Source organism: Amphiura filiformis, chromosome 10 (assembly GCF_039555335.1).
Source record: "Amphiura filiformis chromosome 10, Afil_fr2py, whole genome shotgun sequence".
Classification (NCBI taxonomy): Eukaryota; Metazoa; Echinodermata; class Ophiuroidea; order Amphilepidida; family Amphiuridae; genus Amphiura; species Amphiura filiformis.
This window is the reverse complement of record NC_092637.1, coordinates 25,894,055-25,966,143: the sequence shown is the minus strand read 5'-3', so window position 1 is coordinate 25,966,143 and position 72,089 is coordinate 25,894,055. Positions and strand designations below refer to the sequence as shown.

General features: G+C 35.9%; 1 protein-coding gene across 2 annotated transcripts; it reads right to left on the bottom strand.

Annotated features, from left to right (window-relative positions):
• Positions 1-16,159: 16,159 nt before the first annotated feature.
• On the bottom strand, positions 16,160-66,708 carry LOC140162691 (protein piccolo-like). 2 transcript variants are annotated; one of them, XM_072185963.1, is made up of 22 exons: positions 65,570-66,708; positions 48,331-48,499; positions 42,586-42,734; positions 40,766-40,961; positions 39,560-39,680; positions 38,402-38,508; positions 37,091-37,239; positions 34,491-34,556; positions 33,769-33,899; positions 33,044-33,209; positions 31,317-31,626; positions 26,595-26,702; positions 26,080-26,255; positions 24,917-25,085; positions 24,521-24,674; positions 23,982-24,055; positions 23,735-23,810; positions 22,727-22,875; positions 22,103-22,129; positions 21,121-21,264; positions 19,801-19,943; positions 16,160-18,492 (listed from the first exon to the last, which is right to left on the bottom strand). In XM_072185963.1, exons 1-22 carry the CDS (start codon positions 66,485-66,487, stop codon positions 18,328-18,330), a joined length of 3,867 nt encoding a protein of 1,288 aa, XP_072042064.1. In that variant the 5' UTR covers positions 66,488-66,708; the 3' UTR covers positions 16,160-18,327. The 2 variants fall into 2 exon arrangements, with proteins under 2 accessions (XP_072042064.1, XP_072042065.1); XM_072185964.1 differs by having other exon boundaries at positions 34,491-34,535.
• Between the last annotated feature and the right edge of the window lie 5,381 nt (positions 66,709-72,089).

Sequence of the window (72,089 nt, the reverse complement as noted above, 5' to 3'; positions counted from 1 at the left end):
TCATATTTTTTTTTATTTCACATGATCCGTGCATATATCGCCTAGCTATAAATGAAAAAATATTTATTTAGACCAATCAAACCAATATATGGGTGTAGTACGCCCTTAAAGAGCTTATTATTATATAAATTCTTTGGAGACGTATGAATAAAATACGACACATGATAAGAGTAATAATAAAGTGCACACACGTCTTCCAAAATTAATGCAAACACCCAGATTTGGAAGATGTAGGAAATGGTTCTTTATTGTTACCAAAAATAAATAAAGATGTATCATGGAATGGTGCAATTAATAATACCTTGTCTGTGTCATGTGCTCATGTTTTCCAACAAAAAACAACAACAAATAACCAATCGGTCTTAAGTGAACAAATACATGTATAGGCCTACTTGACTGACAAATTATGTTGATTAAAATTTGAACAAGTTTGGATGAGAATGAGTTCGTCCTACTCTTAGAAAATGCGGCGTTAGTGGGGTAGGCTCTATAAGTATAGGCCCGGGGTATAGGCCTACCCGGATATTTTGTTGTTTTGTAACTGGATTTATGTTTTCCAAACTAGTTCTCAAGCTTGCTTTTGGGAGAGTACATGTATTGTTATATCTGAAATAGAATGAGATGTGAGACTGACTTCTAGGACATATATACGAGGGGTGGTCAATAAGTTCGTAGAACAAGGTACTTGAAAGGGTAGGCCTACTGCTCTCTTAAAACCAAAGATTGAAAAATCAATCTTAAAGATTGAGTTGAGGGAAAAGTCTAAAATTAGATTAAAAATGCAATGGAATTTAGTTTGAATTTTCAATCTTTAAGACTGATTTCTCAATCTTAATTTGGACTTTTCACTCACCCTAATCTTTCCATTTAAGAGAGTAGCGAAATTCTTTCTATGTCAATCTTAAACGTGGTCATTGCATACCTAAATGCACCTGTCGCAATTTTTTTTTGAAACCTTCTATATCAACAAAACGGATGTTTGTGAGCCACTCTTCAGTGAAGGCTCACCAGCATTGATCACCAGCAAACCTATTATGAAGGTATAGCTTGAATGGCAGCTTGGCAAACTAAGAATAAATGACACAATCCAAGAACAGTCCCATTTCTACCACCAACCTTCTTCACTTGATGGCTTGCCTCAAATTTGCTATCAAAATTGTATGATATATGCCCATTATTGCACTTTCATTTGGCAAATGAATTGTCATCAAGACGCTCCCTGAATTTCCGAAAACAGCGATGAAGACCTTCCACTATGGTAATTGAGTGATGATCTTCTTAGGGGTGGAAGATCCAGGTGTGTCCACCGAATAGACTCATAATTCCAGTGATTTAATGTCTTATCACCTTTAATCTCATATTCGCTACTTGCACGGTTCCGCCATTATGCACTAGGTGCGGGGAGAGCCTAGTACTGGCAGCATACATGAATGGGAATTGAACTAGTCATAACGTTCTGTGTAAGGTTACATAATTCTTCCTTTCATGTATGCTGCCAGTTCGAGGCTCTCCCCGCACATAGTGTATAATGGCGGAACCGTGCAAGTAGCGAATAGACGAAACTTGTCTCGGTCCTCATTCTAAGTGTATAGATAGAAGGCGTTGACCTGATTATGTCAACTGATTATGTCAATTTTGTGTACACTGGGACTCCATCTAGAAGACACCCTGTAATACCCAAATATTAATAAATTTATGTTGAGAACACTTTCATCAGAGTTGTCATTTTTTGTGGCTATCTCCTCGTTCTTGTTTGGTTCTTTATTCATTAATCAATGCTACTGTACCAGCACGTATATCATTAGTGGTGACGTCAGCAAGTCTTTTGGACCTTGGATGATCTTCAAGGACACTCATTCCATCCTTGAACTCTTAAGGACCATTTCGTTGCTGTTGAATATCAAGGACTTCATCACCATTTACAGCAAGGCATTAGCCAGAGGGTTGTCTTTAGGGTGTCCAAAATGGTCAAAAATACCTTATTCTACACTGAAATCAGGGTGTCCACTTCCTATTCACTCCATAATAAAAATCAGAATTTTATGGTGTCAAAATTGAAAACAGGGTGTCCAAATGGCATCTGCACACTCGTCTGGCTAATGCTTTCAATTCAAGTTGATTTACAGCAACTGTACATTGTTAAATTTTATGTGAGTTTTCACCACCGTCGGAACAAATTTCCAGGATGACCCTGTGTTCATTTCTGGTAGTACCTGTGAATTCAAGGAGACAGGCTTCCTCAGCAGAGTGTCCTGCCCAAATACAGTGATGCAAAAATCAAATACTTTTGCAGTAAATGTTTTGAAGGAACAAGCTTTCAAATGAGACCAAATTCATTACCGTGCGACAAAAGTAGCATACCTTGTTCTACGAACTTTTTGACCGCCCCTCGTACATAGTAGGCCTACAATGCACCCACAGGTATTAGGACGACCATCAAAATTTCATATTGCCGCTGTTGTTGCAAACGATTGTTGTCTGGATATAACTCACTGTATTTTGATGGTTAAATGGTCAAAATCGGACAAAAACTTTTCGAATTAGGCCAAATAAAAAAATAAACATGTTTCACGTCCCCTCCCGCTTCCTTTTTTGAGGTTTCTTCAATTTTATTTTTATTTTTTGAAATTCGGTTATTAACTTTTCAAAAAATATGTCTAGGAAGTAGAAATGCTTTCTATAGCCTTGCTAATATACAAGAAACACTTTTATAAGGGTTTGTGATAGTTAGTGGGTGCCTATCTCTCAGAACAAGAAATAAAAAGAGGCCTCCTCCTTTTTCCAGGCATTATTGTATACGCTAAAACAGCTCTAATTATGGGTATTCACACCGATTTTGCGATGAAAAATAAAAAATAAAAAGCCCCCTCTTCCTCCTTTTTTTCAAAAACCTGGACGTGAAACATGTTTTTTACTTTACTTGGCCTTATGAATTTTCAAAGTGTCCCATTCTGACCGGTCATGAACTGAATAAAATAACACAGTCCAAAAATACCATTTAGGAGCAAAATTAACAATATTATATATTTGCCTTTTCATACACATGCTTTTTTTATAATATGCATGTTTTCATAATATGCATGTTTTTCATACTTTAATAAACCACCAAGTCTATTTTGAATATATTCCAGCTCCCTTCTTGGTTGAGCACTTTACTGTGGATGATTTACCTTACTTGGATTTATTTACGTCAAATAAATTAAACGGGTTTCTTTTATTGGTCAATAACATAATTATTATCAATTATTTTTTCAAATCGAGGCACTGAAATCTTGCTTTTAGAATTTGCCAAAAATCATGGCCGACATGGCACAAGATCAACAGTCCAGGTGATTTATTTGCACAATCAAAAGTTTAAATGTTACTGGGTTTAATATGCATCTAATAATAAAATGAACTGAACAAATTTGGGAATTTTTTTTTCTGCAGTCATGGGTGCAGAATTCTGTAATTTTTAGGACAAAAGCACCAAAATCCATACAAGCTAAAACTTGATCAGTAATTTATATAAATATTATTTTGTGTATATGTTCCAGTCTCCATAATATTTTTCACAAGAACCAGTATATAAAATATCCTGTAATTTATCGTATTTCAAATACCAAGAGTATATAATTCAGCAGCCTTGTCAGCAAAAATCACCAATTTCCCCCAAAACAACAAATTAATGTAACTGAATTCAGTGAATTGTATGTGCATTGTGCATAGTATTAAGCCTGTGTCAGTACAATGCAAACTTTTAGTGTTAATTAACTAAAATAATTTAGAACCTATTCCAATTCCATTATCATTAGTGACATTATATAAAAAAAATAATGCCCAAAAGTCTTAAACTAGCAGTGTCTTCAGAGGCTTGTTTATTGACTAATTAAAAAAGAAACCAGTTGAGTAGTCTTATTTGCATCACTTGAAAGTAAAAATCTCTCATCATTCATCATGTTGGTTGCCATTAAAAAGACGAAATGAATTAGCACAATTGTACACTCTTAAAAAATAACTCAACCTTGGATAAAATCATACTCTTTTGGGTGCTAAAAAGGGAACGTCCCTTCTAACTGTGTAAAGTGTAATCAACATGATTGAGTAACACGTTTACTCCGGTATTGTGCAAAATTTTACTAAACAGCAGAGCAAAATCCTTTCCCTTTTTACTTGGGGTAAATTTTACTCAATTCATGTGATTTTTGGTTTACAATGTGATTTTTGATCAAAAACCTGATTTTGGTCAATTTAAAAATCAATTGATTTAAATCATGATTTACATCAAATGATTAAAAAAAATCGCTGATTTAAATCAACTTTTTCAGTTTTTACAATTTTTGATAAATTTAAGTTCATTTCTTTCTTGAATTCACAGTTTTACTTTATTTGTAATGCTTCTACACCTTTTGGATACAATTAGATACCTCTATGATGTCATTTTATCTATTGCTAAAAAAATCATTTTCAAGGTGCAGAATTCAACAGGTTTTTTTCCCCATGATTTTACCAAATTTTCCTTTGAAATTTTAAACGTGATTTGATTTTTTTTTGTAAATACCTGATAGGATTGTGTATATGTCGAGCATTCCACTGGTCTCTTTTGACTTTATTATGGGGTATAGCAGTTCTTGGAATCAAAAAATTTATTTAAATCAACAAAATACGATTTAAATCAAATTAATTAATTATTTTTATTTAAAAAGAAAAAAAAACCTCCAACCCTGATATTGTATTCATAGCCCCTCTTTCAAATATTATCAATTTCAGACAATCCATAGACGAATTCGTCTTTGTAATATGACATTTTCCAGATACAAAACACGGTCCGGATATTTTTTTAGGAGGGGAGCATCATTGAATAATAGTAAATTAATTTTAATTATGTACTTCTTGATTTTTGCTTTTGGATTTTTAAATGTATATCTAGAGTCCCTCTTTCAAATTTTATATTTATGTGTAATCTTGGTACCGGTATTTCATCGCTATATGAATTTGCTGATACAACTTGTTAAAAATTTGCATTAAAATGATCAAAAACTATTATTGTCGAAATTTCTGTTTTCATGTTATTTATCTAAAAGAATTTTAGGCGACGATAAAAACCCACCCTGTTCTACGGGCAGATGGACCTTTCAACTTCAAGTACGGTCGGGTGTTTTTTGTGCTTTTTTCTAGAGGGAAGCTAAAATTGCCCTTAAATATCACCAAAATCTGAAGAATTTTCACATATTTTCTAAAAATTTCAGCCAAAATATGGTAATATATTTTATGATTAAGCAAAATAAACTTTTTTTTTTAATTCTCAAAAACACAAATGCTGGGTCGGTTGGGCCTGTAGAGAAGGGTTTTTTCGTAGCCATTAATACTATTATTAAATTTATTTTACTGTTTTATTTTGTCACATTAGGCCTACCTAACTAAATAATAAAAACTAATGCTAAACTTAAAATTTGTATCCATCACTGAAAATCAATCAATCCCGGAAATCAAGCCTGTTATTAAAACCCCAAGCCAAGATGGGTAGATTTGTTTTTAATACACAGAATTAAGGAAGTTTCTCTCATGCAGCTCAACTAAAATATTCTAAAAGCACCCGCCCCAGTAAATAAAACAGATGATAGGTAGCATCCAGGGCTACTGCATGGAGATGAGGTTTATGACCAAGAAATACAATATTGATTTTCCCTTTGTGTGTGTGCCATGTACCATGAACAATTACATAATAGTATTGACTTTTGTTGAACTTGTTAAAAGGTCAGTGGTAAAATAGGTCTTGCAACTCATCATCACTCCTATACCAGAGATCTTCTCTGCTCCTACTAATTACATGTAGTCGTTTGCTTACAGTGAACTTGCTTTCATTTACAAATTAAAAGGGGTGCCATTTCAGACTGAGACGATATTCGTCTCAGATTTCAGACTTTGCTCAAAACTGGGAATATTGGCAATTTTTATAATAAAAACTTGGAACATTTTTTGATGCAAAATAAGCTAAATTTCAGTCCAAAATTGCTTACAAATCCAGGAAATTGATATATAATTTGGTGGCTGTTTCGTTAATTTGTTTTATTTTGGGTCACTTTATAGAAGATCAGATACACATTCATACGCTCTGAAATCAGGACTATTTTTAACAGTTTTTCAGCTATGCCCTATGGAATTACAGATGTTCCGCCCCCCCTCATTTTATAACGCTTTCCAAGTTTTCTGGTCATCTTAAACATAATTCCTCTATGGCCGCTATATACTGGAATTCTATTTATTTTGCATTTTGCAACACTTTGGTCATACTATTCCTGTATGCCCTTTTGTCTTTCATTTAGGAATTCCAGATTTTTTTTAACGTCACTCCTGGATTTCCAGAAATTTTTTGGAATGGCTAATGGAAATCCAGATTTTTTTCCGATCAAAATCTTATTCCTCAACCCCCTTGAACACAATAATGTTACCTGGATATCCAGTTTTTTTGCTCCTCACTCCTGGAATTCCAGATTTTTTTTTTGGGATGGCTAATGGAAATCCAGTTTTTTTTTTTTTTTTAATCTTATTCCTCAACCCCCTTGAACACACTTGCTACTTGGATTTCCAGACTTTTCTTGCTCTTAGTATGAGGATTTCCAGATTTTTAGAGCATCAAGTTTCCATATCCTCTATGGGGGGTGGGCATACTTTATCTGGAATAGCCCATTGCCTCATCCCAATGGCATAGTTGAATAACCTCAATTAAACACTCCTAGTGCAAAATTTGACCTCAAGTTGCAGAGTATGAGTTTTTGTCCCCAAATTTTCAAAGGTCATCCAATGACTGTATAAATGTATTGGGGTGAAAGAACTTTGCCTGATAGATTAGCATGTTGTGGATCCTATAGCGATTACATTAGATCTGTGAATTGAATACAAGATGCATGTACCTGTCACTTTCATTGTGTCTTACATGCATCATACAATACTTTGACGGGAAAGTTGAAAGAAACAATAATGATAGTAAAATATTGCATAAAATTGTCGGCTTCTCTGGTATATACTAAAGTTTTACGTACACAATAGATTTATCAAAAAATTGAATCCGTTGACATTCACTATATCTGTACATGTGTCCAATAATGCACAGTAGGTTTGTATAATATAGACTGTCCTACAACCTCGGTTCCATCTCTGAGTATAGTCGGGGGGGGGGGGCCCTCAACTTAAATTTTGGTAGGGGTGTAGGGCGTATATAACATATTTGTGGGGCTCTGTGAACTAAAATTGGGCCGAATTATTGGCTTTGGAGCTAAAAAAAAAATCACATTCCAAATTTGTGCAAAAGAACTACAATTTTCAGAGTGTGAGGCTCAATGAACTGGAGCATGATGCAAATGTGGGTCTTCAGGAACTGCAGGAGAGCCTGAAAAAGGGACCCGTGCACCGCCGCACATACCCGTACATGTGAGTGACCCCCCGGGAGTGTCCACCTTCCCCACTCCACTAATAATACCCACACACCATGCACCATTGTATTTGTATAGGCTATAAGACTAGGCCCCTATAGCAAATTTGAGTTACCATCACCCCTAACTACCAGCAACAAAGTTGCTCCTGGAGCACTGTGTGTTGACGATAACTCAATTAATACACACTTCTTAAATTGATCAGTATTCGCTACTTGCACGGTTCCGCCATTATGCACTATGTGCGGGAGAGCCTCGAACTGGCAGCATACATGAATGGGAATTGAACTAGTCATAACGTTCTGTGTAAGGTTACATAATTCTTCCTTTCATGTATGCTGCCAGTTCGAGGCTCTCCCCGCACATAGTGCATAATGGCGGAACCGTGCAAGTAGCGAATTCGGTATGTCTGCCACTTTTAATACAGTACACAAGTCAAAATTCTCATATCTTTGTAAGTGGGCGGGCATTGTTATCAAACGTGTCGCATTAGTATAGTATTACTTTCGAATGGCTAACCACCTATAATATAGGCCATATAAATGCACCGAAAACGTTTTCTAAAGAGTTAGAAATAAAGACGTTGTTTGTTTTGCATAATCATATCAGGTCGGTCTTTATTTTCCGTAGGGCCCTATATGATATAGATATGCATAACTAGGCCTATATAGGCATCACTAAAACAAAAATCATTCCAGTAACACATCAACTTTGGTGTACAAATTTATTTCTCCTATATAAATGCATTTTTCAGCAGATAGCTCAGATAGATCAGTCGTTTTTACTGACATCTCACTCAGTAGTGTAATCAGGGGAAGGAGAAGTCTTTCCCCCTGTGAGAAGTCTTTTCCATGTAAGAAATCTTCCCTCTCTTTCCCCTTGGGATGTTGGCCGCCCTGATATGTAAAATGTGTATGTCTTTTTTTTTTACTTTTTAGCACATTTTTTACATCAATGTTTTTTCTTATTGTAAAGCTGGTCTTTGATGTAATGCGTTATTATAAGATTAAATAATAATAATTATTATTATAAACTTCTACATGTAGTTCTCTACTGAAATCTTCACGACAGCTCAATTACTACCATCAGTAGATAACTCAAATACTATCTTCAGTAGATAACACACTTGCTATCTTCAATAGGTAACTCAAATGATATCTTCAGTAGATAACTCAAATGATATCTTCAGTAGATAACTCAAATGATATCTTCAGTAGATAACACACTTGCTACCTTCAATAGAAAACCCACTTGCTATATTCAGTAGATTGCCCACTTGCTATCTTCAGTAGACAGCCCACTTGCTATCTTCAGTAGATAGTCCACTTGATATCTTCAGTAGATAACTCAACTGTTATCTTCAGTAGATAACACACTTGCTATCTTTAGTATAGATAACCCACTTACTATCTTCAGTAGATACGGTACCTCAAATGCTATCTTCCGTAGATAGCCCACTTGCTAGCTTCAGTAGATAACCCACTTTCTATCTTCAGTAGATAACCCACTTGCTATCTTCAGTAGTTAACTCAAATGCTTTCTTCAATAGATAACCCACTGCACTTGCTATATTCAGTAGATAGCTCATTTGCTATATTCAGTAGATAAATCAAATACTATCTTAAGTAGATAACACACTTGCCATCTTCAGTAGATCAAATGCTATCTTCAGTAGATAGCTCAAATGCTATCTCCAGTAGATAGCACAAATGCTATCTTCAGTAGATAGCTCACTTGCTATCTTCAGTAGATAACTCAAATGATATCTTCAGTAGATAACTCACTTGCTATCTTCAGTAGATAACTCACTTGCTATCTTCAGTAGATAGCTCACTTGCTATCTTCAGTAGATAACCCACTTCTTTCATTCATTCATTCATTCATTCATTCATTCATTCTTTCTTTCTTTCATTCTACCTTCCTTTCTTTCTTTCCTTCTTTCTTTCTTTCTTTCTTTCATTCTTTCTTTCTTTCTTTCTTTCTTTCTTTCATTATACCTTCCTTTCTTTCTTTCTTTCATTCTATCTTTCTTGCTTTCTTTCTTTCATTCATTCATGCATTCTTTCTTTCTTTCTTCAATTTATCATAATTATTACCGGGATTCATATTTCATTTCACAAAAATGGGAGGGTGGGGGGCCTGGGGGGGTGTCACAAAATTATTTAAAGGCTTGTTATTAAAGTCATTTATATGGAGCTTATATCACATTACTTCCTTTTTGAGTGGGTGTGGGGGTAATAGGTTTGATGTATGGGGTATTGTTATTTGGATGTGCATAATTATGTGTATTTAAATGTGAATATTTCCACATTTATACGTTGTAAAATTTGAATTTGAATATTCTCGCAGCACTGAATGTATAAGGGACCGCTAAATATTTACGCCGGGGAAGTGGGCGTTTTGACAGAAAAAAAATCGCGTCACCCTCGCGTCCGCTCAAAATTTTCGGATCCCCCTTTCTCCATTTAAAATTATCATTTCCCTCTCATGGTGGATGTAAAATGTCAGATTCCCTTCAAACCCCCTCCCCCAAAAAATCCGGCACCACCCTTAAAACTACCATTCCCCACATGGCGTAAATTTTGAACGGTCCCTAAGCTAAGTTAAGCATAGCTTTAGCATTTTGCTTGAGCCTGGTCACATCAGGACCCAAGTGTGTCTGCACTGAGCGAAAACAACAAACAAACAAGGGAAAACATGAGTTGTTTTTGTTTTGATTATATCAGGTTTATTGCACTTTCAATTCAACGATGACAGGTCACGTGATGCATGGTATCGCACATTATGTGCAGGTAAACAAGGGTTAAATACAAAATCACGTACAAAATATAGTGAATACACTATAGGTTAAACACATTTAGACAGTCACGGTACAGATTCCATATAAGTTGTGAAAATGATGTAAACGTTTCCATATAAGTTATGGAATGTATACAGCTATATGAAAAAAATGTAAATTATACAATAAATGTTCATTTCAATATTTTTGAAATAATTGTACGGTGTTACGAACATACCGTGATTATATTAAAATTTGTTAGTGATAAAAATGGACTTGATATATCTCATCATCAACAAAATACATACTAAAAATGGTAAAGGGCTGATCCATTTGAAATTCACACCCCCACTGAGGAAGACTTTTGAATTCCATCCAAATTTAATAGTTTAAACAATTCTATATCTAACCATTTTGCGTCCATAAAATATTTGAAAGGCGTAAACGATTTTGGATTAATATTCCAATTTTCTCATAAATTTGAAGCCAATTTGTCTAAAATTAAACAAAAATGTGAAAGCTGGAGTGAACACATACACGTGCAACAGGAATTGAGATATGGGATTGAAATCATCAATCGGGTGTGTGGATTTGAAATGAAATAGTCCGAATATAGTTTGATACTTTTATTCATTGTAGTAGCATATCAATAATTCTAACTTATAACTAAGTGGAAAACATAATATGCAATAAATTGTAATATAAAAAACTAAAAACAGTTTCATGTATTTATACTGTACTTGTACACATTCTTCTCTCTGAGGCGAAAGCCACGTGGTTAATATAATTGGCCGTATAAAATTAATGTATTGGTTCTCGTCCAGAGGATTCAGAGGGAGTATTTTTTTTAATGTAAATTGAGCATTGTTAGTAGTTTTCTTTTCCAACAGTGCTCTAGAAAAGGAGGTGTTTTTCCCAAAATGTGATATTCTCAGGGATAAACCCGTACGGTACCATAAAAGATTTAGAAATGATCCTTGGTCTCTAATAAACTAATTTTTATGTATTAAGCTTTCCTAAAGCAGTCCAAAGTCTAAACTGTTTTTGAAAAATCTTGAATGTTCTCGCAAAAGAAAAAAATCCGAAATTTCAGAAATTGAGGAGTGAGGTGACGAGAGCCAAAACATTTTTTCGGCCTATTGGCCCCAAGTAAAAACACAGCATCTGCGTTATTTAATAAATAGCAAATACGTCATCTTTCGGAACAGACTGATAAAAAACAAAACAAAAAGAATCATGACAAATAATAGTTATGCCTCCCATACAAAAACACAGCATCTGATGTTACTTATTACCAGATCTTCAATTTTTCCTTTGGCAGCTTTAAACCCTCGTCCTACCAAAGGGGAAGTGGATACCAACAACTCTAACGGTTCACCCGCTGTTGCACTATAACGCCAATGAAAGTGGCCAAACGCTTCTAGGTAATTGTAGGAACATCCTTTACGCTCGTTCTAACGACAGCAAAATGTCAACCCTACCTTACCTTACCCGGGAACTAGGGTAAGGGGGTGCAAATTTGGGAAAAAAGGTCCAAATGTTGGGAAGAAAGTCCACTTTTCACAAAATTGCCCCCTGGAAAAAAGGTCCACTTTTTTCTAAATCAGCACCCCCCAGAAAAAAATCCTGCGTACGGGCCTGGGGACGTGGGATTATTGTTATCCACAGATCTTACAAAGTGCTCAAATGAAGATGATATTCTTTGTGATGATATTGTGGAGATGATATTGATAGATAAAATCTAAAACACTAAAATAAAATCTTTCAACAAGTCATTTTGTTTTGGCCTTAATATATTGCACTATTTGTCATGTTAGATTTGTATAATATTATCGTCATTTTAAATTGTCAATGGGCCTACTACACTCAACGATCTCAGAATTAAACACATTGTCCATCGGAATATGTAAAATCATACAATACTCATTTGAAAGAATAAAAATCGCACCATGTTTGTTTAATTTTGGCATGCCATTTCCAACATATAACCTACAGGCAATGGGCTAATCATTTACAATCCACTACTGCCGTGGAAGATTTTGGAAATATCTTTCACAGGGGGAGTATGCATTTCAAATGGAACTAACATTATTAGGCAGCTCACCCTTTTTCGCAGAGGGTATATATTCAAATGGTGCTGCCTAATGTGCTCATTGTATTTGAAATTCACACTCCTGTGGAAGATATTTCCAAAATCTTCCACAGGGGGAGTGCGGATTTTAGATAGAATAGCCCGTTTGGGCTAAGTTTGGATATTCCTACTTACTAGAACTAAGCTACAACTTTGCCTTCATGCATGCATGTATTGAAGACCTGAGCGCAAGAAGAGCGCAAGTCCACTTGGCCCCTCAACATGTATACACTAAAGTTACGTATAGTTTCTTAGGATTTTACAATGTTTAATACATGTTCCAGGGTGAAAACACCATTAAAGGCTGTGAAAGATTTGTTTTGGCCCCTGAACATGTATAAAACATTACCAAACTATACGCAACTTGAGTGTATACATGTTGAGGGGCGAAGTGGACTTACGGTCTTCTTGCGCTCAGGTCTTCAATATATTAAATTTCACCTTATGAATAAATGCCGTAATTGATTCCTAAACTCACATACACCAGGACAAAACACGGCTGTATTAAAATTTTGGAAGACACACCATACTGATGAAAGACATTATTTAATAAATGACTATTAGTCTTTCAATTGAGCATTGTTAAGATCAGAAATCATCAAAAGAAAACTTGTAATCAACTATTAAATCAAACATACAAAAACTGTATCACAAAACATTTAGAACAAAATTAAAATTTCAGTTTATATAGTTTCTCATTAAAATGATTATATAACTTGTATCTATTAAACAAAATAATTATTTGGATGCTATAAGGATGACTGTATATATTAACAAATTGTTTGAAAGAGTTCATATACCTCAGACTGAGTTTTAAATACATAATAGTTTTGTTAATAATTAAAGGTGCACTTCGTGATCCACTGCCTCATCGCTCAACTTACTTCACACAAGATTTTTATACCATCAGGGGGCGCTGTAACACATGCTGCCAACTTACTTCACATAAGATTTGTATACCACCAGGGGGCGCTGTAACACATGCTTCGCAAATCCAATCCATATCAAGCTGACATTTTGGAAATAATTTTATTTCGTGGATATTGAACCATGAGGATGTGCTAAAACGAGAATTCACGAAATGCTCCTTTAATGGAAGTGATATAACAAAGAACCTTTAATGCTTCCATAGGCTATTCCATTTTAAATCGTCACCCCCTGCACATTATCATGTGATCAATCCAGCTGAATACGTGTGGATTAGGGTGGGGTGGGCTGCTGAGAGGGAGAGGGGTTGTTGAAAACATTGTTTACAATTCAAAAATCTTTCCCACCTCACTGTTTTGGATGAAAATTGGAACGAGTTACTTTTGAATTTGGTAGGATTCCTAAATCCAATGGCGGTGCCAATGGGAGCAAGAGCCCCCCCCCACTTGGACTTGGCCAGTCCTGTGATTTCAAATGGAATAGCCATCAATTAGTTAATATGTTTTAGAAACAATAAATTCAAATATTAATATGTTAATTTTTTTTTGAAATACAAATTGAAGTCTCTCAAACATGGTATCATCGTCCTGTTTCTTTATGATAATCATTGAACAATTATACAAAAACAAACTTCTCTGGTTCTTTGCATTCACCAACATACACCATCTTACATAATATCATTTCTTAAACTTGACAATATAATTCTTTAAACTTTTGACGACTTTTTTTCATCTGATATATAAAATACGGAATATAATAAATGGAACAAATTGTAATGTCATTCCATAATGTGAAATACAGTATTTGCTTGAATACATTTTAAAGAGGTCTCTTATGTACATAACAAGTAAAAATCTAAAACATTAGTTGCAGTAGTGTTCTGATGTACTGCTAGTGCAGCTACATCCATCATAAATGAAAGCGTAGATTTACACTGTCAAACGCTGGATACTTAATTTCTTACATACATTTGAACGCTTGGTATTTCTTACATATTTTCGTGTCAGCTATGAATAACGTAACTGCTTGGGTAAAACCACTCTGTATATTTTCAATGGAATGTATTAACTCAACATTTGCCGTGTTAACAGTTTGCTCAACTATATGGGCAAAATAAGACAATACCCATACAATAATAGTGTAAAATAACCATTTGCGCCTCAGTCTATCTTCGTAGTAGTTTTAAGCAGCTGAAATTGACACCGCTTTGGTTGCAAGAATTATTTGTAAAGAAGCTGAAATAATGATTTAGAATTTTGCCCGTTAAAGTAAACTTTACATACTTACAACATACAGTTAATACATGAACACACCCGCTTGAACCCACACACTCTTCAATTTCGTTCTTGTACGTCTTCAAATTTGTGACACACATATCACCCATCTGAACAATATTTACTCACCACTGAAATAGGTTACCGAATCATCTCTAATATCTGATATGTTGATAAGCTTATAATTTTTTTCGCATTTTCTGCAATCAAGTTTTATTGAGGATACACAACTAAATACCAAAAAGTACAGAAAGAAATTACCAAAAAGGGGGCAATCTTCGATGTCAGCAGTTAACTTTACTTTTATGATATTGAAAGAACGAGGTTATCATAGATCGAGGATGACCTAGGTCACATCCCGCGGTCACACGTCAAAATAGTTTAAATGTACCTAATAACCGATTGGGATAGTCCCCGGCTGTTTAAATCAGAGAATCCGAAGCAGTGAGTAAATTGCTATCAATTCTTCATGTGACAAATACAAACCCTCACTACGATTTCAAACACTCATCTGTGAAGACAAGGTTCTTTAACCCCAATAACGTCTATATTATTCACATGATGACCTTTAAACGTGAGGTACGTATGAAAACACATACCCCACAAGTTGAGGTCAAATTTTGAGCTCTTATTTTTGAATTGAGTTTAACGAACTGTGCCATTGCCAACGAGACCATTTCTACTTTCCTATAATATATGTATTGGGCTATTCCAGTTGAAATCCATACACCCACTATGGAAGACATGACCTTAATCTCCCAGACACAGGGAGTGTAGATTTCAAATGGGGTTACCTGAATGGGTGACTCTATTCGAAATATACACCCCTTGTGTGGGAGATTAAGGTCATGTTTTCCATAGGGGGTGTATGGATTTCAACCGGAACAGCCCACTCTCTGTTTTCAATTATATACAGTTTCCAGACTACATTTACAAAAAGTAACATTTATTATAACGTTCAATTTATACATAATATAAAATCGTAATAAACGTTTACTGATTCAAATTGTTTTCCAACTATACCATACTCGTACCATCCCGTGGTACAGAGTATAGCATGGCTCATCTATGGTTGAACAGAACATACTATTGTAAAATATGCCAATATTAGGTCAAAGGTTATTACTTCAAAGTACAACGAAGCTCATGACCTTTGACATGTACACAAGGTACGTGTACTTTGTTATTTTAAATGAGATATGTACACAAGATCAGATCTCATTTAAATAATTATGTATAACTTTGGTATAATCAGTGTTTTAGTGACCATTTGCAAGAATTGTGTCAAATATGTAATATTGTAATATTAGAAATTAAATTTCTAGATGACCAATAACCAGCATTCATGAAAATTTCCTATTGTGAAACAAAAACATTGATAGTATACAAAGTAGCCGTAATTCGCATAACCTTCTCTATATCAATATAGGTACTTCGTAAGGCACCACACTCAGAGTGGTCCAATAACGCTATCAGTACCTCAATAGGCTTCGATGGTTCAGTTTATCGTACCCTGGCGATTTTAGAAATTGGACCAGTTATAGTAATGAACATTTTATTGCTCTCGACTCTCGGTAGTACCTATCGGCGTACCAATAGTACATATCGGCGTACCGATAGTACTAGACTCTACATATCGGCGTACCGATAGTACATATCGGCGTACCGATAATACCTATCGGTGCACCGATCCCGATACAAGACCAAACTAAATGTGGTGCATAAGACGTATACTAAAAAGTATTGCCTAATTAAATGCACTTATATATATATTGTATATACTGTTTGGTATAGGACACAAGAAGGCACCATAAGTCGGGAACACTTGCATAATCATATGCTACTTGTAGTTGATATTGAGCCATTCCAATTGAAATGTGTACACTCCATGGAAGGCATGACCTTAATCTCCCACACAGTGAGTTTAGATGTCAAATGGAGTCACCCATTCTGGTATAGCCCCATTTGAAATTCACACTCCCTGTGTGGGATATTTAGATCATGTCTTCCATAGGGGTTGCAAAGATTTTAACTGGAATAGCGCATTAGTTTGATTATTAAAGCACCATAACTTATTTGTCTTTTGACTTTTCTTGTTGATCGTGAAATATCCTGGCTTTTAAGACCACTAGATTTTTTTTATAAGGTAGTAGTTACTGTGTAAAATGGGATTATTCCATGAGGTATTTGATCTCTTCTCACCCAGAGCTTTAAATAAAGACAGAAAATGCCCCCGATGTATCTTTTCAAGATCATACACCGCATTTAGCACCACAATTTGTACCGTCCCTGCAAATCTTTCCATCCAATTTACATCGAGTATTGAATAAATAAAACCAACTTAATTCCTTATAATGAAGGCGGGCTATAGTTCACCTTGGCAGGACATTATTACTACTAGTACAAGACAACTTTTTGTTTTCAAAACAAAAATGCCAAATAAGAGATGTGTGAATGGTCTTAAAGCTTACTCTTGTATGGCTGAAAGTTTGTCAATTTCGCTTTTGTCGTGAAGACCCAAAACTACTGTCCGTTCAATGAAACACGACATATTATGCTTATAATACTTCATTTCATTAAAATCAATATCTGCTCCCAAATAATTAAGTAGTATCTGATGTAAGTTCTTGTACATACTGCCCTTTAGTTTTGGAGGAGACTATTCTTAAACACCTGCCACTCAAGTCCATGAAAACTACCTGTCGATTGGGCAAAATAAATATTGTGTCCAATATTTAATCAATCAAGAAGAGTATTAAAAAGATCATCTACAAATGCAAGTTTGACCACAAATAGTTTAAACCCTAGTCATAATTGGCAATTGAAATGAGCATTTCAAGTTGTCAACCAATCAGAAATGCCGTTAGATGACTAGTAGTGTCCAGGGGGTTAATAGGTGATACTAAGGCATAACATCTAATTTGATCCTATGGCGCTATCGGTGCCCGATGGCTCTTTCTATCGTACCCTGAATATGCGCATAGTCTTTTCGGTTTTTATTCAAATGAAAAACAATAACAAATGCTAATTATTATGCTCGATATAATTCATTACATCTTCTGGGTGTGATAGAAATTATAGTCATCGGTATCTAAAGGCACCAATAGTGGTATAGGACCAAATCCGATGTGGTGCATAACACACTTTTATAGTCAAGGAATAAAGTTGGTCTTTTTTATGAATACAAGACATGATATTGGCTCGGTTCAAGTCTTTTGGTAATTTGCTTCATTAAAAAACCAGCAGATTTTCCTAATTTAGTCTGTTTTCCACAAAAGGGCTATCATGCAAATCCAAGTGCATAATAAAAAGCCGTCAATCAAAGTTAAAATTAACAACAACAAAAAAGTTTCAAGGTGTAACATCCAAACAATCTCTCAAAATCTGTTACAAAACGTTAGTTATGCAAAGCCAAAGATTTGAACCGAGTTTTTCGCAGTAGAAGTGATGTAACAGGTATTATTACCATAGCGATATGTCAACACAACCTCCTGGCTCGTGATACGAATTTGAATCTATTGCCTAGCATTAGACGTTACGTCATCAAAACACCTGTTTCTCTACATTAATTGACTTTCTAGGGCGTGACAAATGCATCTTAATCCAAGGCGACTCTCGTTCTCTAGAATATTAATTTGAATGAAAACAATGTAAATGGACATCATCTGTGGTACATACTGTGCTAAATACAGCCTGCTTCTAGTGTTTGGCGGGTAATTCAAACACGTATCACGAGACATGAGGTTCGTGTAGACACATCTCTATGGTAATTAATCCTGTTACGAATATATCGCTATATCTTTTTCATGGACTGATGTTCTTTGCAGGATGTAGTTTTGAAAGGAATAGTTTGTACCATCCACCCGTTTCACCTTCACACTGTATAAAATCGATGCCATCTAACCATATGATTGCAACACCGAGTAAAGAGTTTCGACCAAATCGTCCACCATCCGCCCACAGCATCAGCTATAAATTGATATCAAAATGTTATCGAAAGATTACTTGTAAAAACTGTATTAAATAAAAACAACATTATTGGGTTTCATGTTTGGGTACAAATTCTTTTAAAGCAACATCTAAAATGAAGAGGGATGATGTCAAAATACGATACGATTTAAACAATATCACAGAATGGGCGTGCATACCCATAGCTTGTATTATTATTATATAACAGATGATCTCGTGATCTACAGTATCAAAAGCTTTCTGCAAATCCAATAGAATCCTGTGTAATTACCATACAGTAGCTATGTGAGATGTAATAAGTAGGGTGTACCAAGAAGGTGTCAGTAGAATAAAAACTTATGAACCTAATGTCTTTGGCATTGATAAAGGATAATGGCATGAATGTGAAATTAAAAATAAATGTGCCAACCCAATCTGATCCACTCAGGCCAAAGTCGAAAAATTTGATAATTGAGTTATTACTAACTTGCTCAGTACATACACTTAATGTTGAATCCCCAGATCTCTTGAATACTTGGTTGCAAAGTTATGAACTTTGTTTTTAAATATCCATTTTCTTATGTTTTTTATTGCTTTTTTCTCCTCACTTTTTGCCTATATATCTCAGTTTCATTATTGCCGACATTAGCCTGAATGGATCAGATCTGGTCACACATAGAGACAAGAGGCCCCACCAACTTTCATCCAATTACGACTCGCTCATCAATTCATCTGACCGATGGAGGTTGGTACTTCTGGTCAGATAACCCTGGCGTTTCCCGCTATCATTTAACCGATCATCGGCATTAAAGACCATTCACTGGTCGCAGGCCACCAACATCCATCCAAAATAATGTAAGTCGAGGAAACTTTATTTAAAAATTAACTTTTTTCGATAAAAAATAAAATAATGTTCATACCGGGCCGGGGTACTGGACTTTGGAAGTGACGGGGATGTGCGGGCAGCAATTCGAAACTAGGGATCTTTCGGTGAGAGCCTAGACACTGAAAAGGGTGTCTTTCAGTGAGAAGGCCCAATAAAAGGAGTTCTTTCCGTGAGACTGGGGAAAATTTTACCAAAAAAGGGGGTCATTCCTGAAGTGAGACTGGGAAAAAAATGTGGGTCAAAATATACAAGTTGATACAAAATTTTCCCATTTTTTTTAAAGGGGTCTATTGGTGACAGGAAAACAAAACAAAAAAGGGGGTCATTTGGTGAGAGTGAGTTCAGTAAAACAAAAAAGGGGTCATTGGGTGAGAGGGAGTTGGAAATGGGGGTCAATGAGGCCGCACATCCCCGTCACTCATTTTTAGTGAGTGTCCCCTTACCTGTAACGAGAGCTCCTTGCCACTTGTATTAAACATAAACACTTCGTTGAACACCGGGTCGCCGCCGCTATATTTGCAGATGCGAGTCTTCTTCTTGGAGATGCGTTTTTCTTTGCGCAGAAGATAGCCCTTTACGTAGACATCTGGTGATAAAAAAATTACAGCATTTCTTTTTAGGGTGGAATAATCATAGCAGACACAAATATCGGACATGTACTACCACGTTTTGGTAGTAAAGTTATATTTCTCGCTATCATTGGCCATAAGTCATTAGTCAGGTTAGTTAGGAGTAAGTACGAATTACTCCCAAAAACCGACATGAGATTAGCGATATCATTTATGGCGTGCCATTAGTGGAAAAACAACATCACTATACCGAATTTTGGTAGCGACAGATCACGGAATAAAGCTTATAATCAATCATTGTACTCTATTCACCAAAGTCCATGCCCGCTTACATAAATTACACGAAGGAGAAACCTCAAATATGGAATAGGTATAGCAGCCAAAATCACTAGTTTAATTGCAATGGGCTATTCCATTTAAATTCTAAACTGCCCCTGTGGAAGATTTTGGAAATCTCTTTCACCGGGGGAGTATGAATTTTAAATAGAATGAACACTTTAGCAGCTCCATTTGAAACTCACCCTCCCTCAGTAGAAGATTCAGGTTGAATCTTTCTCAGAGGGTGCATGAAATTCAAATTGAGCCACCTAATGTGTTCATTCCATTTTAAAAACACACTTCCCCTGTGGAAGATATTTCCAAAATCTTCCACAGAGGTAGTGTGGATTTCAAATGGAATAGCCCTAGTTCTTTTTTTCACTTGAAGAAGAAGAAGAAGAAGAAGAGAAGAGGAAGAGGAAGAGGAAGAGGAAGAGGAAGAGGAAGAAGAAGAAGAAGAAGAAGAAGAAGAAGAAGAAGAAGAAGAAGAAGAAGAAGAAGAAGAAGAAGAAGAAGAAGAAGAAGAAGAAGAAGAAGAAGAAGAAGAAGAAGAAGAAGAAGAAGAAGAAGAAGAAGAAGAAGAAGAAGAAGAAGAAGAAGAAGAAGAAACAAACAAAACAATGGCTTACCAGGTATGTTGTCGGATGATATGAAGATGAAGATGAAGAAGAAGAAGAAGAAGAAGAAGAAGAAGAAGAAGAAAGAAGAAGAAGAAGAAGAAGAAGAAGAAGAAGAAGAAGAAGAAGAAGAAGAAGAAGAAGAAGAAGAAGAAGAAGAAGAAGAAGAAGAAGAAGAAGAAGAAGAAGAAGAAGAAGAAGAAGAAGAAGAAGAAGAAGAAGAGAAGAAGAAGAAACAAACAAACAAACAATGGCTTACCAGGTATGTTGTCGGATGATTTGATGTTATAGTTAATCCTCCGACATCGAAGTATCTCTACAAATAGGGTTTCCGCTCCTCCAGTCGAATCCTCAAGTCGACGTCTTAATTTCACCAACAAATCACCGGTTAGTTCATAATCTCCTGCACATTGATAAATCAACATGATAATTGATATTAGTTTTTCTTAAAGATATTAACTCTCTCGATACAGACGACAAGTTCCATTTTTTTTTAAATTAAAAAAAATTCAGAATTGTTAATTTTCATGACCATATTTGGAATCAGCATGTAAAGTGCATTAAAATGAGTACAAACAAGCCTAGTATTGGTTCAGTGGTTCTTATGGCTAGCAAGTAAACGATTTAATAACAGTTTACAAAGTAGCATAAAACCGATAGTTTCCAAATGATTATATATAAACATTGATCATTAAAATGTTTGCATATTATTTTGACCTATTCTTTTCAAAGAGTGTAGCCTAACAAAATGTAATTTAAATGTATAATGTAATGTAAATTTTACAACATACTACTACTTCTACTACTACGACAACGACTACTACTACTACTACGACTACTATACTACTACTACGACTACGACTACTACTACTACGACTACGACGACTACTACTACTACTACTACTACTACTACTACGACTACGACTAGGACTAGGACTACTACTACTACTACGACGACGACTACGACTACGACTACGACTACTACGACTACTACTACGACTACGACGACTACGACTACGACTACTACGACTACTACTACGACTACGACTACTACGACTACTACTACTACTACGACGACTACGACTACGACTACTACTACTACTACTACTACTACTACTACTACTACTACTACTACTACTACTACTACTATTACTACTACTACTACTATTACTATTGACTACTACTATTTATTATTACATTACTAATATTTATAATTCCATTATGATTGATGTATTGCCTACCTCGATGAAGTATTGATTCAGTTCGAGCTGAAAATTAAATAAATATATGTTCATTATTTATAATTGTTTAGAATTATATAACAACTTTAAACCCACATAGACAAACAGAGATAGCGATATAGAGAGATTGAGACGTGTGAAGGACTGGGGGTTTGGTTGGGGAGGGAGAACGACAACAAACATGTACATCCCCATAAACACACAAACACACACACCCCCACAAAACACCTTTTTCCACATCCCACCCACACCAAACCAATCTCTCAACTAAACATGCTTTTAAACATGCTTTTAAAAGTGCTAAGAGTATAAGCACTGTACAACATGTGCTCAATAGTAGCACTTTAAGACACCTTGTACAACATGTGCTCAATAATAGCACTTTAAGACACCTTGTACAGAGTATAAGCACTGTGCTAAGAGTATAAGCACTGTACAACATGTGCTCAATAGTAGCGCTTTAAGACACCTTGTACAACATGTGCTCAATAGTAGCGCTTTAAGACACCTTGTACAACATGTGCTCAATAGTAGCACTTTAAGACACCTTGTACTGCAGAATACTTTAGTTGGGAGTCGCATACAATCATTTCAAGATAACATCAACATGCATATTATACTCACCAGGCATGGTCGCATCTAAAACCTGCGATTGTCCCAGCTCGCTTAAGGATGGTGTAGAAAACTTAATCACTTTCTTCTTTGTCTTTGGTGATAGCGTTGACTTTCTAGGGCGTGACAAATGCATCTTAATCCAAGGCGACTCTCGTTCTCTAAAAAACACAACAAATAAAACAGATAAACATAAGCAAAAAATGAGCAAGGCCCCACTCCAGTTAGTCACGCCAATGTGGGAGTGTATGTGAGAGAGGATACGTAACTTAAGCAGGATACAGAATGCTTTAAAAAAAAAAAAAAAAAAAAACCAAGTTGAGTAATATTATGATATAGGATATATTATATTATTATATAGGTTACGTGATTTTAGCATTATCTACAGATCAAAATATTAAGCGGGAAAGTTTATGTTATATAAAATTATCATTCATCTCTGTTCATGGTGGTTCCACTCCTCTGTCCTATTTTTTCTAAAGCCTCCTTTGATTCAATTTCTGCACCAGGAGTCAAATAAATTCCCAACTGATAAACCAACAGCTTTTAAGACTGGTATCGCCAAGCTCTGCACTGAAAAGTGAAATATTCTTATAGTGCCAATGGCAGTCATTATTGGCTCAGAGGATAAGAACCTTCCTATTTGATGCCAATCCACTGATGAATTTCAACATTTTGAATTAAATCTAATACTGGAAGTTACTTTATCAACTTGCTACGTTGCGTCTGATACCACCAGACTTCATCAGGCAACTGACCCGCTGGGTTGGTCATGTGACAATTGAAGACGGCTAGGGATCGTCTTGATGGCCCGGTCCCATGCGTCAAGTGTCACATGACCAGCCCAGCGGGTCAGTTGCATGATGAAGTCTGATGGTAAGATCAGACGCAACGTAGCAAGTTGTAAAAAGTAAGTTCCAGCATAAGATTTAATTCAAAATATCTCGATAACTGAGAATATTTATTATTTTTACTGATGAATTTATTCACCATCTATATTTCTCCCTCCTCCATACTTACCCGGTGTCTGGAAACTCTCCATTACGCAATGACGATGTGGTCGAAACGTTTTCTGGTGTGTACTCATCATATTGTTCTGTAACAATAATTAATATACATACATTAGGTATTTATTTGCTTTTATAATATTCTGCAAAATAATATTCTTCTCCGTCGAATGTTGTATATTTTTGACAATCCCAGCCCCACATCCCTACCTAATCGAAAACTAAGAATCCCCAAGCTTATACACCTATATTAAGCTTACCAATATCGGACAGCGAGACGTGCTTGGAACTTTTTTCTCGTCTCCTTGGTCCTTCGTCACTTTCGGCGCCACTTCTGTATGGAGAAAGAAACGAAAACGTTAGAAAATTAAAAAATAAAATATAAAGAGAAGAAAGACATATTGTGGAATGAGATATTGGGGAAATCCTGAGATGGTAATACCTGTTGCTCGGAATATTAATGGCCCATTCAGTGATTTGCTCATCCGGACGATGGTAAAAGTCATCAAAATTCAGATTTTGGTTTATTTGTCATTGGCATAGATGTGCTAACATAGCCTGCTAGTGGTTCAGCCGAAAGCCGTGTATTTAAGACAAAATGAGGCAAGTTTCATGAATCTGTAATTAATACTGACAGTATATAAATTAGCTACATGTATTTGAATCGGGCTTCAACTTCATCAATACTGCTGTTTTCTTCGGTTTTTGCCACATTTTTCATTTCAAAATTACCAAGTGACAATTTGAATGACTTATCCGGAATGGGTCTTTAATGGCCGATTGCAAAATATCTGCTTACCTCGATAAGCAACCTCTACGATCCACTGAAGAAGTAGGTAATGTTGCGTACTTGAAATCACTCGGCGAGGGTGACGCTGAGGTCGCTCTCTTCAAAGTTGAGGGCGCTGATGTCTTTTGCGGAGATGGTGACAAGGACCCACTTGAACTGCCGTCTATGGAATGAAATAATGATGATATTAGTATAGTACTATCATCTGTGTTATAACAATAACTGTTAAATTCAAAGAATGTAATGAAAACACCTCTGCAAATTGATTTTCATTTCATTATTATATTTTATCAGCTCTTTTTATGGAGCTCCAGTGACTGGAAATTACCATTAGTCCATTACTATGGTATAGTTGCTTGGCGCAACATCGTGAATCTGTAATAGACAACTATAATATGCCCTTACCTTTTTTTCTGCCAGGGTCGGCACTCGTATAATTAAATATACTCGGTGAGGTTCCAAACTTTCGTACATTACTAGGAGATAGTCGTACTCTTTCACTAGACATACTTCTTGATGATCCTGGTTGTGGGAAGGATGATCGCGTGGTGCTTCGTCCTCGCTCAAATGAGACCTGAACAGATGCAATAAGGAAATGACGAAAATGAAAATATATAAGCGTATTGTATAATCATAAATAAATGGACTTTACGTATCAAATGTTTCCACTATTTTGGCCACTCTAAGCCATTACCAACGCCAACCCCCCCAAAACCCCACAAAATTCATCATCTGCAGTTTAAACTAAATTGAACATGTGACACATTTAAGTAGTTATAAAATAAATAAATAAATTTCGGATTTATATAGCGCCTTTTTCCAGCTAGATCTTGAAGGATTCAAAGCGCTGTAATTTCGCTGCCATGGTGAATCATCACAATCAGATCGCATCATCTAGGCCAGTTGCAGCCGAACCTCAGGCGCAGACCTATCCGCACTTAGATTGTAACATCCACCAATTATCTGTGCAGCTCCCCAAATTCCATTGGGTGAAGGAAGTTTTGATAACCAAACAACTAATCACCGATTTTTTGAAAGCAGGAGGAAACCGGAGATCCCGGAGAAAACCTGCGAGAGCGAGCATGGAATCGGGATAAACCAAGTGCACATGAGTCCTTGGGCCGCGCCGGGGCTTGAACCCGGGACCTCAGTTGTGCAAAGCGAGGGAACTACCGCTGCGCTAACTCGCCCTCCCAGTTCACATAATAATAATCATTAATACCAACAGTTTATTCCTTTTTAACAAGGGTTAAGCAGAGGTATATAGATCGGGAAGTTGAAAATCTTTATAACATTCAGAATAGTGTCTAATATGGATGTACAAAACACCAAGGGCTTACTAGCCATTTTCTCTGTAGCAGTCATGCACTATGAGGTTCACATACATGGCATAAAGACTCATCTCACGAACGAGCCTCAATCGCGTCCCGTGAAATTCAGTTGAAGGGATCGCGTATGTGAGAATGTTGACAGTGGACCTCTTCACTGGTTTCGAATGACATTACGAATAGGGAAAATGTTGTCTAAAACAAGAAACGGAAATTGCACTGTCTAAACACTTTACTTACTGGACTCTGGTGAGAATCGTGATGATGTAATCTATCGCCAGAGACACTCCTTGGTAGCGAAGACGGTCTCGAACCATTCTGTCGTTTGGTAGTTACTGTTACTTTAACTGTGGTATTAGCATTGGGTTTAAGGGTTTCCTGAACATAACTAGTGGTCGTAGCACCCGGGTATTGCCCTTTGGTGGGAGAAAAAATAAATTCACATGCGTCAGGTCGTTTTCGATAAGTTGGTACTTTCTCAATTACTCACAAATTCTTCAGCACACGGTTTTCCCGCCCCCTGGCGCCATCTCGTCCCTCATTTGTCTCCTTCATAATTGTGATCTCTTAAATCCAGTACCTCTCCGCTGCCAATTAATTTTTCCCTTGAGTTTTACCCTGGTTTCCGAATTTAACCGAGTACATTACTTGTTTCTTTCATAAATAATTATGATGCTTGTCAATACATGTACTAGTACGCCTAAATTATTATAATATAATTTTAATAAAATCTTTGTCCATCATGCTTTTCTCACCAGTATCGCTTCTATATGGCACTTTTGGTTTAGTACTTGAATCGTCAAACTTAAAATCAGTTGGGTGATCTGGGTAATGTGTGTATTGTGTCTTCCCTTCATTGTGTTCTGCAGAAAGATATGAAATTATTCATTATTATGGTTAACTTTTCACACCACCGAAAACTAAATGTCCATTGGTACGTGACTATTTCGTGATTGACCTTTTCGGTAAATCCCATAAACCTTTGTGAGTACACCTAAGATGTCGTCATTTGACGTCACACCGATCTGTGGCGATGCGCACATCGTTTATCGAACATCGTTACTACGCATTGCAAGTCGGCGTGATGTCAAATGACGATAACTCAGGTGTACTCGCAAAGGCTTGTGGGATTTAAAGGTCAATTGGTAAAAATGAGCGATGAAAAGGCTGGTTCTTAGCTTTAAAATCCCACAATGCATCGCTTTGGATTGAAACTATGTCCTCTCTTACATTGTGCATGCGCAATAGCAATTTTGCAACAAAACTCAAGAGACTGTAAAAGATGGCATAGTTTAAAAGTTGGTGCTTTGCGTTATGGGAATGCGCAACTGCTTAATTATCATAAATCATTCTTAGCATTATTATAATTAAGATACAACTATGTCAGTCTTGCAAATAATGTGTTTCGACTGTGACGAACTTTAATTTTTAATTTTGAAAACAAATTAACAGATTTCTTGCCCTTACTGATTTTCCATAACAATAATATCCAGCTTTGATTCAAAACGAAAGGCATTCCAATTTTACTTTGAAAATCTCAATAACCGCTGTCAATTGGACAAGAAGGAATTTTTACTTCTTTAGTTTGTGTCTACAACTTGTAGCTTTGATTTCTATAGCACGTCACCCTTACATATTCCAAATGCAAAAATTATGCAAATGATGAGAATGGTCTATGAACAAATTTGAAAATATACTATACTTATATATTTTCTCAATCAAAATCATGAAACGCATGAATATAATTATGCAAATAAATGCAGTAGTATCTCTCATAATAATATATCATGCCACATGCATAATTAATTTATTGAAAACACACGGGACTATAAGATTTGTGCAAATATATCATGCGCATTCATTCTACAATCGTGATTGAAATTGATGTCTAGTTGTAGCTTGGGTGGGTTGTGCATGTTCTTCACTTTAAATGTATTAAAAGCATTAGATGCTTTAAAAAGCATTAGAAAGCTTGCAAAATTAGTATAAGGTTAAAATATAACAAGGTCTCTATTAGCATCTAGGCACATCATGTTAATAATATATATCTACGCAATCATGATTACTTAGTTAAGGGTAATGGCACCTTCATGACTTCAATATGATTCATGTAACATATTTTAGGTATCTTTAAAGACTTTAATCTTCCATAAAGATATAAGCTTATACTAGTAGTGTTATTCCTATTCTGCTTATTGAAAATAAATGAAAAACGAACGAACAAACAAACATACATGAGGTCTAAAAAGAGAGTTCAATATATCACCAGAAACTCAAATGTCTTTTTTTATCTGCATTACCTGAGATGCCAGACTGATTTCAATTTAAACAATAAGATAATAGGACCAAGAATCGATCCATGAGGGAGACCACATGCATGCACGTATCATGCACGATATGACAGATCATTTGAAGTCATGAAGGTTACAAATACAAGGTATGTAACTGTTGTGGCTACTTTTATTTTGTGAAATTCGTGTTATGTTATTCAAAAAGAATCAAGACAACATGAACTACACACTTCACGAAATGACAGACGACTTGGAAATGTTAAATGTTGATTAAAGTTGAGCATACCTGTCCCTCCATAGATGAGCCCTGCTTCATATCATGCTGCGGGTAGAGACGCAATGTAACAAAACGGCACCAAATAGTATTGTTATAAAAGATTCACGCTTACATTATCATGAACACTATTCGGCACAAATTCGTTAACTAATGTGACGATATGTTGACGACACCTTTGTTGTTTGAAAACGGAATGTAAAAAAGCCACAACAAAATATATACACTTATAGAGAAAGTTTTAACAACGATAAACATTGATTACATGGTCTTTTTATATACAATATTTAGAGAATAGCTGGATAAATATTGGAACGCTATGTTGATGATACTTTTGTTTTAAATGGTTTAGCCGTAAATGAAAGATGATTGATGATAATAAGCCGGGCTAATTGTGATGTAGGATTGGTGTTAGCAGGGGTTTTAAATTAACAAGAGGGGTATCTTTCTTCAAGCTTAAAATTGAACAGGAGACATGGATCATATATATTTACGTTGTCAACAGTCACCAGAATGTTACATGAGGTCATTGCGCTTTACATAAAGGTGCTGACCGCTATTGCACAAAACACACTTTATAAACCTTATTTTTGTATTTTGACTTTCGAAGCACACATGTATACATAACTGTATACAAAGTTGTATTTTAATGAGCTTAAAGATGAAGCCCCGCTTTTGGTCTAAGTTCATTAGGGAATTAGTCAAGGTTAAAATTTATCCTGTAAATTCTGTTCTGTATGTCATCAAAGTAACAGGTGTAAGTCAGTTCTCCTGTGGAGAACTGGCCAAGCGGGGCTTCCTGTTTAGGTCTTTAAATATGACTTCGAGCGCGTGGTTTTTGCAATTATTGTTACTGTCACATCACATTTACATCTTAGAAAACGAAACATATAATAATCAACAATGTAGTGTTAAATGTCATCGATTCTTCTAATAGCTATTCTACACTATCGATCAGGCCAACTGCATCAAATTATCGCCAAAGCTACATTAGGTATTATGACACTATGAAACAATCCATTTCTTTGAGTTAATTAGCTTGATTAAGCAAGGTTAGACTCTGCAATTAATTGAGACCTTTGTTCTAAGCATTTAAAGCAATGGCTATAATAGACTTTAAATTTTTCCCATCATGCATTTTTACAAGAGCGGGGTATGTGCCATGCGTACTTATTAACATTATTTAAATTGAGGTAACTGTATGTCGATGATACATTTGCTAGAATAGCGATATCTAACAAACGAGCGCCATAAATAGGCTATATTTGGTATGCACGGTTATATAGAATTAGGAGCAAATCTGAGATGTATTTAGAAGAAGAAATATAATACGGTACGCAAAAAAAAATACAACAGACGCCATTTTGGAAAATGCATGATGGGAGAAAGCGAAAGTAGGGCAATCAAGAGGTGCTCTGCTTAGCCGTGCTGCTGGCTGGCTTGTTGGTTGCCTGCTGTAGGCTCCCTATTGAAGATATCTGCGTGTTAAGCTGCAAATTATGTGAATGAACATGCAAAAGGAATTTTCATAAATAACCCCTCACCAATTACATTCATTTGTATCCAACAATTATGGAAGATAAGCATATAATGTGCTATTCCATTTAATATTAGATTTTGGAAACATTTTCAACAAGGGGAGTATTATGGCTTTACTTATTATCTTCATTAACTGGAGTAAGTATTTTACATGGAAGTTAGCCAACTGTTTATTCTATCCAAAACTCATACTCCCTTTGTGGAAGATTTTAGCTAAATCTTCTACAGGGGTAGTGTGGACTTTAAGTGGAATAGCCAAATTAGCGGTAATCTGTTCCACCTACAATGAAATCTTATGCAATTTTTTCCTGGGTAATGGGTGTTTACTGGAGGGGAGAGTTCCTATTACCCATTACATTACATCCAAAGGTCCAAGGAAATTAATGCGGTGTATGACACAGTAGCTGAAACAGATGAAAGTATTTTGATTGGTGTTTTAAAGATGGAAAAAACCTAACCACCTCTATTCACTATGTGCAGAACCCCTGGAAGCCCTTTTTTCTAAGAGTGTTGTTCATGCACTAGAAACTCACGTCCCCGTCGGTACACATTAATACCTATTTTAAGCATTGTATATCATGGCCGGCAGTGTCGATTAGCTAGCCACCCGTCTGCTCGTCATTTTAGACGGGGAGTTTGCTCATGGGACGGGCAAAGTTAATGCCTTTGACAGATGCTTACCATTGTATATGTTGAGAAGCTAACTGACCTTTTCAGATTTGTACAACAAGGCCATATATCAGCTCATATTTGAACACTTTGAACCCCCAATGGGCTATAGACGTCTGGTAAATGTTTTAAAGGTCAAATTAGGACAGGCAATTTTATTCAATTTCTAGCTAAGACCCAAAAATAGTATTATATCTTACGACATAATTTAAGTGCTGCATAATAGGTCCTACATTTATGTTGTAAACATATGCTTTTGGAATGAGTCTACGTACTAGCTGACAAGATCAAGTTATGCAAATATTGGGAAGCACATTCTGATATTGTTGTGAGATGTAAGAAACTAGTATAACATTCCACCTCTTATCATGCTTATTTAAATACAGATCGGTTCCAAATCAACTTGAACTAATTAGGTCATGTGGCTGAAACTTCAAAACGTTGAACATTAATTTTGTAAATAGCATGTAAAGTACCAGTCAGAAAACCATAAAATTGTAATAATTTTACCATCCAAGAAAATTTGCTGACCTGGCTTGTATTATTAAGTATTCAGTAAAAATTAGGACAATGAATACCGGCTTTGTCATTATATACTTCACTATCAATCAGACGTATCGTATTTCGCTTTATGATATCAGCGTAAATTTAAAATTAAAAGATTGATATTATATATAGCGCCCTCTATGTTCTTTATATCTTACCTTGATAACTAGATTTACTGCTATGACTAGGTCTATCAGAATCTGAATATTCATATCCGGAAGACCGCGAACTTTGACCTCCAGATTCGGCCATGTGACTCCGCGACCTGCGCGGTGACCCTTGATGTTTCGACCGATGGTTTTTCGGTGAGGGCGTAGTACCTCCTTGAGGCAGTCTGGATGTTGAGGCCACTGGGGATAGCATTCTAGGGGAGAGGGCTTCGTGGCTTGCATTGGCTGGTTGGTCTTGTAATGTGAACCAACGTGGCTTATTATCAACCCACTGCCGATCCGATAGATCAAGAAGAACCTGCAATTTATCAACATTTTAGATATTTTGTAATCAATTGGTTGAAAAGATTTTAAGTTTCAATTGTTAATCTATAGTTTCGCAACTTTTCGAGAACCACTTATGACATCATAGTCATTTTATGCAGAGGATGGGGAGGGGGTACTTAGTTTGGTATCACTGGAGAAATGAGACCCATAGTTATCTATTGGTATTATATTATAGGAGGAGGTTTGATATAAAATTTCAGAATGGGGTTGTATCTACCATAGTAAAGCTTGAAACACAAACATACCAAATACCGTGAACAGTCCTACATTAGTCCGAAAAGGTTAAAGCTAGTGTTTAGTTATTTTAGGTTAGGATTACTTTTAGCAGCTGCTTTTAGCGATAATGTTAAGGTTAGTGTTAGGGATAGGTTATAAACTAGAGTTAGGGATAGGTTATAAACAGTTACTAGAGTTAGGGATAGGTTATAAACTAGAGTTAGGGATGGGTTATAAACTAGAGTTAGGGATGGGTTATAAACTAGAGTTAGGGATAGGTTATAAACTAGAGTTAGGGATAGGTTATAAACTAGAGATAGGGATAGGTTATAAACTAGAGTTAGGGATAGGTTATAAACTAGAGTTAGGGATGGGTTATAAACTAGAGTTAGGGATAGGTTATAAACTAGAGTTAGGGATGGGTTATAAACTAGAGTTAGGGATAGGTTATAAACTAGAGTTAGGATTAGAGTTAAGGCTATGTTTAGGGTTACGGTTAGGATTAGGGCTCAGGTTTATTTAGGATGAAGTTTAGGGTTTGGGTAACTTGTGAAGGATTGGGGTTTATAACAAAGTTATTGGGTTTTTGGACTAATGAAGCTTCGTACTGTCGACCTGTAGCCTAATCAAAATACCTTAATATTCAAGGCAAAAATTTAGGCATGCGTCATGCCCATGAACATGCCAAGATCTTGCCATGAACATGCCAAGAACATGCCCTATTTTCGCTAGCAACAGGCATGAATTTTCGTGAATTTGGGGATTTTTGATGGGTTGTTCATGCTCATACATGAATATTCATGCCCTGACATGCTTTTATTTTGTCATGCGTTAATAGTAAGAGCCTTGACATGATCAGGGCATGTTCATGGGTAACTCATGGCATGAATCATGGTCAATGTCAAATTTTCTCTACTCCCATGCCCATTAATTCTTTATTCAAGGGCGTCAATTACAATTTATGGGTTCAAAATTAACTACCCATGAATCCTTGATAGAGGAAATTCATGCTATATACAAAAACAAAAGAATCAGAATGTCTTGCCATGTTCATGGCATGAACATGCCAGTAGCGAATTTTGGGAATACCCATGATTTTGTTTTACCAGTAATGGTTAAAGGCAAGCCATTTAATACATGAACTTTAAAAACAAATAAACGCAGTTACTAACCTGCCCCATGAAATCATTAAAAGTAAACCTGTCAAAATCCCAGACAGTAATTTCGAGTATTTTGGCGCCTAATTCAATGGGATGAATATTACGATATATCACTGTTTGGTTCCATTCTGGTGTAAGTGTCTTCGGTACATAGCGTGTTTTGCGCTTATTCTCTGACCTGAAATATATGAATAATATCAAGATGTATGAGTGATGAGTTAGATTCAAGCATTACACTTAAATGGTTGTAAACACTGTTAAACTAACAATAAACATAAGAATGGAATTTTCTTTTGAAGTTCAGGTTACGGATTTGAATTTTTAGCGTCTATGATCTAATTTGTTTCTCAAACATACGGTATTGAATACAACATTTTTCGACTTTTTGTTTGACACGGTCGATTGCGCCATCTGCCGCGGTTTTAATGGATGATACCCATTTTCGGCTAAATACGCCATTGGCCATAGTGTTGTCTGAAATGGTGACGTGTAACACTGTACATGACCCTATGAAAGACAGAGATAAAAACTTGACTAAATCGCGTCTGACGTCAGAGCAAAAGCGCACCGTGATTGGATTTCGACTTGCGCACTGCGCAGTACGGCATTTTCAGTCTAGTTGCCAGAACTTACGACGCGAACTGGTCTTTTTTTTTTCTTTGTCTATCATTATAGACTACTTCGGTGTAATCTCACTCATTCCAAGATGTGAGACTGGTGAAAAACAAGTAACTTACCCTCTTCCAGGTAGAAGACATGTCTTAACAAATGGATCGGCCAATCCATTCATGTCTTTGGGTGCTAGCCCTCTTGCTCGTAAAAGAGTTACTATAAGATCATGATTTCTTTCATCAAAGTTCAACTGGACCTGTCAGGTACAAAATTATGATTATCAAAATATGAAAATCAGGAAATAACCCTGTTACTGCGGAACATGCAGTTTGAACTTGTTCACTTTACGATATAGATTACGGTTATGTAATTTAAAGAGAAGATTTCTTTTGAAGTTGTAAGTTTGATTAAGTTGTTTCAAGGTTAGAAAGTAAACAATTTCTGAGCGAAAGTTAATAAAATTTCATTTTTAATTTAATTTGATTCAATTAAATGAAAGAAAAATTTAGGCAAATTTGTATATTTTTAACTAAATTGAAGAAATTTTTTTTTCTACTCACAAGCACTCATTAAAAGAGTGTTATTAGAATTGATTTTATGTACCATTTCCATAAGATGAATTATTGCAGTGAAATTTATACATAAACATTTCTCTCCCCATCTATCTAACTCTGGCTTTCTCTGTCGCTCATTCTACCTCCCCTATTTTTTTTCAATCCCATCATGCATCACGGTTCATGGTACCAAATACGCCCGAAAATCCGACCTTGGAAGTAAGATTGGGAATGATGCTTTGTGGAATAGAGGAAAAGGTTTATTCTACATTTGAACAAAGAATATGATCTACCTGGATTTCTCCACTGATCTTCTTTGTTCTATCTCTTCCTTTTCTCTGCAGATATGAAAACACAGACTGTTTCAGACATTATTCTCATCTTGGCTAAGTCTACTTAGGTAGGGAGGGAGCTAGGTGCCATTTTGGGGTGCTATTGTTGGTAGGTAAGGGTGCATTAACTGGTGCCCGAGTTGTTCTGGTTCATTTGGGGTTTGGGTGACATGGTTTGTTTTGCATTAGCAATGCGATCGGATGTTTGACGGGCACGGGGTAGTGCTCGCGTTGTTCTTGCTCATTTGGGTTTTGGGTGACATGGTTTATTTTGCATTAGCAGTGCGATCGGATGTTTGATGGACATGTGGTAGTGCTTGGGTTGTTCTTGTTCAATTGGGGTTTGGGGTGATATGGTACGTTTTGCATTAGCAGTACGATCGGATGTTTAATGTTGGGCATGTGGTAGTGTTCGGGTTGTTCTTGTTCATTTTGGGTTTTGGGGTGACATGATACATTTGCATTAGCAATGCGATATGTTTGTTGTGCATGGGGTAGTGCTTTTAGCAGGTAACATGCAACTTTTACAGGACAGCAAATAAGGGTCATTTTCACAAACATATAAAACAATATATTTAAGCACAAGTTGAATCTGTTGAGAAAATTAAATCAAATTAAGTCCATTGCACTTTTAAAGCACGGATTAATGAATTGTACATGTGATATAGTCGATATTGTGCGCAGATACAACAATGTTATTTCAAAAGCACTATTATCATGGTTACTGATGATGTAACCATGGTAACAAGACGCTGCCTTCGTTTTTTGAAAAAGCAATCCAAACTTAAAAGCTGTTTCAAAATGATATTTACTCATCTATTATCTGTTATTTATTATTATAAAAACTGGTAATAATGTTTTATCACTTAAAGTGGCTTATCGTTAACCAACATTTGAGACCTGCTTTGCCACAAAATGAGCGTAAAGTCGCAAATTGGTAGTTTCGTGACCTCCTGGCTGCTGAGTTGATGTTCTTTGTTTTATGTGCACACACGTATAAGCCAGTATGTCCTTTGTGAATGCCCTATTGTGCATGCTGTGTCCCATTAACAAAATACATACTTCTGGCATACAGCATGCCCCATTCACAAAGACATACTACTGGCGTGTACATGTGTGCATTAAAAAAAGAACATCAATTAAGCAGCCAGGATGTCTCGAAACTACCAACTTACGACTTCACGCTCATTTCGTAGGAGCATGTCACAATTAGGGAAAATGCATTCCAAAATGTTCCAATAATATTTAAATATTCACAAGTTCTTGACACATCAATAATATTAACTATGGCTAAGTGACTATAGATGCAGTGACAAAAGTATGTCATTTGTTTATATCAGTGGCGCCCTCTGTTTTTCCGTGGCAGGCAAGAAGAATATGAACAGGCCCGAGACACTCCGGACCTAGTTTGAGGACAGTACAATATAGTCCGTTCACTATAAGATGGCACATGACCATTGGAAAAGTACACAGGGTCCTCAGAGGAGACAAAGGTCAAATTATATCAACATTTGGAAAATGTGATTTAGCTTTAGTGAATGTTGCTACAACTTGAACATGTCCTTTCGTGATATAAACTGTGAGTATGTACGTGGAAAACGAACAAGGTCATGTGCCATCTTATACTGAATAGATATCGTCACTGGGCGGGAAAAACCTCATAATGTACTTTTGGCCCTTGAACATGAATAAAGCCTTGTAGGTGTAGAATTTATATTGAAGAGTTTGCTTTATCCATGTTCAAGGGCCAAAGTACATGCAGGACAAACCTCATATTTACTTTTGGCCCTTGAACATGAATAAAACCTTATAGGTGTAGACTTTATATTGAAGGGTTTCATCCATATTCAAGGGCCAAATGTACATATGAGGTTTTCCCGCCTATCGCGCAAACCCTTGCTGGTCCTGACATACAGTCTACGCAAAACTCTGTTCTGTGATTGGGTCAATACGTCCATCACGTCATGGACTATTAATTCCTTATTAATTTATTAAGAGTCACATTTTTGCTGTCCTCAATATCGGTATAGGTCGTGTGTACGGAGCGTCTCATCTCATTGTATAGGATCTCTGATGTAAATGTAGCGATATACTTGGAAAGCAAAAACTACCTTTCTCTTGCGATATGATGAACATTACCGAAAAACAACATTGTACCTACAAAAATATAAAAATATTAAGGCTGTTCGCCGATGAAGCAAAAGCAATAATAGAGAGTGCGCCAAATGAAAACACAATGTCACATCATCTAATGATCGTAATGTGACGTCATTATGCTAGAGGTCTTCTTTTTGACAGCTTCAGTTCTGTCCCTGTTCCTAAATCCAATGACTATTATGACTTGGGTAATTAGTTAAATCCGATGATATTATCCAGTCCAGATTTCCAGTAAATGACCTAGAAGCATTGGTTTAGCCAGAATATGATTTAATGAGTTATTACCACTTTTTGCAGGTAAAATACGGCAATTTGTCGAACGGGTCAGTATCGTAATTTGTTTAAATACTGCTACGATTTCGTTAAACATTTGAGATCAAAGAAAAAATGATAATTATATTTACCTTTGGTGTTGAGCTGTCGCTAGCAGCGGCCACGCTAGGTGAACTATAGACATACTGCGCCTTAGAGATGCCTTCTAAACGTTCAGATAACATTTTTGGATCGACGCCATTACGAGAAGGATGGACTTGCTGTTCTCTACCTGCAGCGGCTGTAACAAATGGAATTACAGGATATGAATTTATATATCAGCTGCACAAAGACGTATGTCCATTAGTTCCTGCAAATCATGATTATGATTGCGAGTGATGCACATGCCCTGTAGTTATGGTGGAATTGTATGCGTGTATGTTCTTCACTTTGGAGAACGCATGACAAGGACTTATGCAATGACTGGCAATCGTTCATACATGATGGACATAAGTCCTTGTGTCGCTTAACCATTGTTTTATACAGATTTGTACAGATAACACCTACACTCTTTTTGTATTGCCATGTGATTATACTAATTCTTCTACTTAGACCATAATAACTTAGATAGTTGCAGACAGAACACACCACTATGAAGTCAGGGTCACAATTATCAGTTACCATAGGGTATTAAATAAAAGGCACTAAATTTAATGCCCACGTGACCCATGGGCGCCGCCATACCAAAACCACCAAGTGATCAGTAGATGTGCTACAATGCTAAAAGATCAAAATTGCTGAAAATTATATAGGCAACTTTATTATACATTGGGGGATTCTGTTTTTAGTATGTTTTCAAGAACCAAATTTTAAAAGTTTTGATCGATGGAAAAAAAGTTATCAGGGAAACTCTTACAATAATACTACAAAGTTGCAAAAAAGTGACAAATTTGCTAGAAAATTTGGACATGCATCCCGCGTTTCCAATTGAAATATACTGGAAGACCACCCGCTGTGCCAAAGGTCACTTTTCCAGACATCCTGTCTAGACGCCCATCTGGTGTCGTGGGCATTAAATTAAGTGCTTTTATTTAAATGCCCTAAGACAACTGATTATGGCAAAACATGAAGCAACATAGATCGATTATTAGAGTGAATGCGTATACTTCAACGTCTTGTGCTCTACCAACTGAGCTAAATGTTCGTGAGACACGAATCTGTCGTTAACATGCCAACACAATTCATTGTTTTTGCTAAACGTGCAAATAATTTAACATCTTTTTTGGAGGGCGCACTTCATTTGAACGTGTTGTCCGAGGTACTAAAAAGTATGCCTAAGTAAGCTGATGTGCTTGTAGATGACGGTATGTCTTAAGGCTAGGCTACTCTGAAAGCTACTCTTGAATGAAGAAACACCCTCATATTTTGATTTGATTTCAGATGTAAAATTGTGATATGCTTACGCTGTGGAAGTTCTTTGGCGGCTTTTTGAGGTTGAGGTTGTGGTTCCGGTTGCTGTTGCTGGCGTCTTCGGCGTGATGGACGAGGTGAATCTAAAAGGTTTGTACCACTGCAAAAGGAGTAAAAAATATCCTTCACATTTTCAGTTGTTAATGGAAAGAAGATTATATTGGTATAATGTACCTTTATTGCACAGTTTCTACATTTCTTTGTATATGAGTGTGTATCAATTCCCCATTCCAGATAAATACAACACTTTCTTTTACAAAATGTTATAAAAGTCAAATATGAATATTTTTTTGCAATTTGAAGGAAAATTGGCCAAGATATTAAATTTTGCATGTTACAGCCACAAAGCATAAGTCAAAATAAAGACGCCAGTAGTTAAAGTAGTCAAGTGCCATTTTGACGAAATTGAGTTATTGGCAGATTATAAGTCACTGGGGGTCAAAAATTTTTTTCTGAAAATTTGGGTCGATTTGACCCCCTCCAAGTAGGAGTCACGTGAGGGGTCAAGTGGGGTCAAAATTTCAAAATGGTCCGATTTGTTTTAAATTGGTTCCAAATTACTCGTTAGGGTACAAGGATTACAAAAATATATGGATTACCAGGCCTCGAAATAAGCCAGGATTTATTTGGGCCATTGGTTTTAACATATGAACCCCACAAGAAAGTGAGAAAAATGGTTAATTTTTTGCGGGCCATTTGGGCCCGCCGGATTATCTTTTGCGGGCCCTCACTGTTTTTCTGGGGCCAAGGGCCCTTGGGCCCTCCTTATTTCGAGGCCTGTGGATTACCATTATGTGCTTAGTTTAGCAGTTATAGGGTCAATGTCAATCAAAGGTCAAACGAATTCAAATTTTCAATAACATCCGATTTGCATATATGATAGACAGAATTGTTCCTATCAATATGGGCATTTTAGAAATGTATATATTCGAAATCTTATGTAAAGTCCAAGAGTTGTCTCATAATTTAATATTTTTAATGTTAAATTTATGGTAACCCAAAAAACAAATTTGTTTAAATATTATATATGTTTAGAGTAGGATGTTTAGCATTTGAACATTGGTATTTAGGAATTTGACAAGAATATTTAAAAACAAATATAGAAATATTGTGTTTGATTGCTAAACACACTTTTTTTCAGGAATACTTACCATCGTATAACGATGTCTATTTCTTTTTCAGATCCCTGAGTTATTCTTTGTACCTCTTCGTACGTTTTCCCCGTTAGATATACACCACACCATTCCAGTACCTGGTCACCCTTATGAATACCTGAAATGATTAACATTTAAGATTAAAATCTTTTAACTTAAACATCTTTCAGTAAATGTACGTTAGCAAAGATAATGACACTCCCTCATTTCAAATATTGAATTTTAGTTTTGGTTTTGGTCAGGTGGTTTCCTATCCTGCCTGAGCTCTTGACTGACGTGATTACCGGTATCGTTATTTCTACCCTTAGTTAGAATTTCATTTCATTTCATTTCATTTTATTAGAAAAAGCATCGTGGCCCTAAGGCCAAATTGAGCAATTTTTACAAAATTTAAAGACATCAAAATATTACTAAATTACAAATACAAAATATATAAACAACAAATTTAAATTCAAATAATGCAAGATAAAAGATGAAAAATATTGCACATATAAAGCAAAAATGGATATTGCCACATATTAAAACATCAGCATGCAGGTGTGAGTCGGCTCCGGGAGTCGGTGTGGGTGGAAAAGGGGTACACAGGTGAAGGGTGCATGAGCGCACGCACCCCGATGCACACACAACGGCATGCCAGCACACATGGTCCCTTCATCTCTGAATCTCTGGGGCCAAGGGCCCTTGGGCCCTCCTTATTTCGAGGGGGCCCAAGGGCCCTTGGCCCCAGAGATGAAGTTAGAAACTTAAAATTTGTAGCACTCCTCCCTACGCAATACATAAATTCGCAGAGTCCCATTTCCCTAATATGACATTTTTAAAAAGAAAAGAAAAGAGAAACCAAAACTTTTGGAATGAGGGACTGTGTCGCATGAGTACTTTCTCCCCAACACCCACACGCATACCCTACAAATTAATGAAATCCATTTTAACCATGGTAATTCGGGATTTGGTATTAGCAAAGCATTGTGACAATGTTGCCACCACAGTAGTTTTTCCAACTCCCGGATACACTGGTAAACCAAATTCCTTAATTGTATCGTGTATTTTGCTAAATAAACAGATATATATGCAAAAATAGTAAGAAAGAACAACAGAAAGCAACAACAGACAAAACAACAAGTAAAGCCCGTTGTAGAACGGTACTATTTTGTAGAACGTACCATATATAGGCCTACATTGTAAATAATATATCTTCCAACTCACCGTCTGTTTTGGCGGCAACTCCACCCTCGTAAATATCAGCCACAAATGCGACTAACTGACCGGTTTCTGGTTGGCTTTTCCCGCCAACAATGCGCATGCCCACGCCATTGCTACGTGCAGAGTGGTCAATGGGGTCACGTTTTAATCTGTACCGCTTGGTGGGGAATTCGTATTCCTGACGCGACACGTGACGACCCTAAGAATAAGAAACAAATCAAGAGCAACAAGCTGGATAAATTGAAATAGAAAAATGAATACACTAAAAAAGGAAGTTATAGCTCATAAAGTACCGTATAGATTGTAAGTACTTTAATTATAAAGACATTTTCATGTGCAATCTAGTTAATGCTAAAAATCTAGAGCGGTTACCGCACCATACCTGAACCATGGGGCTTCGGCAGTATATTGTGGTATTTACCACTGTCAGGGGTCATTCCTTCTTGGAATTTCGAGTACGAAAATGACCCAAAATAGGAATGTTGACCCGAGTCTTATGAGGTGTGTCATCCCCGGGCAGGGAAATTATTTTTATTTTCGTCTTTTATTTTTTTCAATTTTTTCTCCAGGGAGGCACGCTTTCCTGGCATTACAAGATAATATGAAAAGGACCCACAAAACGAACATTGGCCCAGGTCTTATGTGGAGTGTCACCGCCAGTGGGGAAATTATATTTAGGGTATTCTTTACTTTTTTCTCTTTCATTTGACACCACTCGGGAGGGGGGCATACCTTCTTGGGATTTCAAAAAGGACAAAAAAACCCTATTCAGTGATTCAGTGTATTCGGATGATCGTAAAAATCACCAAAATTCAGAGTTTCGCACCTTTGTTAGTGTCATAGATGCGCTAGCATAGCCTTCTAGTGGTTAAGGTAACGGACTGTCATGATCTTCATTAATACCCGTCTTCTTTACAAATACGGGTCCCCACTCCCTTGTAGCGTGCCACTATCTTTGTTATCTATTTCAATATTTTAACTTGGTTATGCGTAATTGTAAATTGATATCTAAATAATCTCTACCAAAAACGTGTAGTGAATATTAAGGTGAGACTGTTAGCGTTTACAGCAACAATATCACTGGGGCTCTTAGAAATATTAAGAGATCGTGAAAGTAAGACAAACGGAGTTATGAAATTTGTAGTAAAATGGGAACCAGTCATTATTTGACACGGAGATCAACCTATAGCTTCTCTTTTGATGTTCACTGATGTATATAGATTGCAATCTCGAAACTTTCAGCACGTAACGGAGAAGGGTAGTCCTGGTAGATGCGCAAATGCATTCGAGTGTGACATTGGGTATTTGTCCCGGGGTATTTGCACAGAAAGTCCTTTCCTGGCTCCTGTTCGTATAAAAGATATGCCATGGTTTGGTCTGGCTGAAAACGATCAAATTCCAAACAAGTGGCATGTACAGCACATGGTGTTTTCTGGGATGCTGTGAAAATCTTCTTTGGTTATGATGGCAATTTCGGTTATATGGTACCACAAGGCAATAGAACCAAATTAGTTCGATCTTTCGATCAACTATCGATGCTTGGTCGATCCTTATTATTAAATCAATGAATTAACTATTGTTAATTGTATCAACATCTGCATCTTTGTAAGTAGGCCTAATGGTATTGACCCAGAAAAATTTACAATTAATCGTGTTAATTCTGAAAATCAATTAATTGAGTATTGTTAAATGTGATAACATAATGAACAACCAAGAGTTTCAAACGATCATTCTGACATTATGCAACATTTTCCACCATAAAACACTTAGGATCGTAACCATATAAAAAACCCATCAATGTCACCTTAAGCAAAACGTCTTACCCCATGCTTCAAATGACGACTACCCCCGGGCACTGATTGATAAATAGCTCTTGCCCTTCTCTCGTCGTATTCATCCCCACTATCCACGTCTGCTCTTCTTGTCCATTCACTAGCCTTCATCTTGTATTCTTGGTCGCCGTAATAGTAATCTGTAACAGATCAGTAATAATAGTGAATTTTTTTCTTACTTAAACTGCTCATAAAAACTATGACAAACGTGCACACAATTGGTTGAAAAGATACCAAAGAAAGAAAGAGAAATTAATATATAAAATACAATTATGTTTCCTCGTCCAGTCCCAATAGCATTAATTTTGTACTCCTTGTCTCCTAATTATATTAAAGCTAGTAGGTAACTCATTCTTCACCTATAAATTGCACTTTACTAGGAGAAATGTGCATACCATGATACAGTTGGTATCAAAAAGAGAAAGAAATACACGTAAGAGTTAATGTGTTCTAGCATATATTTTTTACAGTCTATGGTTCCAGTCTGGTTCACTCGCTGGCCTTCATTTTGGATTATTCACTAGCCGGTTTTTTGTTTGTTTCTGTAATATGTGTAGAAATAAGTAAGTAGATTACTCTTTTCTTGCATAATCTGCCTGTAAAGGTACGTGCTATAAAATTATACCATGCTTCTCTGGTCCACTCATTTACATTCATATCAAAATAAAGAACAATATTTTTTATACGAACAAACGTAGTGGCCAAAACAGACTCTGAATATTTGACGAAAACACTATCTTCTGTATGCAACGCGCTTCTCCATGTAATTGTAATCACAAATCGATAATATGTTACGTAAAATGCCTGGTGGAAATATATTATCGATTTTGCGTCATCAAACATTCGTTAGAAGTTAAACATTACTGGAAATAGAATGGGAATCGATTAAATAACGAAGACATGTTGCATCAAATATAATAAATCGACTATTTTGGATGAATAACTGTTGTGATGTTTACATGGTGAAACGTGTTGAATTTATACCTCATTTACTGAACAATGAAGTAATGCGTAAGTTTTGGCGATCTAAATAAACATTGATATCATTAGTCTGCTGTTGCCCCAGGGCGGTGTAAGACGTAGTGAACAAAATAGCCATGAAGCAGCTATTTGCGATAGATATTCATCGTCACACTTTGTTTGTGTGAATATGCATCTGAATGTCTCATTTTCTCAATTGCATTGACTAGGACCCACAACATGCTCATCTATCAGGCACATATCTTTAACCTCAATACAGTTGCACATTCATTTAATGACCTTTAAAAATTTGGGTACACAAACTCGTACTCCGCAACTTGAGGTTATTTTTTCTCTATAATTGTTTAATTGAGGTTATTGAACTATGGAATTGGGATGAGGCCATTGTGGTCCATAGTGATTGCGTCTTCATTACACAAGCACACAGCATACTGTGTCGTATCTTTAGATTAGTTTTATGCTAAAAATATAGAGAAATAAATAACTTCCGTTGATGTGCATTGAGTTGCAAGGAGCTGATGTGTAATGATTGTTGAAAGATACTTCTATCAAATTACAGAAATAAGGATTGGTTTCATTCAAATAAACTAAATCAAGCAACATTCGTAGCTATTTTTGTACTGAATTAATTGCAATATGCGGTAAAATTAAGATTGTAGCCAAGATTTCACTCGAGTACTTGATAACACCATCCCGAATTTGATTTGTTGGCGAAATTCGATATCAAGTACTTAGTAAAAGGTTTTGGTGGTTTTGAAAAGCCATTCACTTAAGACCACCCTTGTTAACAGAGCAAAGTAAATAAGTGGTGCCTCTGAAAAGAGGTGTTATTGAATTTTTTGATGAATAACTGTTGTGAAACGTGGATGTGAAACGTTGGATGTGAAACGTGTTGAATTTATATATAATTTACTGACCAATGAAGTAATGCGTAAGTTTTGGCGATATAAATAACCATTTATTTCATTAGTCTGATGTTGCCCCAGGGCGGTGTAAGACGTAGTGAACAAAATAGCCATGAAGCAGCTATTTGCGATAGATATTCATCGTCACACTTTGATCGTGTGAATACGCATCTGAATGTCTCATTTCCTCGATTGCACTCACTAGGATCCACAACATGCTCATCTATCAGGGCACATTTCTTTAACCTTAATACAGTTGCACATTCATTGAATGACCTTTGAAAATTTGGGTACACAAACTCATACTCCGCAACCTGAGGTTATTTTTTTCTCTATGATTGTTTAATTGAGGTTATTGAACTATGAGGCCATTGTGGTCTATTACACAAGCTGTGTGCAAAATATGTCTTATCTTTAAATTAGTTTTCTGCTAAAAATATAGAGAAATAAACAACATCCGTTTATGTGAATTGAGTTGCAAGGAGCTGATGTGTAATGACTGTTGAAAGATACTTCTATCAAATTTAAAGATTGGTTTCATCCAAGCAAACTAAATCAAGTAACATTAGTAGCTATTTTTGTACTGAATTAATTGCAATATGCGGTAAAATTAAGATTGTAACCAAGATATCATTCCGAGTAATTTTATAACACTATCCTAAATTTGATTTCGTGGTGAATGAACAGTATATCTCATGAAAACGAATAGTTACGGGATTAAAAACAAATGAGCTGGGATTCTATTCAAAAATGAATAATACGAAATTAGAGTGCAGTTTAATATCCTATATGCAACAACGCGCAGTCGTATTATCTGGCTTGACATTTTTACAACATGATAAAAGCAGGGGATAATAAAAGAACATTTTACTAAGAATTTGAACTTGCAAATGTCCAAAATTGTTAACCCATATAGAGTCAATATTGTGTGTAATAAACCTGGGACAGTATGGAGAGTGCGTTGTAGTTAATAGTCTGCGTGCTAACCATGCGCTTTAACGGAAAAAAGTTTTGAAATATTTTCTCAAAATATCAAGAGCTATCATAAGAACTACTGAACCAATACTACGCTTGTTTGTACTCATTTTAATGCATTTTTCATGCTGATTTCAAATATGGTCATGGAAATTTACATTTCTGAAATTTTTGAATTAAAAAAAAAATTGAAACTTGTCATCTGTAGTCGACACCCGCGTCAAGAGAGTTAAAGTAGACTTATCATCCTAAGTGCACTTTATTGCATGCAAAACATCTCGAGATTGCGTACTAGCCGTTGGCAACAATTAAAGCCATATTGATCTGGAGAGGAGTATTAGGCATTGTAAAAACGAGTTAAGATTTACATTTGAGATTTGGTTGGAAAATAAATTCATATAGCAATAACAATGATTATAAAGTTGAGCTTCATGAACACGTCATGTAATATAATGTACACTCACATACACACCCCATTGTTTACATAACACCATTCTGATTTTACATAACTAAACATTTTACTTGTCAACAGTAGTTTTCCCAACACTCTTTTACACGATAATTCGACATCCCTAGATATTTTTAGTACCGACACACGTAGAAAATACCATTCAAATCAATGAAATATATTTATCATTCTGACAATGTTGCCACTAGAGTAGGGTTTCCAACACTCGGATACACTGGTAAACCGAATTCCTTAATTTAATGTGCAACTAATAGTCCTAATGTGATAAACAAAAACACGTATCCAAAAAGAGAAGAAGAAGCAGAAGAAGAAGAAGAAGAAGAAGAAGAAGAAGAAGAAGAAGAAGAAGAAGAAGGAGAGGGACAAAGTACATTAGTACGAGACATGTAGACCGCCCTTACCTACTGGTGGCTCTAAAAAGAGCCGTTCACTGAACCCTACCCCTTCTGAACAGGTAACAAGCAGACATCGCTAATGCCATACTAATGTAAAAATTTCACTTAAGACCACCCTTGTTAACAGAGAAAAGTAAATAAGTGGTGGCTCTGAAAAGAGCCGTTATTGATTTTTTTGATGAATAACTGTTGTGAAACGTGGATGTGAAACGTTGGATGTGAAACGTGTTGAATTTATATTATGATTTACTGACCAATAAAGTAATGCGTAAGTTTTGGCGATATAAATAACCATTTATTTCATTGGTCTGCTATTGCCGTGGGCGGTGCCAGACGTAGTGAACAAAATAGCCATGAAGCAGCTATTTGCGATAGATATTCATCGTCACACTTTGATTGCGTGAATATGCATCTGAATGTCTCATTTCCTCGATTGCATTGACTAGGATCCACAACATGCTCATCTATCAGGGCACATTTCTTTAACCTCAATACAGTTGCACATTCATTGAATGACCTTTGAAAAGTTGGGTACACAAACTCATACTCCGTAACTCGAGGTCAAGTTTTCTCTATGATTGTTTAATTGAGGTTATTGAACTATGAGGCCATTGTGGTCTATTACACAAGCTGTGTGCAAAATATGTCTTATCTTTAAATTAGTTTTCTGCTAAAAATATAGAGAAATAAACAACATCTGTTTATGTGAATTGAGTTGCAAGGAGCTGATGTGTAATGACTGTTGAAAGATACTTCTATCAAATTTAAAGTTTGGTTTCATCCAAGCAAACTAAATCAAGTAACATTAGTAGCTATTTTTGTACTGAATTAATTGCAATATGCGGTAAAATTAAGATTGTAGCCAAGATATCATTCCGAGTAATTTTATAACACTATCCTAAATTTGATTTCGTGGTGAATGAACAGTATATCTCATGAAAACTAATAGTTACCGGATTAAAAATAAATGAGCTGGGATTCTATTCAAAAATGAATAATACGAAATTGGAGTGCAGTTTAATATCCTATGCAACAACGCGCAGTCGTATTATCTGGCTTGACATTTTTACAACATGATAAAAGCAGGGGATAATAAAAGAACATTTTACTAAGAATTTGAACTTGTAAATGTCCAAAATTGTTAACCCAGATAGAGTCAATATTGTGTGTAATAAACCTGGGACAGTATGGAGAGTGCGTGTATGGATAAAGTAGACTTATCATCCTAAGTGCACTTTATTGCATGCAAAACATCTCGAGATTGCATACTAGCCGTTGGCAACAATTAAAGCCATATTCTTCTGGAGAGGAGTATTATAGGCATAGTAAAAACGAGTTAAGATTTAAATTTGAGATTTGGTTGGAAAATGTTGGTCCATGAACACGTCATGCAATACACTCACAGATAATACACATCCCATTGTTTACATAACACCATTCTGATTTGTACATAAATAAAATGTTTTACATGTCGAAATCAGCCGTTTTTTCCAACACGCTTACACTGACAATCCGACACCCCTAGATAGTTTAAGTACCCACACACGTAGAAAACACCCTACAAATCAATAACATTCAAGCAAGTATTTTGACAATGTTGTCACTGGAGTAGTCTTTCCAACATTCGGATACACTGGAAAACATAATTCCTTAATTTCATGTGTAACTAATAGTCTTATAATGTATGTGATAAACAATACACGTACCAGAACGAGAATTAGAATAAGAAAACTTTAAATTCTTATTATTTAGTTCAGGAGTAGTCTTCAGTGAACGGCTCTTTTCAGAGCCACCAAACCTTTAAAATCAGCAGATAGGCGAGGTCTGCTTGTTTCTGTAGACAAGGGGCAGTCTTCAGTGAACGGCTCCTTTCAGAGCCATCAGTAGGCAAAGGGCGGTCTACATGTCTCATTCTTAGGTACTTTGTCCTGAAGAAGTCAGAGCTTCAGAGTCATCAGGACAAAAGCATGTTTCTGTACGGTAAAACATTGAACCAATCAAATAAACTTACCCTCTTGGTAAACTGGTCGAGTCTCATGCCTAGTAGTTGTAGACACTCTCGGTAGCGACCTCGAGCGAACACTTGCCCCATGTCTTTCTCTGATATCTTCACTTCCAGGCTCACGATAAGAGTCGGCTCTCGATCTTTCACGTGCACGCCCAATGTGTCCCTCGGATAACTTTATTTCCATGCATTTGATTTGTGTAAAAAAAGGTAAAAAATAGAGGCGTTACAAAATCTCATATTGAGTCGATTGGAGATTAGAAATTGGTGGAACAGTAACAATACATGTTTAAGCGAAAATACAATAGTACTTTCAAATGTATTTGGATGGATATTGCTTGTTAGTTGTTACCATTTATGGAAGTATACTATACACAACACAAAAAGAAAGTCCTCATTTATATAACGCGTCATAAATCTAAACCTGTTTATGTTTTGACGATGTGATTGACACAATAGTATACATCGATCACGGTTGTTTGATGGCATGTAAAACTGAGTCATTTTTAAGAAAAGTTGAACAATGGTGGCGCTATTGATCTAAAATCTTGTTTGCATCTTTACAAGGGGTAGACACTTGTAAAACAGACTAACATATGACAAGGGAATTTTCAAAAACTTTTTATCATGAAATGTAAAGTATATAACATATATTATTTGGCTAATTTAAATTAAAAATATATGTAAATAGCGCCCTCAATTTGCACACATATATACAGTTTATACAATGTATTTATATATGTGTATATACAGTTTATTAGTATGATAGCTGTTGGCATTATTCAGGTCTAGAATTGAATATTTATAATGTTTTGTTAGAAAAATTCATAAATGATCACATCAAACAATCGTTCATCTTGCTAGTGTTAATTTGATACCACATTTGCTACCAAAAGCTCTAAATTGACAAATATTAATACCAGTATATAAAATTTGGTGCATTCGTAAGTTATAAATTAAAAAAAGTATCGCGCAGAGCTGTAGAGGTGAATCGCAGAGCGTGACCAAGTGACCATACATAGCCCGAAACGACCGCCAGTTTAAATCGATCTACCAAAAAAACGTTGACAACGTAAAGAAAGCAGCAAGTTTAAAAAGCCCCCACCTCGGCTCACTTTTTGAAACTTGGTCCCATTTTGAATATCAACAGCAATAGCATCATTGCCATTAACATGCCTACTTGTTATTCGTTTAATTCAATCATTGATCATGAACTTATTAATTATTATAAAACAAAACATATATAGGATATTGGCCAAGAACAACCTTTCTGATCGTTCCAGAATGCTGACAACTTAATATCGCATCGGCAAATTAAAGATACATAACACTTCTGCAAATGTTTTAAGTTGATAATTATGACAAAGTTTAAATCAGTATCTTTTACAAATGGGACCAAGTTTCAAAAAGTGAGCCGAGGTGGGGGCTTTTTAAACTTGCTGCTTTCTTTACGTTGTCAACGTTTTTTGGTAGATTTGCTTTTTTTATGAATGAAGCCGAGTAGCTCCAAGCTTGAAAAGTCATCCGGTTACGAAGTACTCCATAAGACGAATAAAGCGAAAAATAGAAGTTTGAATAATATTATCCTTGATTTATGATAATAAAAAATACGAGTATATGTAGCTATACCTATAACTAAAATGTAAGTGGTTCTTTGTAGCCCTGGGGCAATCTAGTTGGATATCCAAATGTCGCCGTTTGTGGTTCTTTGTAGCCCTGCAGGCAATCTAGTTGGATATCTCTATTGAGCGGCGGTTGTTGGCGGTCTTTCGCGGTTCGTGGTATTCCTTTATTCTTCAAACCCTGTCCTCTATCGTGGCTGATTTATTGTTTACGCTTGTTGGATATCCATATTTCGCGGTGTGTGGTTCTTTGTAGCCCTGCGGGGCAATCTAGTTGGATTTCCAAATTTCGCCGTTTGTGGTTCTTTGTAGCCCTGCAGGCAATCTAGTTGAATATCTCAATTGAGGTGGTTGTTGGAGGTCTTTCGCGGTTCGTGGTTATAATGTTCCTTATCCTTCAAGCCTTGCCCTTTATCGAGGGCTAATTTATAGTTAAAACTTGTTGGACATCCATATTTCGCGGTGTGGGGTTCTTTATAGCCCTGCGGGGCAATCTAGTTGGATATTTCTATTGAGCGGCAGTTGTTGGCGGTTTTTCGCGGTTTGTGGTTTTAATTTGTAGGATATCCATATTTCAAGATTTGTGGTTCCTGATTCCTGCGGGGCAATCTAGCTGGATATCCAAATTTCGCGGTTTGTGGTTCTTTGTAGCCCTGCGGGACAATCTAGTTGGATATCCCTATTGAGCGGTGGTTGTCGGCGGTCTTTTGAGATTTAATTTTCCCTTTAATTTCGGGCCGCCCCTCCTCTACATCCCGAGGATGCTTTTCAAAAATTGTAATTATACGGTGTCAAAAATTACTATTACTTGGTATGGTAATTTATCTTACTATGTTGACTTATATTGTTTGTTAAGGTAACTTTCGCGGTTCGTGGTTATAATTTCCCTAATCCTTCAAGCTTTGCCCTCTATCGAGGGCTAATTTATAGTTAAAACTTGTTGGACATCCCTATTTCGCGGTTTATGGTTCTTTATAGCCCTGCGGGGCAATATAGTTGGATATCCAAATTTCACGGTTTGTGGTTCTTTGTAGCCCTGCGGGGCAATATAGTTGAACATTTCTATTAAGCGGCAGTTGTTGGCGGTTTTTCGCGGTTTGTGGTTTTAATTTGTAGGATATCCATATTTCAAGATTTGTGGTTCCTGAGTCCTGCGGGACAATCTAGCTGGATATCCAAATTTCGCGGTTTGTGGTTCTTTGTAGCCTGCGGGCAATCTAGTTGGATATCCCTATTGAGCGGCGGTTGTCGGCGGTCTTTTGAGATTTAATTTTCCCTTTAATTTCGGGCCGCCCTCCTCTACATCCCGAGGATGCTTTTCAATAATTTAAATTTTACGGTGTCAAAAATTACTATTCCTTGGTATGATAATTTAATCTTACCATGTTGACTTATATTGTTTGTTAAGTCAACTGGACGTGACAAAATATCCTGCTATGTAGACATTAATTTGTTGCTAAATTGACTTGGCATAATAATTTATTTCGCGAAGACGATATCCATTTTTGGTATGTCGACTTAGCATGACAATTTATCTTGCCATGTTGATTTGTTTGTTCAGTTGTCTTGGCGAGATATTTTATATCGTCATGTTGACATAATGCTGATAATAAGTCGACATGGCAAGATAATTATCTTGTCAAGTTGTGTCACATAGACGCTTCCGTACTAGGCCTATATATGCTTGATAGGCCTAAATGTTATTTGGATATTTTTTTCCTGCTGGCCTTCCATACTAGCGGAACAATTTTCCACACCTACAGAGTGTTTGTAATCAACCTACCGGGACGGTATGACAATTGTCATGTTCTACGATAGCTGAAGATGACAGAGAGTCAGGTCTCTGAATCGATTCAACAACCATTCATACATATCACAATCATGTTTTATTGTCCTATTATCATGCGAATTTGCCCGTGGTAGGACAAAATATATTTAAATGAGAATAACAATGAGTAACGTCGTATTGCATATCCTATAATACCTGATCTAGTTTCTTGGTTATTCAGATTTCTTTTGATCCTTGATGGTGTTGTATCTCATTATGCTGTGTTTTAAATAGGCCCTTAACACAATAAACAATTTCCATGAGAATCAAACAACTTGCTTTAATAAAAAAAAATAATATCACAATAGCACTGGATGTTTTAAATTATGTTATCCTTGATTAATTACAATAAATTGTTTAATAAAACATTGAAGAAAAAAATCAGTTGGTCACCGGGTTTCGAACTCGGATAGCGTATCTGGAGTCAAGCGCCCTAACCATTAGACCACGGGCCTCTGCTATAAATTACTGTGTCGAAATACAGCATTTATTATATAAATGGATGCGTCGTCCGATATGAACAAAAGAATGGTGAAAAACTTGATTTTTTGGCGAATGTGGCTCAGAATTTGTATGTAGGGTATCCAGGAATCTGCTAGGGTATATTTGGAAGTGAATCTGAAAAAGTAGTGTGAAGGTGATAACCAGGTAGACCTGTAGCAGTGTCCAAAAATTCTGGATCAGTATGATTTGCAACTAATTTTCGCTATGAAATACCGCGTGAAATGGAAGCAAAAATATTTGTTTATTACGAACAATGATTGACTGTAGGATTGGTGGCCCTTTTGGAATTAATGAGTTGTCACGATATTACACCTGGGACTGTAAATAACATTTAGCATGGTTTTAGATACATTTTGTACCCAGCGAAAAATAACATCGAACAATAGAAGTCAAGTGTTTTAATGTTAGGTGTAAATATAGTTTCGCGGGAGCATCTGTTATTAGTCTTCTTTATCAGTCTTTTTTTTAAAAAACTTGCTGGTCACGGCTACCGCGTGACTCTAATCACATCTTCTCTTCATATACAGCAGCATGGTACTAAAGTATTGTAACATTAACAATAAACTGGGCATTTGGGATAGTCGACAGGGGCTCGTCGCGGGCAATGTCTAGAATTCCAACTGCGTGATTGTTTTGCAACTTTTGACTGCTGGTATCAATCTTTGTCAAATTAGAGCTTTTGGTAGCAAATGTGGTATTAGATTAGAGCTAACGAGATTCTGCATACGACCATGTCAATCAAATTGTCATAATCATAGGGCCTGCACTTTGGCTCGTTTTTTGCAGGTTTACATGGTCCAATAATCACAAGATGACTGACATGTGGTAACAAAGGAAGCAGTCACTGCAATTTGATTATGTCCCATATGATTGGCCATTCCAGACCCCCCTGTGAATATACTATAGCGGCCTTTTCAAAATATAATACCTGTTTGCTTGACTGTATTGACAATACCCGGGAACAATACACACAGTATATGCATTGGATAAACTTTTTATAATAAGCATGATAAGTGATGATGTGACCTCCAGATTTATACATCGTTCATCTCGCACACTGACAACATTTGATTGAATGGACTGTAGGCTGCTGCGCCGTGATTACGGTGAAGGACACCGGTTCAAATCCTTTGTTTGGAGCCAATCGATAAAAGCATGCAGGGCCTCTATACCCATGTACAGTTTATCCCTACATAATCTATGTCTTGAATACGCTGGCAAAGTTATGTAATATTCGGATTAATACTATATAGCAGTAGGTAAAAACAAGTTTTGAATAAAGTCCCATCTACCAAAAAAACGTTGACAACGTAAAGAAAGCAGCAAGTTTAAAAAGCCCCACCTCGGCTCACTTTTTGAAACTTGGTCCCATTTTTTGAATATCAACAGCAATAGCATCATTGCCATTAACATGCCTACTTGTTATTCGTTTAATTCAATCATTGATCATGAACTTAATAATTATTATAAAACAAAACATATATAGGATATTGGCCAAGAACAACCTTTCTGATCGTTCCAGAATGCTGACAACTTAATATCGCATCGGCAAATTAAAGATACATAACACTTCTGCAAATGTTTTAAGTTGATAATTATGACAAAGTTTAAATCAGTATCTTTTACAAATGGGACCAAGTTTCAAAAAGTGAGCCGAGGTGGGGCTTTTTAAACTTGCTGCTTTCTTTACGTTGTCAACGTTTTTTGGTAGATTTGCTTTCTTTTATGAATGAAGCCGAGTAGCTCCAAGCTTGAAAAGTCATCCGGTTACGAAGTACTCCATAAGACGAATAAAGCGAAAAATAGAAGTTTGAATAATATTATCCTTGATTTATGATAATAAAAAATACGAGTATATGTAGCTATACCAATAACTAAAATGTAAGTGGTTCTTTGTAGCCCTGGGGCAATCTAGTTGGATATCCAAATGTCGCCGTTTGTGGTTCTTTGTAGCCCTGCAGGCAATCTAGTTGGATATCTCTATTGAGCGGCGGTTGTTGGCGGTCTTTCGCGGTTCGTGGTATTCCTTTATTCTTCAAACCCTGTCCTCTATCGTGGCTGATTTATTGTTTAAGCTTGTTGGATATCCATATTTCGCGGTGTGTGGTTCTTTGTAGCCCTGCGGGGCAATCTAGTTGGATTTCCAAATTTCGCCGTTTGTGGTTCTTTGTAGCCCTGCAGGCAATCTAGTTGAATATCTCTATTGAGGTGGTTGTTGGAGGTCTTTCGCGGTTCGTGGTTATAATGTTCCTTATCCTTCAAGCCTTGCCCTTTATCGAGGGCTAATTTATAGTTAAAACTTGTTGGACATCCATATTTCGCGGTGTGGGGTTCTTTATAGCCCTGCGGGCAATCTAGTTGGATATTTCTATTGAGCGGCAGTTGTTGGCGGTTTTTCGCGGTTTGTGGTTTTAATTGGTAGGATATCCATATTTCAAGATTTGTGGTTCCTGATTCCTGCGGGGCAATCTAGCTGGATATCCAAATTTCGCGGTTTGTGGTTCTTTGTAGCCCTGCGGGACAATCTAGTTGGATATCCCCATTGAGCGGTGGTTGTCGGCGGTCTTTTGAGATTTAATTTTCCCTTTAATTTCGGGCCGCCCCTCCTCTACATCCCGAGGATGCTTTTCAAAAAATGTAATTATACGGTGTCAAAAATTACTATTACTTGGTATGGTAATTTATCTTACTATGTTGACTTATATTGTTTGTTAAGGCAACTTTCGCGGTTCGTGGTTATAATTTCCCTAATCCTTCAAGCTTTGCCTCTATCGAGGGCTAATTTATAGTTAAAACTTGTTGGACATCCCTATTTCGCGGTTTATGGTTCTTTATAGCCCTGTGGGGCAATCTAGTTGGATATCCAAATTTCACGGTTTGTGGTTCTTTGTAGCCCTGAGGGGCAATACAGTTGAATATTTCTATTAAGCGGCAGTTGTTGGCGGTTTTTCGCGGTTTGTGGTTTTAATTTGTAGGATATCCATATTTCAAGATTTGTGGTTCCTGAGTCCTGCGGGGCAATCTAGCTGGATATCCAAATTTCGCGGTTTGTGGTTCTTTGTAGCCCTGCGGGGCAATCTAGTTGGATATCCCTATTGAGCGGCGGTTGTCGGCGGTCTTTTGAGATTTAATTTTCCCTTTAATTTCGGGCCGCCCCTCCTCTACATCCCGAGGATGCTTTTCAATAATTTAAATTCTACGGTGTCAAAATTACTATTCCTTGGTATGATAATTTAATCTTACCATGTTGACTTATATTGTTTGTTAAGTCAACTGGACGTGACAAAATATCCTGCTATGTAGACATTAATTTGTTGCTAAATTGACTTGGCATAATAATTTATTTCGCGAAGACGATATCCATTTTTGGTATGTCGACTTAGCATGACAATTTATCTTGCCATGTTGATTTGTTTGTTCAGTTGTCTTGGCGAGATATTTTATATCGTCATGTTGACATAATGCTGATAATAAGTCGACATGGCAAGATAATTATCTTGTCAAGTTGTGTCACATAGACGCTTCCGTACTATATATGCTTGATAAATGTTATTTGGATATTTTTTTCCTGCTGGCCTTCCATACTAGCGGAACAATTTTCCACACCTACAGAGTGTTTGTAATCAACCTACCGGGACGGTATGACAATTGTCATGTTCTACGATAGCTGAAGATGACAGAGAGTCATGTCTCTGAATCGATTCAACAACCATTCATACATATCACAATCATGTTTTATTGTCCTATTATCATGCGAATTTGCCCGTGGTAGGACAAAATATATTTAAATTAGAATAACAATGAGTAACGTCGTATTGCATACCCTATAATACCTGATCTAGTTTCTTGGTTATTCAGATTTCTTTTGATCCTTGATGGTGTTGTATCTCATTATGCTGTGTTTTTAAATAGGCCCTTAACACAATAAACAATTTCCATGAGAATCAAACAACTTGCTTCAATAAAAAAATAATATCACAATAGCACTGGATGTTTAAAATTATGTTATCCTTGATTAATGACAATAAATTGTTTAATAAAACATTGAAGAAAAAAAAAATAAGTTGGTCACCGGGTTTCGAACTCGGGATAGCGTATCTGGAGTCAAGCGCCCTAACCATTAGACCACGGGCCTCTGCTATAAATTACTGTGTCGAAATACAGCATTTATTATATAAATGGATGCGTCGTCCGATATGAACAAAAGAATGGTGAAAAACTTGATTTTTTGGCGAATGTGGCTCAGAATTTGTATGTAGAGTATCCAGGAATCTGCTAGGGTATATTTGGAAGTGAATCTGAAAAAGTAGTGTGAAGGTGATAACCAGGTAGACCTGTAGCAGTGTCCAAAAATTCTGGATCAGTATGATTTGCAACTAATTTTCGCTATGAAATACCGCGTGAAATGGAAGCAAAAATATTTGTTTATTACGAACAATGATTGACTGTAGGATTGGTGGCCCTTTTGGAATTAATGAGTTGTCACGATATTACACCTGGGACTGTAAATAACATTTAGCATGGTTTTAGATACATTTTGTACCCAGCGAAAAATAACATCGAACAATAGAAGTCAAGTGTTTTAATGTTAGGTGTAAATATAGTCTCGCGGGAGCATCTGTTAGTAGTCTTCTTTATCAGTCTTTTGTTTTTAAAACTTGCTGGTCACGGCTACCGCGTGACTCTAATGTAAATATAGTCTCGCGGGAGCATCTGTTAGTAGTCTTCTTTATCAGTCTTTTGTTTTTAAAACTTGCTGGTCACGGCTACCGCGTGACTCTAATTCAGTGATCCCAGCGAAAGTGAAAAAAAAATCAAATTGTTACGTTTATAAATTTTTTTAATGAAAAACAAATGGCAAAAAAACAAAACAGGAAAACGACAGTATTGACGAAGTTGAAGCCCCATTCAAATACATGTAGCTAATTTATATACTGTCAGTACCGGTATATAAATTACAGACTCACGTAACTTATGCATTATTTTTTGTCTTAGACACATGGCGCGGCTTTCGGCTGAACCACTGCACTAGCAAGCTATGTTAGCACATCTATGACAATGACGAAAGGTACAAAATCAGCCATATAGGCCTTTAGATAGCAGAAGACACAAAAGTGGTGTTTTATGACCTTTGACATTCTTTTGTGGCGAGTGACATGGTCTTTCAATTCACGCCGAGTGTCCTTGACAGGTTTGACTATGCTTCAGTGGTCATGAAAGAATTCAAAAGATAACCTCTGCCCCAATAATCCCAAGCAATTGTCTGAAACTGCTCCTCGGATCATAAGAACTCAGTCCTCAAATGATAGTCATAATAATGTCCAAAATATAAAAATTACTGACTATCATTGAAGACTGAGTTCCGCAGTCTAGTATCCAAAAATCTGAATTTTGATGATTTTTACGATCGTCGGGATGAAAAAAAATCAAAAAATCACTGAATGGGCCTTTAGTTTCCTCCTCTCCTTACCCTGGCAATATAAATCAAAGAAAAATAAAGAAAAAAATAAAGAAAACAAGAAAAGAAAATTAACCAAATTAAGGGATCTGTTTTGAGCGTTTCGATAGTATTTTTTGTGGGACATGAGAGCACATCAGACATATCGAATTGCATTCTGAATACGAAGAATGTCTTTCTGATATCAAATAAATTTCATTGTTTGAAATTCACGATATAATACAAATTTTATGACAAATTATTAAAATTTGATATTTTTCACATTTTTGATAAATAACAGTCCTCGAAGTAAATATAATAAATCTAATGTTATATTCTTAAACAGTCCCTGGCATACAGATACCATACATGTATAGGCCTATGTATAGTAAATTTGTCTGCTTTATCTGTTTTGTGCTGTTTAAGGGGACTCGATCTTTTGTGCGTAATTATAGAGGGCCAGGGGATTCACTCTATCATTAAAAAAATCATTTGAAGAAGTCAAAGAGCCCTAAGAATAAAAACTGTAGTGTAATTCACGCCAGACACAATTTCTTTATATGACAAAATTAATTTTTGTAATCGATCAAAAACAAACGTTTTATATCAATTTTAAATTTAGCCTGAATCCGTAAATATGGTACCTCTCGCCCTATTTTAGGTCAAGGCTGTTTTTACCATTATGCAGCGAACCATTGTTGAAGCTATTTCACATACATGTATAAAACATTCTAGAGAAAGAATGATGCCATATACTGTTGAAATATCTTTTGTTGATTTCGAATGATAATGTCATGAAGTCGTAAATTTTAAGGTCAAATTCCTAAAACCAAAACAAAACATTGCGACGCATGTATTCCCCGACTTACGCAATTTGATCATCACATCAGTGTCTTTATTATTTGTTTGAAACCTTTCCCAAACGTTCGTGCTCTTTATGCATAAAACGGGTAATCTATCTTTACAAAACGCGTCTTTTTTTAGTAAACAAAAGGCTAAAGATGGCATTATGAGATTTATCATTTATCATAACACTCCTCCGCTCAACTGCCACCGTGGCCGAACGGTAAAGCGCTAGACGCGTAATCGAAGGAAGTTTCGAATCGCTGGTTCGAATCCCAACGAAGCCTGTGGAAACTTTTTTTCTTCAAAATTCATGATCGCATTCCGAAATGAGTCACTTGTCGGTAAATCATGTATCGTATCCTTAAGGGATCTAAAATGAGCGTTTATTGCGTTTCGACAGTATTTTTTGTGGGACATGAGAGCACCTCAGACCTATCAAATTGCATTCTGAATACGAAGCATGTCTTTCTGATATCAAATAATTTTCATTTTTGAAAATCACAGTATAATACAAATTTTATGACAAATTATAAAAATTTGATATTTGGCAAATTTTTGATATATAACAGTCCTCGAAGTAAATTATATACATCTAATGACATATTCTTAAAGTGTATGTAGCAGGAGGAAAAGCCGACGGTCAATTGAAAATTTTGACCTTTCATATTGAAGATATGGATTTTTTCCCAAAAAGACCTAATTTTTGGGGGTTTTGGGAAAAAATGCATATCTTCAATACGAAAGGTCAAAATTTTCAATTAAGCGACGGCGTTTATCCCACCTACACACACTTTAAGTATAAATCATCAGATTTATAAAGTTTACTTCAAGTACTGTTAAATATCGAAAATATCAATTTTAATGATTTGCCATAAAATGTGTATTAAATTGCGAATTTCAAAAATCAAAATTATTTGATATCAGAATGACATTCTTCGTATTCAGAATGCAATTCGATATGTCTGATGTGCTCTAATGTCCCACAATAAATACTGTCCAAACGTTCATACCCCAGCCCTTAAGCAAATAGTTAAACATAATTTACATAAAATGTAAGCTTTTACTGTCAGATATGTCCCCTTTTAATTTTGAGCAGAACAAGTGAGGTAAAGCAAAGAAAATTTACTACTACTAGCGCCAATGAATGTTATACGATTGTAAAACGGTACGATCCTCTGGGTGTGTGGGGGTGTGTGCGTATGTGTGTCCTGCACGCGTATTTTTTTCTGCAACTATAACGGGACGCAAATTCTCTGTCAGAGAAAATATGCATATTTGCATTAAATTTTTAATTAATTGACATAATTGATTAATTAATAAATATTTTATTTAATGATTTACCATAATTCCAAATATGTCAAACAATATGTCAAATTAAAGCTAATGAAATGCTTTATAAATTGGTCAGAGCGCATTTTGCAGAATGCATTTAGTACTTTAGTTACATGATTCCAAACATTCTATTCCAATTTTTTGCTATACACGCATAGGAGCTGTACTTTTAAAATCCGCGCCTAATCAATAATAATAGTCTTTCACTCCATTGTCAAAGTACTGTGCTCCCTGTAGCATTATGGAGTGACCAGGTCCTAGAGTGTAGTCCTAGAGTGTGATGGTTTTGTAGCAGATGACAGTGCTCATTCAAGCCTGTCAAGGTCAGTTAGTAGCCACTTGCTGAATGGATGGCCATGATCAGCTATCAAAGAGATGCCTTGTGCAGCTGCCAATCACAGTAGAGGTTTGATAACATTTTGTTAAAAACCCAAATGTGATATAAGGACAAAGCTGTGCATGTTGGTACTTAATTGTTTGGATTCTTACGTTGAAATTCCCTTGTATTAGTATTTTTATGTGTAGTGTATAGTGGTCATAAATTATATAGCTTTTAAATTTTGGGCATTTTTGCTCTGTTGCACTGTACCATTATGGAATTTGAGCAAATCAATTACCGACACAAGCAGGTATACAGTGTATTATTTTATTTTTATTTCGTATCTCAGGAGCACAGCTCACTTGGTAAGGCATCAGAATTTGGTACACTAGCGCTTCGAACTTTAAATCGGAAGGTGGTGAGTTCGAGCCTCATCACGGTCACATTAATTTTATAAACCAAATATTGTTCGAACTTTTCATATTTGTTTTTCTTTTATTGTTTCTTTTCTTTGTCTTTTTTTTCTTGTTTTCTTTCTTTTTCTCTTTATTTTTCTTTGATCCATATTGCCAGTGTAAGGAGAGGAGGAGGAACTAACGGCCCATTCAGTGATTTTTTTTCATCCGGACGATCGTAAAAATCATCAAAATTCAGATTTTGTATAAGACTGCGGAACTCAGTCTTCAATGATATAGTCAGTAATAATCTTTTGGTCATTATATGACTATCATCATTTGGCGACTGAGTTCTTATGATACATCATCCGAAGAGCAGTTTCAGACAATTGCTTGGGATTGTTGGGGCAGAGGTTATCTTTTGAATTCTTTAATGACCACCGAAGCAGAGTTAAACCTGTCAAGGACACTCGGCGTGAATTGAACTGACCATGTCACTCGCCACAAAAGAATGTCAAAGGTCATAAAACATCAACTTGGTGTCTTCTGCTAGTGGTTCAGCCCTAAGCCGTGTAGGCCTATTTAAGACAAAAATAATGCATTTACGTGAATCTGTAATTTATATACTGACAGTATATATAAATTAGCTACATGTATTTGAATGGGGCTTCAACTTCGTCAATACTGCCGTTTTCTTGGGTTTTGTGCCAATTTTTTTCATTAAAACTTTTTATAAAAGTAACAATTTGATTTTTTTTTTCACTTTCGCTCACTGAATGGGGCTTTGCAACGCGATATATTCAAAACTTGTATTCACCTACTGTTATAGCATTAATCCGATTATTACACAACCTCGCCAGCGTATTCAAGACATCCAATGCAAATAATCACCTAGATTATGACGTATCATACCGTAAATATGGCGGAGTACTCAAATTCATTCAACAAAAGCATGATTACAAGCTATTGCAATCTACCGCGACAGCTCGTCTCACACACATAACAAATGCACAAATACGATCAAATAGGTTGACGACAACGTTTGATTGAATGCACTGCATTGTGCCATGATTACGGTGAAGGACACCGGTTCAATTCCTTTGTATGGAGCCAATCAATAATTTCACGCACATCCTCTATTATTGCCCAATTATTGCCCGGGATGATTGCACACTGTAAAAGAACTATTGTTATAATGTTTGATGAAATCGTGTTTAACTCATACCGTATTTGGTTAAGAACGGCACAATACAGATAAAGCAGACAGATTGACTACATGTGGTACATGTATATACATATAGGGAATGTGTGTGAGTCGAGTATTACCTAATTATAATAGGGGCGTATCCAAAAATGAATTCACGCCCCTTTCAAATGTCGAGCCAAAGTGCAGGCCCTATGATGAGCAGGTTTAGATTTTTGTCATCTTATCGTCGGTCGCAACACATAGTGGCGTAGAGTGATTTTCAAAATTTTCCGTTTCACATAGTGGCGTATAGCTTTAGAGCTAGCTATTATCCTGTAAGAGTTATTCCTTGTTAACTATTAAAGATACAGTTTAATAGTTTGAAACTTAAACTTCAATTACAAATGGAAACGGGTCACTGAGAGATAACAGTTGATGAGTATCGACTCCGTTACTTGTAGCATATCCTTCAAAAACGTTTTGATCGGAAACGTATTTTGTCCATCACGTACGCCACTATGTGTTGCGACCGACGTTATGCAAGTGAGTAGTTTCTTTTTGAGTTGTGTTTTACATTCTGCACTGCAGATTACAGTGTGTTTGTTAAGCCTCATCATCAATTATGAAGACTTGGGTTTCACGATGATATCCAATACTTGTCTAACGATTAGTACAATGTATGTTCGAGATTTATGTAAATGAAAAAACACCTGTTCTTTGAAACAAATAAGTTTGGGTTATTGACTATTACTTATCTAAGGGAGCGGTTATTATTTACAAATGCGATTTTTTTTGTTAGCAAGAGGGGGTAATCTGAAACATTTTGCTGGGAAAAACGGGGGAATGTGACATTTTGAATGGATACACTTCATAAAAAACGAGGCAAAAACGATTTCGTCGAAAAAAAAAATGAAATCCACATTCTCCCGGGCGTATATACTGACCGGTCCCTAAACAGGACAAATGTATGATATTGACAAGGTAAAACTTTGCTAATTTGATCTAATTCCAAGCATCTTAGCTTTCAGAATTCAAAATAATTAATAATACATGTAAGTCATAAATTATATTAAAATTATTTTTGGTATCATTGCAATTCACAGCAATATGCAATAGGGCATTTTTTCATACATAGGTAGTACTACACCCCCTGATAAATTTTGTGACTAATTTTGCATTTTTCTCGAAAAAAATAAGTACACACTGGTAACAAAAGTTAAGTATAATTATAGGGCGAGAAATCCAATTACTTCACTGAAATGTCAGTGATTCAAGACATGAGGTACATTCTAGCGGTACCTCATTTTCTTATCATTTATTTGTGAGTGTGGCGTTCCTTGTCAGATGCAAAAGTTAGTTTTTGACAATTCCATTGGGTTATTCCATTTAAAATCCCCACTACCCCAGTGGAAGATTTTGGAAATATCTTCCACAGATGGAATATCAATTTCAAATGGAATGAACATATTAGGCAGCTCCATTTGAAAGCCCAATCTCCCTCTGTAGAAGATTCAGTTGGCATCTTTTGCAGAGGGTGTATGAAATTGAAATGGAGCTGCCTAATATGTTCATTCCATTTGAAATTCATACTCCCTTTGTGGAAGATATTTCCAAAATCTTCCACAGGGGTAGTGGGGATTTTAAATGGAATAACCTAATTTCTGACACGGAATGACCGATTAGTATCATCAATAATGCATCATGCTATCAAACCAAAATAGCTAAATGACTTGACACCTATGCAAATTTAGCAGGGCTTCAGAATAAATGCAAGGTTAAATGTTGTAAGATTAAAATAAATGCTATTAATTCATTCATTGTAAGTTGGATAAAACTTGTATGTTCGATCTGATTATATATATTTTTTCGTAAATTGCCACCCTCTTGATGCATTTTAGATACTGAAAGTTTATTGAAGACACGATCTTTTATTTACTGTCATAGCCGATAATATTCACATTATAAAGTGTTAAGATGTTAAGACTGTGGACCTTGAATAAAGATGGTATATCAAAAACAAAATCATTTTGGCCTCAAGCAGACTCTTAAAGAAATGGAATATCAAGAAAATAAAATAAAAATAGCATGAAATTCATAAATATGCTGAAAACGTTGACATTTTATCTCGTATGATAGCATAAACGATACATACATAAAATAGATACTAGCAAAATAGATAACAGAAAGCATGGTCCAATATTCGCCTTAAAGTAACCGTACATACAATCAGTTTGATTGAAGTGTTTCGCTTAGTTTTCGAAATTTGTAATACCGATCCCTTTGTGTCTCTTGTACAGATTAACAAAACATTTGGATGACACCTCCGTAAATCATGTCGACAGTCAGCCATCTCGATTTACTAATCAATAGGATCCACAATATGCTCATCTATCAGGGCACAATTCTTTAACCCAATACATTTGTACATTCATTAAATGACCTTTGAAACTTTGGGTACAAAATCTCATACTCTGCAACCTGAGGACAAATTTTGCACTATGTTTGTTTAATTGAGGTTATTGGACTATGCCACTGGGATGAGGCCATTGTGGTCCATAGTGAATCTTGTCTGGAATTTGTAATGAACCCACGCCAAACAATAGCCTGATGTTTTATTCGCGGACTTTTCTATTCGCTGTCGAAGTTATGTAATAATCGGATTAACTACCATAGCAATAGGTTAAAAACAATTGTGACACGATCAAGGGAAATGAGTTGCATGTCGCTAATATTGATTTTGAGATATTGGCAAAGAAAGTGCTAAAATTCTTTTGTTTTATATTGTTTTCAGTGATTGATAAATTGATGTAACTTCGCAAACAAAAGTCGTATCAACATGGGGTTTTCAATTTCTGAAAGCTCTAAACGTCCCTTTAGAAATGTATGTACAAATCATTTTCGACCAGGGTCGACATGTGACTCATTCCCCTTGATCACGTCACAATTTTGAAAATACCGCGTTGCACTGGTACTTTCACGTAGTACCTCTGCATTGAACCATATCATGCTGATCAATCGCACCTGTAGTATCTTTGAAAAGAGCGGTATTGTATTCAATCTGTGATTGCAGACAGACACAGTTGATTAGTGCAACTTCCTTGTAGTGCAGCGCCATGTATTCAAAATTGTTTTCACCTACTGCTATGGTAGTTAATCCGATTGATTACGTAACTTCACCAGCGTATTCGTCGTAGAAGTATTGCCCTGCACTAGACGTTTGGCTGTTCCTCTGCATTATAAACAGTTGCACTTTAATATTCTAAAAGCACGGCGCTAGCTAAAAGATGCAGCAATTGCTAGTAGTTGGTGGTTCTAATTATGACACATTTTGTCTTTGTTTAGGATATACAGGGGTGACAATAACTGCTTCCTTAATTATTTTGCGGTTTGTAGACCAGAATTGAAAAACTAGTCCCCCACTTTTATCACGTGTCTTATACAAGTTGAATAACACAAAATTAAAGTAAACTTGGAGACACATTAAAACAGTAAACCTTAATGACATACCCAATAAAACATGTGAACGTAATATTAAAGTGGGATCATAAAACTAATCAACTGGGCTCACGTGAGTCCAGCTGATTAGTTTTATGATTCCAATTTAATATTTAATTATACCTGGATAAATGAAAACCTTCAAAAACGTAAACGGAATATTAAACGACATTAATCAATAATACCATAACATGCCCTTCATTCTAAGAGATACACTTCCGAGGAAAATATATACATTCGAGTACATAAGAATTACTTAAAAACCGTTTAGAAAAACATACCTTTGTTTTATCGTGTCCTTGTAGTACATCATCTGTCATACCCAGCCTTTCTGGTCCCAGTTGCCCTCTTAAATCCATTTGCTGCCTATCGGGAGCTCGTCCCATCGGGTCATCCACTTGCTCCCTTGCCTGTAGAGCGCGTATAGTCTCAACCCGTTCCCTTGGTAATACCGGGTAGTACTCCCCCGGATCTAATCCAGGCTGGTTGACGATCCTCCCGTGTTCATAATGCTCGCGAGATTCTCTCGAAGAAGGCGATGCATATGGATATTCTTGCGCTTGTTGTTGAGTATCTAAAAATTGTCTTGATGGGGGTGGTGACATTTCTCTACGACTATCTGATGATAAACTTCTCTGTTCGGGAGTTTGGAGTTCTACCGTATGTCTCGTCGATGGAGAGGCCGATCGCGCTCTGTTCCGGACGGAAAATGACGTCTTCCCTTGAGGGGCAGCTGTCCCAACCTCTCGTTGTTGAAACTCGCTATAGGACGTAGGAGACAGCTCTCTACCACCATACTCATCACTTCTGATAGTCCTTCGTATATTTCTTTCATCACTCATCATGTCTCTTCTACTTCGTCTTTCTTGTTTTGGTTTTACATCCTCAGTACTCCCATCTTCCAACGGTAGAATCAATCCCTGCTCATCCATTCTTATACGCCTTTCTCTTTCTACCAAATGGCCTGTTGACATGGACATTGAACTATCTCGAGTTGGCGCCGTACGTTGTCTCTCTCTACCACCACTATCAATATCTAATGACCTATACTGAACACTATTACGATCACCTAATGGAGTTTGATCTGCTCCTCCATCTAACGTATCCATACTAGTGCTAGCTTTACTCATTTGTCCACCTGCAGTATCCATTTTACGTTTAGCTTTTAATTCCTCTAATTTCCTGGCCGACTCTTCCATTTGCCTTTTCCTTCTTTCAATTTCACGTCGAAACTGTTTCTCTTGTTGTTCACGGATACGTTTCTCAATTAATTCTCCTTCTTTACCGAGTCGTTCGACGTCAGCCGCATGCTGTAATAAAGGACAATATTAAATGTCAGTAAATTTCTGTATCATGTATTATAGGGACAGTATTCAGTGAGTATGTTAACTCGTTGAACGGCTGTTGATATGTAGGATACATTACCCAATGTGTGTGTATTTCGTCTAATCACATCGCCACAGTAAAAAACAAACAAAAAAACAAAAACAAAAAAACAACAACTATAATGTAATGTTAAATTGGTACCCCTGATAAATTTTAGACTAATTTTGCATTTTTCTCAAAAATAACTACATACTGGTAACAAAAAGTTATGTATATTATAGGGCAAGGAATCCAATTACTTCACTGAAATTTCAGTGTTTCAAGACAAGTGGTTCATCATATGTTAAGAAATGAGGTAAATTTTAGCGGTACCTCTTTTCGTATCATATATAACGTACCGCTTGTTTTGACTCACTAAAATTCCAGTGTAGTAACTGGATTCCCTGTCCCTATAATATACATAACTTTTGTTACCAGTGTGTTATTGTATTTTGAGAAAAATGCAAAAATAGTTACAAATTTATCAAGGGGTGTAGTACCACCTTAAGATAAAAGTCGTATAAATATACATGTTAATACACTATTGTTTACTTTCGAAATATAGATATAAAGGACTCTTAGAAATGGACCTGTTGCTTATACTTATTCTTTAAATGGAGAGATTTTTATTCTCAATAAGACAATTTATCATTTAATACATCATATATCAAATACATTGAAAATTAAAAATGTTTTAAAATTAACGCGAATTACGTCGCCATATTATTTGTATACTGTATGTACAATTCTGATAATTTTTATTCCATAATTGCAAACCCACAGCGCGACAATAAGCCAAATCGGCATTGGAAGTTTGCAATGCATTGTGGGACAGTTTTCGCAGTTTTGGGACACTTTGCCCTCTGACCAAAAATTGGTTTTTGTGTGTACAAAATATAATCTAAAATGTTTTACAAGAATGAAAACAAACCCGAAAAACATATTATTGAATAAATAAAACATTAAAGTATTTGTAATGATATTCATTATGACAATAATAAATTAATTAATAATAATTACTGCAATTTCCCCGATATGTCAGGGGTCAAAGTGTCCCAGAACTGCTCTCAAAAACCGGAAGTTACAATGGCGATTGGGCTTATACTCATTATAATTTTCATAATCGTTCAACAGTTAATGTTAATTGATCGACGTGTGATATCCAGGAATTGGCAAGACACCATTATATTGAATTTTGTCTTCACTGTGATAAATCCATAATTGTCTAACAGCTAACAGACTCTATTATACCAGCTCATTTTGTTTTTATAATCACCAATGGGATATTCCATTTAATATCCACACTCAACCTGTGGACGATTTTGGAAATATCTTTCACAGGAGGAGTATGAATTTCAAATGGAATTAACCAACTCTATTTAAAATTCACCCTCCCTCTGTGGAAGATTCAGGTTGAATCAGGGTGTATGAAATTCAAATGGAGCTGCTAAATGTGTTCATTCATATTGAAATTATACTCCGCCTGTGGAAGATATTTCCAAAATCTTCCACAGAGGGAGTGTGGATATTAAATGGAACAACCAATGCATACATATTTACCACTTTCATAATAAAAAATCATTTTCAAATGACACTTTCGTGTTATAATTATATAATTATCGAAGTAAAATCCTGAAAGCTTGGTGTTACTACAATATTGTTTTACAGATCTGCTTCGTAAGGGCCAAATGGCCCTCACGCATCAGAAACTAAATGCAGAGTGAACATCGCAAAATAATTCCCCATACACAGTTACTATCATATAACACATGACTATTTATATAGCCTACATAAAAGATCACACACTTGAATTATGACTGACAGCTTGTGATCAATTATTGGACATTGTAAACACTCAATGATTTACATTGTAAACACTCTATGTGATCGTTTATGTATAACTAATCATGTGTTACATGATATTAACTGTGTATGGGAAATTATTTTGTGATGTTCACTCTGCATTTTGTTTCTGATGAGTGAGGGTCATTTGGCCCTTACGAAACAGATCTGTAAAACAATAATGTAGTAACACCAAGCTTCCAGGATTTTACTTCTATCCAGCTCCTTATTTATAAGTTGAGCACATTTACATTGGATGGTTTTAAATCTTCTTCTGGGCTGGAAAAACCTCATATGTGACCATCCAGCACAACTGAGCCCTGAAGTCGCCAATCATCATTTTTGAGATATTCAACCAAAATATTCTGCTTGAAATTAGCTTTAAAATGATGTATATCATGTCTATAGTACTTGACATTTAAGTAGTGAAAATCAATAAAACAGTCAATAAATCCTTTGTTTCCTATTGTTTATTGTTAAGTTCAATGGAGCATATCTCAATATTGGCACTGGCGACATCCGGGCTCAGTTGTGGTTGATGGTCACATATATACTTTGTGCCCTTGAACATGGATGAAGCAAACCATTCAATATAAAGTCTACCCCTACAAAGCTTTATCCATTTTCAAGGGCCAAAAGTAAATATGAGGTGTTTCCTGCATGGACTTTTGGCCCTTGAACATGGATTAAAGCAATCTCTTCTATATAAAGTCTACACCTACAAGGCTTTATCCATGTTCAAGGCATTATGAGGTTTTTCTTTCTCTGAAGAAGATTTAAAACCATCCAATGTAAATGTGCTCAACTTATAAATAAGGAGCTGGATAGTTTTTCCCGCCCAGTGACGATATATAATTATCAAACATTTTAAACAATCTACACGATAAGTAAATCTTTGTACCTTAATTTGAAGTTATTTTAAGATGTTTCTAAGCAAAAAAACAATGTTAACATTGTTCAGAAATGATATATTTAAATTTATTCAATACTTGAGACAAACTATTATGATTTGGGTCACATTGCTAAAGCTTGATTTTAAATTGTAACCATGAGGATAAATGATTAATACTTTGAGAGGTATTTAATTGCTACTCTGTAGTACAAGCCTGAAGATATATGAATCAATGAATGAATTATATTTAAAGTATTCTAACTAGTCCAATACTGAGCTATCGGCTATGAATGGCCAGACATTACCGTTTATAATAACAGGATAAATTATAGAAAATAACGAAATTATATCCTTCCCTTGAATTTACTTTAATAGTAAACCATTAACTGTTCCAGATCTCCGCGTGTAATTCAATTCCTCATCAGATTTAGCTACAGACATCAGTTTTTTACAAATTTATTTGCTTTCCTTTAGTGGGCAGTGTCCCGGGCAGAGTACAATCCCATCATAAGTGAAGTAGAATGTAAGAGCTACCTTATGTAAAACATAATTTGTTTGCAGCACAACCTCCCTATTGTAAATTGTAGATGTACTGTACGACTCTTTCCTAGGGGTGTGATTTTCGGGTAATTTTGTGCCCGGGTACCCGGCGCATTTTTCGGGCGGGTAACCGGACCTAGACCTAAATGCTAGGATCCTGGTTGACCTTAAAAAAATGAATTTTGCACATTGTTTTGTGTTTTTAATCTGAAAATTGATACATAGTTTTCATGTCATACTCTATTAATGATATCAAAATGCATTCAAATTCAATGTCTTTCCTGATGGCCTCTAGCTAACCCAAGATATCAAGAGATATCACTTGTCATGTAGTTGGGGTTCTGTCATTTGTTATTGATCAAAAGTAAGTACATTTATTGAAATATCGCAAATGGCAGCTATTGCATTGTACAATGGTCTTACACTCCGCCCACGCTTTGTACTTGTCAGGAAGGTGACAAGAAACGATTGAATTTTTAAAGTAAATCTTCTTTGATTACTTTTTGATTTGTACCGATTCAAAAGAATTCCTGTCCGTATGTAAGCAATGTCTTCCCTATGATGGCGATATTTGGTTGCAAATTTAAAGCACTGTAAGTTTCATTATGATTATTTATTTAATGCTCTGCGTGCTAGCCATACGCTTCAACGGGAAAAGTTGAAGTTTTGAAATATTTTCTCAAAATATCAAGATCTATCTTAAGAACTACTGAACCAATACTAAGCTTGTTTGTACTCATTTTAATGCATTTTTTATGCTGATTCCAAATATGGTCATGAAAATTTACATTTCTGAAATTTTTGCATTTTAATTTTTTTTTTTAAACATGTCGTCTGCAGTCGACACCCGCGTGAAGAGAGTTAAGTCATGATTGAGCCATTTATAAATGTTTTTAGCTATTATGCAATATGGGTGAGGCGTTTTTGCTGCCAAGGACATATTATTTAGGTTTTAAAGGATAATGCTACCGTTTTTATTTCTATTCTATTACCACAAAATAGTGCAATTTAAAGAGAAAATATCACTTTTGTTGTTGTTTATTTCAAGGTATTTCGCGTAAGAGACAGCGAGTATCGCGAAAATATTGTACGAGTAAGGCCAGAAAAAAATATGTTTGTTTCCTGTAGCAGGTCAAAAAAGTCAAAGGCGAAATGCGGGTGTTTTTTTTTAGATCCATGTCTTCAAATGACCAAAAATAGCTTTTTTTGCTGCAAATTGGACTGGGAATTTACAGTGGGTCTCTCTGACACACACACAAAAATCATTTTTCTTCATATTCAAGAATATCTAAGATCCCCTTTCAACCTGCAGATTAAAAAGATATTAAAAATGTTTTCTCCATTAGTTTTTCACTACAATCGTGTGTTGTGTAATGTGTAAATGTTTAATCCAGTAGTGTTTTATAATATTTTTTTTTGTGATTTTTCGTTTTTTGGGGTTTTTCTTTGAAAATGAAAAAAAATTCTAATGCGCAAAATAAGCCGTCAAAACGTAATGCGCGCTACACGAAACAAACTTGTTTTTTTTGCCTTAAACCTAGCGTAGAATGTGTTAGGTTTTAACAAATCACAGTGCGAGATGGGTCGTAGGTAATTATAGGTCTTTTGTCTTTATAAATCCGCATTATACAAGTCTTTACTCCTGTAAGTATGTAAATAACGCTTAAAATATATAGCGCCATCAATGTTCTCATTTAGTTATTAATCTTTCAAATTGTATGAATAGCCATTTAAACAGAATGATCATTAGTCCGAACAGAGTTTAAGTTAGGGTTTAGTATATTTTATGTTAGGATTAGGGCTAGGGATATGGTTAGCGATAATGTTAGGATTAGGGCTAGGATAAGGATAGGTTCAGGATTATGGTTAAGGCAGAGATAGTGTAAGTATTATGGTTACGTTTTGGGTTAGGATAAGGTTCAGGGCTAGGGATAAGGTTAGGGCACCCATAGTGGGTAGGAGAACATGAAAACTAATATCAGATACTGTATTAGGATCACATATTAAGTATCATGTGAGAGTATACTCTTGTACTCCAGAAGACAGGATCACATATTAAATATTTGACACCATAGAATATAAAAACTAGTAATTTGATAACTTAAAATAAGATTTTTAACGGAATAAATCTAAATAATATGATTATGCAGTTTATTCCGTTA

Excerpts from the sequence above, each read along its gene's own strand:
- LOC140162691 (XM_072185963.1), bottom strand. The coding sequence starts at position 66,487 with ATGGAAGAGTCGGCCAGGAAATTAGAGGAATTAAAAGCTAAACGTAAA. Across the intron at positions 26,703-31,316 it reads CAGTAAATCTAGTTATCAAG|AACACAATGAAGGGAAGACA; the intron begins GTAAGATATAAA and ends ATCTTTCTGCAG. Across the intron at positions 24,056-24,520 it reads CGTAGAGGTTGCTTATCGAG|AAGTGGCGCCGAAAGTGACG; the intron begins GTAAGCAGATAT and ends TTCTCCATACAG.